Here is a 72,089-nt window from a genome sequence, read left to right as displayed (position 1 = left end):
CAATGTACTGCGTGAGTCGTGCTGCGTGTCATTTTATTTCACAGTACTTTTTTCATAATGATCATGTCGAAATCTATATCTCCGTTAAACGACGACGAAGTTCAGGTGGAATAAGTTGGAAAGCAATCTGTGTGTATGACAACTGCCCGCGATAAGCGTAAAGACGTTCTATACGTGGACGTGGAATAACACGAAGTCCTCGATTGACGATACCATAAAAATAAATCGATCGAAATTTAAACGATTCGGAAAAACCTTCGCCCACTCTCGTCTTAAACATTTTGTTTACTGAATTTCCGTGCGTCTGTATAGACGCGCGGTTAAAATAATGTAAAATGAACACCGGCTGCGACTTTTGGGTCGTATTTTTAGGAAACCGGTCGTCGGAAACCGTACCTTGAGACCTATGGGAAACTGCCGTTCCAAAAGAGTATGCGCGCACCGTTAATTGAACGCCGTACCCCTACACGCGGTTATTATCAAAGAAAAGAAAAAAAAGCGATATCGTGCTGGAGCCGTAATCGGTGGTGTTGCACGCGGTGTGCGATGAAAAATAACGACGGGTCCGGTGTGAGCGCACAATGACCGCGAGAGCGATGACAGTAAGCAATACTTCACCGCGCTGTCAAAACTGTTTCGCGTCCGAAACGAATGAGAAAAAAACCACACGCGTAACCCCTGACGGACGGACACGCGGGTATCGACAGCGCACATAGGTGCTGGTACGCGCGCGCGCATACATTAAACGGACGACGGACAAACGGGCTTCTACCGGACATTCGTCACCGCGGTGGAAACCGGACCCGGAAAGAGGCCGATTCGCGGCGGCGGCGACGTGGCTGCTTCTCGCGTTGTGACAATAGACCATCCAGGGCCGACCGACGGCCGTAGTGTCCGGTGTGAGAACAATAACAATAATATTGTGTGCGCACCGGTGACCGAGAGAAGACGTTCCTTCCCCATAGGCAGCACAACCCGTTCCGCGATCCCGTTATAACGTGCGCGATACGCATGTGCAATGTTTGCGTATACATATATTGTTTCGGTCATTGTTTATTATTGTTATTAATGGCTGTATCATAACGGACAAAAATCTGACGGTCACCGTCGAGGGTAAATCCTATACTTATTGCACCTAAGCGGGTAGACACCGCGGGGACTGTAACGTATAAGAAACGAACGGAAACTACTATCGTTATTCTTATTCATTTTTTTTTTCGTCTACAGATACCTACTCGATTTTTGAGCCCTGCGCACATAACTGTACGTGTACGATCGTAACGCCATCGATAATAGCAATACACGAACATTATCAGTAAGCCAACACTGCAACTGTCCATGTTTCGTTTTGATGACGATCGTGATATTTTCATCCTCAAAACGAAACATTGAAAAACTGTGCTCAGCAAAACAGAATTCATTTTAACATACATTACGTGTACAGCCAAGTTAAATGTTACAAAATGTATCGTTATAGCTAACACGTGTTGTACGCAGTGCAATAAAATCAATCAACTTTTATGACATTGCGTCAAATTTTAAACACGTTGCAATGATTATCATACGATTCTAAAATCCTATAAGACGAAATACCATTTTATGGACTTTTGTTTGTACGCTATACGTATTATAACCAATGTTTTACGGCACCGTTTGCGTTCAAATCAAATTTAACGTGATTATGATGTATAGTAACTCGAGAACTGTATACAATATAATATAGACACCAATACGATTTTCAAAGTCGTTTCTAATTTCATTTTATTTTTTTCACTAGAGATTTCGGTTTATTGTTGTTACATTTCGACGATTATCTGAAGATAATTCGATTACGTTATCAACACGTGCCACATCAATGCACTCCCGAACGGTCACTCGTCCGAGATCCATACAGTAATCAAAAACGTGACTTTACTGGATTCAGCCAGCCAGCGATGACCGAACCACCGCAAAAAATGTAATATAAATCTATTTGTATTAAGCAAATCATCAGTGTGCATGCAATGCGATGAAATATGTTACATATGCTGGGCAATACATACATTTCATGGGAAATGCTCGAGTAATAAAAATATTAATAATACTTATTATCATAACTGTACGGTATTTTACTAATATTTTATCATACTTTTATTGTAATACAGAACAAAGTATAAAATATCAATTTAATATTACTTACTCGCTATTTATATTCTTCTATATCATATCTTTTGTTTTCTTCCATATCAGATTGATAAAAGTAACATAGCTGTGGCGATACATTCAGACAACAATACGTGAATGATAAACAAACAAACAAATGAATAAATAAATCTATATTTACGATGGACCAGTTTAGTTTTCATGCTTTTCGAGGAAATTTGTACTAATTCACATTCGAGGTTCGAATTGCCCGGTATTCCATATACATACGCGCATCGATGCAATCGTTACGAGATAGCATTTTCATTTTTAGACATTCGCGTCACACGTTCAACGTACCATCCGGTCTAAAAAAATTCAAGACATTATTTTGCGGCACACTTACCGTCGCTCTTCACCACCCTCGCCGTCGAATCCATATAGGTACTGCACCACAGATGATATTACGACGTGCAATTAGACACGCGCTCATAATGGTAGTCGCCCGTGCAGTTTTGCATACGGCAAGTGTGGCGGTAATATAATACGGTAATAATGTAACGTCTCTAATGATTCGAAAGCGCATTGTCTTATGCACGCGGCCACACGGAGGGTCTTCGTTTCCTCGCGCGAACAAGTATTATGTGGTTTAAATAGGAGTTAGGTGAACGCGCGCGTGTTTGACTATAATACGCGCCGGTTTATTGTCGGATGAATGAAAAGGAAAAAAAATAACCTTCTGAGCATGCCGACACACGCACAACAGATATAGGGCGAAGACCACGTGCCCGAAACCCTTTTGTTTTTAAGATTTTTTTTTTTCGTCTTCTGTCATCATTATAAATTAAGAACAAATATTTTTATCCCTTCACCGCCGGCGGTACATCTTTGAAATGCCCAAAGCGGGAGAGAGATAGAGTGAGCGTGTGCTTGTTTTACCCCTTCGATCCATACCCTATACATTTATAAAAGCATCGCGTCCATTACCTTCCACTTAACACGAACACCGGTCTATATTATAATATTATACGCGCACTAATCCTCTCTTTCGGGTTCTTCATAAACAATCAAGTCGCACTTAAGCCCTTGTGTTTTTATTTTTTTTTTCTAGCGCGCACTACCTCGTGTACAATGTAACGCTTTTTTCATCCTTTTTTCATTATAATATACGGCAAACTACTTATCTACTATACATACATAGTGCATATGATACAGGATTTTAACACGCGATAATACTGCTGACTCTCCGTCCTCACCGCGATCGCACGGATGGTTTGATACGTTTCCAAGTGTTCCGGTGTACGCGAAAAGATCCGCACATAACCATATTATAATATATGTAAGTATTTGATGCGCCATTGCACGCGAGTAACAATTATTTATATTTCATGAGGTGTTTTGATATAAAAAAAAAAAAATTGAGTACAACTATAAACATCAAAAATTCGACTAGAATGCCTATGAGTAAAATTTCAAATTTGAGATAACATTTCTACAATCATCATTACACTGATCGAATAGTCAGCAAATTTCAAAATGTTTTATGTAATCCATGCAGTTATTAATTTGTTTTAAATATTATCGTTGTCATAAATAAGTAGCAAATTTCAATATATTTTTAATATTATACCTAATTGAATAATTTGTGGTATTATTCAAATCTAAAATCTGATTAAAATGGATATAATCATATTTAAAAAACATGAAATCATATCAATCGATAATTTTTTATCATTTGAGCGCATAATGAATATTCATAATTGTGGAAACTAAAATTATACATAATAATACATGAGTCGAGTGTTACGTCGCTCTACGAATTTATTAATAACTATTTTCATTCAGTGTGGTTAAGAGCTGTTCTTGATTTTTTAAAATTTCTCATAAAGTTTTGAGCTTTGTTTTGAATATCGTTTCATCAAGTATTTGAGATTTAAGTGTAATATTATTAGACATTTATTAAATATTTTACGAGTATATGTAATATGTCGGGTATAATTTTTATTATTATGTTCTTACGTGTATTACTTGTGTGAGTGCAACTGTTAAATAAGAATACGCATGCGTTCGTATACTGTATTATATTATTATGTTTGAATAGATTCTACTAGACTATTTAAACTAAATATTAAAAGAGAATAGCGTTGTAACCAACAAATGTTAATTTGATAATTAATGAATCATAGATTTCTAACGTCATATTTCCGGATAAGATAAGCTGATTTCTTCCAATTCGCCCAAGGCTGTACGGAACACGAACATCATGACGTTCGTGTTCGTGATTAAAGATATTGCGATAAAATGATAAACATTACAGTTTACAGTGGAAATCTAAGGCGCGGAGTCCATAAAACATATTATATCACGAAGAAAAATCCAACCACATGTATTAATTATAATACTTATATAGTCGTATATCGGAACCACTACTGAACGAATTAGTCACAAGCAACTTTATTAAAAGTGAAACAAATTTAGTGAAGAAAGAAGTCTAACGCACGAACCGTTTTCACATAAATTGTTTTGTACTAATATAGGTGAAAGTTTTTATTTTATACCACTGGCATTTACTTGTATATTATATACATGTATACTATATATAATGTGTAATAAGTAAATAAAAAAAAATTGTTCATAATTTATACATATTTATACAGCTACGACTTTTTTACTTTAACCAAGTTTTTCAGAAAAAATATTTTGACCAAACCATTATAATTAAATATAATTGCCAGTGTTATAATACAATTAAGTAAATTGATACATTTTGTAGTTATACGTATTATGAAGTCAACAAAAACCTAACCTGAAAAATATTAATTTATTAATTATATTATTAATTGTAAAAAATTGACTTTATTGTAAAGGAAAATAGATATTACAATTTTTTGCAACGTACAACATTTATAAGTTTAATTTGACGATAATTATTTTTTTAATTGTAAAAAAGTAACAAATTTACAAATCGTCAGAATGGATTCATAGAAATTAAAAATGAAAAAATTCCTAATCGAACTAGCCCAACTAACGTTATTTGGTCCTTTTAAATTGATTAAAACTGATAAATTTAATCCCTTGATTCACTTTTCCAATATTTCTCAGATCCGCTTCCCTCAACTATTTGATTATTTATGTATCTATATTTTTATTCTTTATGGCGAGTTTTTCAAACTATTTCCTAATCTAACCTAACCAAAGAAATATCTACCGGACATTATGTTGATTACCTTTATAATTTACGAAACAATATGTTCACACACACTTGATATACAATAGGATATTCGTGAAGTGGGAGGACATATAGTACCTACTGAGGTATGTGATTTATTCGCGAACAGCTAAAATTCAACAGCCAATGGAACCGTACAAACTCGAAATTAGATTTTACGATTGAAAATAACGTAAGGGACGTCACGTTCTAACACAGCGGTCCTTGGCGAAGAAGGTGATCTCGCACGTCATTGTAATACGCGGTCGATCCACCACCGCCGTGGGCTATCGTCAGACGGCGATATAGAATATAATATGTACTTTAGACGGAGGGAATTTAAATCAGGACCCGATTCTGAATTACCATATTGTTGCGGTTCCATGGTGGTGGTGCTCGTGAGTGTGTGTGTGTGTGTGCTTTAACCCGCACGACTATTATTATAATACATACGCTCTATATATGTGTACGTGCGGTCTTACGGGGTTAACGAATAAATTATCACGGGGTATTGCACACGCGTCTATATGTACATAATAATATACGGGTCGAATGTCTTAATTGTTTCAATTGGTTGCCGCGCACTGCCGATATGGTTGATTCTGCGTTTTTTTTTACATTTTTTTTTTTTTATCATTCATCGTTCTTGTTACAATTTATTTATTATTCCTTTTAACTAGGCCATTGACTCCGGTGCGCGTCGTGACTCGGCGGCACGTGTGCTAAATACACCTAAAAAACATGATTATTAAAACCTTTCTCGACGGTGACAAATTAAATGATTGTCAATTATTATATGCATTGTGCGCGCACTATCGCGTATTACAGTAATATGCATTATTTGCGTACTCCGCAGCGCAGCCACATAGTCACACGGATACACATCTGTCGCGTGCGGGTCCCACACATCGACTACATTATTATAATATTATTCTCTTATATAGTTATTCGTTTACAATTGGCATAAAACACCTAATTCTACACCGACATATATATATATATATCAATAGGGCAAAATAGTTCTAAATCTGCAACGACGACGACGATCGTATCGTAATGCGTATACATTCACAAATGTATAGTTTGCATATTCTTGGTAAAGATTATTATAAATTTTATATAAAACAAATATGTATGTAACCATGTTGTATACCTCGGTGATAAAATACTTACAACATTTTTATTTATTTTAATATTGATGAATACATATAGTCAGTACTTGACTTAGAATAATATAGTAAAGGTACTATGATGACACATACATTTTGCGTTCTAACACAAAAACGTGCTAACCTAATTAAAAACTAAACATAACCACGTTCACCCCAAGAGCCTCCTGGAGAGGAGAGACAGTCACCCCCATTTTTTTTTCTTAACATTTTTGTTTTTATTACTTATATCATATTAGGAAAATATATAAATATGAATATATGAATGAAGTTCGTCTCTTCCCCTGTAAAGAGGTCTAAGGACGCCACTGTTTCACCTCCTTATGACATCCTTAAACATGTTACCACGAACCAACGAGTATTCAATAACTTATAATCACTTTAAAACTTTGAACCATAACCTCAATATATAAATATAGTATGCACTGGCGCGCTATGGCGTGGTGAACATCTATAAACCATGATGCACAACATTTACTAACCTACATATCCATCCACTTCTTTCTCTGATACACCATCCTTGAAATGTTTTCAAAAACATAAATCGAAAAAAACTAAAAACTATTAAAGATTGAAGTACCTACCTAATTATCTCCAAAATTATAATTATAACAGAAAAAAAAACTACAAGTGTTCTATGTAATGGCAATAAGTACACGATTTTCTATTCCAACAAAAATGTTCAATCCTGATGTTTAATTATTATCATTTACCATGTTTCGCAGTATCAAAAACTATTACTTACTCAGGTATAGTCACATATGTAGTTTTATATATCTCTTGGTATATATAACCTGTATGTTTTGTAAATCGTTAAATTTTTATAAAAAAATTTTATTTTTATATTTTTTATCAGAGTACGTACAATCTGTAAATTTATTTTTTACGAAGAGCATGTTTACTTTAATAGTACAATTACATGAATAATTTGATTTAAGGAGTTACCCAGTATTAACACCTTAACTTTTATAAAAATATTAACCTTTTGTAACTTTTTAAAAACTAAACTTAAATAAAGTACTTTTCCGTTTTGAAAAAATAGTAGAGGATACGCTAGAATATATGATATTTTAGTTTGAGGTACTCAGTCCCTCCACGCCCCTCCGCAAGTCAAACACTCTCATTTAATAGACATATTTTTATAGTAGTATTCGACTTCAAGTGAATACAAGTTAATTCAAACAATTATTTTTAAGTAGAAAATAAAATGAATGATGTTTGACCGACATTCATCAAGATTATAGCCAATAAAGTTCATACTCAACACTGTATCGATACCTATACCACAGCGGTATTCCTAAAACCTCACAAAAGTCTGTTCGTGTGTTGTGCACCACACACACGTCGGTGTAAAAATGTGTACAATATACGTATGTATAACGGATTTAATGTTTAATAAGGATACTATGTATAATAAGTAATTGTTGATTGTTGCAATTTAGGATTAACATTGAAACGTGTCATCGTCAACTTTTGTTTATAAGTTATTTTAGAATATTATATAACTATATAATTATAATATAATACCCAGCAAATAATTTAACGACTAAATCGACTCGACTTGCAAATGGTAAACGCCATATTTATACCTTTGATTTTATAACAATAATTTATACAGTTTATTACAAAATCAATGCTCATATGCGTTATTTAACATCTAATCACATGTCATTTAATTTTGAGGCTACATGGTGAAGCACAGTGTTCGGCCTCAGTTGTCTTTCAGCTCGGCGGTTAAACAGTATCTAACGTTAGTATAGTTAACCACTCGGGATTTTAACAACGATACAATGCGCTGACGTGTTTCGAACTACCGACTAATAAAATACTGAGAATATAGTTACATCTCATTAATAATTCATTAGCTGCCGCGGTTTTTAATCCTATTGGAAAAAATTAATTTTTATATTATGCGAAGGAAATAATTATTACATTATTTCGTGACCGATTTTTATTTTCTAATTTTTCACAGTTTCAATGTACATACGAACTTAAATGAAAAACAATTCATGTAAGGAAAAATAAATATAAAAAAATTATTATATCAAACAAAAGATATAGTTTAAGTTCACTACAACTTATATTCCTTAGACTATTTTTGAATTTGGACAAAAACAAGTTACAGTACAATTGTATTATGATTATTTTTGGGCGCAGTTAGAAAAGTGGCGTTTGGACCAAAGTAATAAAAAAAGTCATACCGAATGAATCACAACAAATGTCACCAAGATTTGTATAACTCGTCGATTAATTGCAGACCTAAATTCTTAAATACATAACGGCAATGAATCAGAATCGTGGTGTATAAACTATAATATATTTAATTCAGTTGAGTCAGAACAATTTCTACGGTTAGCCGTACAGACAGTTTTATTCAATGATAAATGATCGAGAAAATAATTATGCTTCACCGAACGTCCCACTGATAACAGGCTATAAATGTTTGAATAACATGACGCAACTTCTGGCAGGGTCAAGCTTCGGGGTTATCGTAACACACACTCCTCTCTTTGGGTGCGCGCGTGTAGGTATACGAACGTGTGTAAGTAAATGTGTGTGAGTGCGCTCATCTTCAGCAACATAATTACTATAATAGTTTAAAAATAATATATGTGTGTAAAATGTATTATTATAAAATAATAGCTATACAAAAATAATAATAATAATAATAATAATAACTTGTTATTGATACTCTCTCAACTATTCTTAGTACACAAAAACGTTTTAATAAAATCGAATGAATATAATGTAATATATGTATATATCATTTACCCCAGTACTTTAAGACATTTGAAAATTTTCATAAGTTTCAATCGCTCATCGATAATGTGTTTAACATTCCCATACGATTAGGTTTCTATTAGTATATCTAATAATCTAAATATTAAAATATTCAATAAATTATTTAACCTTGCGCACAATTGTTGCACAAATAAAAGTTCTTACAGCACTTAGAAGCATTCTTATTCTGATCTGTTATAAATTCAGCAATACCTTAAATTCTGATTATGAAAAAAAATCAAACTGTCATATAAAATCCTAAAATTAGTAAAATTAAATTCTGTAATTGTATAATATTTTCTAATTATTTTTCAGACATAGTGCAACAATAAAATTACTACTCGATGATCAATTATTTGTACATAAATATATGGTATGCATGTTTGACGCAATAGAACTAATACTCTATCAAAGAATTCAGTGTCTTCAGATAGCATTTAATATAGTTTTACATATAGTACATACTGTGATAAAATTACAGTTTGATATAATAATATAAATACAATTTTAATGAAATTTCGATTATAACTATTTAATGTAAACATTTTTGTTTTAAATATCAATATAATATTAGATAACAGTAGAAATATCAATTAAAACTTAAACTCTAAAACGCTAATATGCCTGTATATTAATTATTAACCGATACATAGGATTGTGTGACGTGTGTTATTCAAATATAGAGTTCAACAAAATCATCAAATTCAAAAAATATTTAAGCTTCCCAGTAATTCGCATTCGTCAAACCATCTCTATCTGGCGGGTGGATTTACAAATAATAATAATAATCATCCTTCCATCACTTGAAAAATTAAAATACAAACAACTTCAACAGCTAATTTGCCAAAGCCCACCATCTTTCCATTATCTAAAGAAAAGATCCATTACAATCCACTAACTAACCACCTGTCAGATGGTACTACTGAGTACCGCCATCCCAAGTCAGTTATTAATATGATTATTTCAAAACGTTTTAACAAAATTCCTTATTGTACAATATTGTACAGATCATTATTTGGTGGGTATGTATTTTCTAATAAAAAAAAAAAGTCCTATCATCATAAGAGTTATATATGTTAAATATTCAAGTTAATTGTATTTTAAAATTTATATGATGATGTCTCACATTCTAGCTTCATAAATAATATAACTTAAGTTTTAGAATACGAATATAGCTAAAAATAAATATTACCAATCAAAAATTATCGTGAAATGCATTTTTTTTTATCAATTTATACATTTTATATATTCTGAGTGAAGCGATAAATGTATCCGTTTTACCACGATGAGTGTTTTGTATTTTTAATTTTAATTTTATCAATAAGATTTCGACTAGTAGGATTACCCTAATTATCAAAAAGATGGCTGATTTTTGATTAAAACTATAGTCTAGCTGGTTTAGATGGAAGATCATCTTTTAAATTTTTCAACAGTTTTCTAAATAATTAGGAATAATTGTCAAAAAGTTACAAGAAAAACGGCAAAATTAATGAGATATCGGTTTTCAGGGAATTTTTTTTTTTTTTATAACTGAAAAAATTATAATTTATAAAAAACTTATCCATTATCCGTTAACGTCAATTTTATTAGTACAATTGTGTAAAATATAAAAATCGTCAATGAAAGCACCGAATCAGACGCAGTCACGATTTTTGTTTACACATCTTTTGCAAAATTGTACACACGCATAATCTGCTGCAGTTGTACAAGAAATTATTTAAACGTGAAACGCGAGATTGACTTTTCAGCGTGTGGACATTCTAAAATGAGCAAAAATTAGAAAATGATGCAACGTGGATGAAGTAAACCATGAATAGATTTAGTGATACGTTTCTTGTTAAATCATTTCAAGAAAAAAAAATTATTTCCAATGGATCAATTGCCTTGACGATAACGAATATCATTTTTTTTAAGGATACACAAATATTAACGTGGGTCTCTGAATTCGAATCGATTAAAACATAAACCGACTACGTTTTCCGTTTCAAACAAATATACGTTACGAATTTATAATAATATTGGATGATGGTTTTATCGACGTTATTGTCTGTACAGTAATAAAATATAAAACGGCTTCAACGAAAAGTAAAAAATGCATTTCTATTCATCATAGGACTGTTATGTAATACCGCACACAGAAATGTACGAGCGTTTAGTTGATAAAACCCTTTGGGGGCCCGTCGGGAAATGATTTTTTTTTTTTATTTTAATCAAAAAAAGTCACTGTGCGCCCATTCACCTCTCCGCCGTTTCTTTTGCAGATTACAAAGACAATAGACTGTATTATATGTGTATATACGTATATGCGTGTATTTATAGTTTGTTTTTCAACGACAGTTATTCGAACAATAACTTCCATGTACACACACATACACACGCACGCACGGGGTGCACCAACCCGCAACAACCGGTATAACGAGAAACAACCATCGTCAACAACAACAGCAGCACAACCCTCGGGGAATCCGCTGGCGACGAACAATCGCCTTTGACCGATCAAACGAAGCGAAAAAGCGTACACACAACAGATGCACTATATGCATCATGCGTATTCGAGTATATACATGTAATATTGCGTGTGTGACGTTTTTCAGTGCTTAAGGTGCAACAGAGACTTATGTTATTCAACGATTTACACGTCATCGTTTCAAATGTATATAACAGATTTGGATTAAAAAAAAAAAAAATGAAAAACCTCCACACGGTGTGTATCAACCGCATGTTCTTGTGTGAAACCACTCGTTTATGAAAATGACAATCGCTCGATACAGCACGCGGCAGCGAGTCAATTAAAAGCTTTTATATCAAATCGGTCTGGTCCACATTATGTTTTATTAAAATGTACTATACCATACATAAATAATTATATTTTTTTTTTTTTTTACGTTTATCTTCTGCAACAATAGTGCACGTAGTGTAAAGACTAGCTTCCTGAGTCCCAATGTCCACTACTGTGGAAATTTTCTCTTATCCTCACTAAGGCCCACTATTTTTTTCTTTTAAAATCATAATTTTGTGAATTTATCCTTAAGTTAGTGATAATTTGGAGTCGAAAACGAATGTGTGATAATTTATATCAGTTACCACAGAACTGTACGAATACGTATTTATTTAATAATGTCTATTTCAATGGACATTGGGTTAATGTTACAAAATAAAAAACAAATATTAAAAAATATTAAATTAAAACAATAAAAGTGTCCGTTAAAATTGATATTGGGCTCGTAGAAATACAGAATTCTATTCTAGTTGGGCTTTAAGAGAGTAGAGAATAAACACATTTTGTCGTAGCAATACGCTACGAACCATAACACATAGGTTCGAAAATAAGTGCACTATGTACTAATGTACTTAATAAACATGTTTTGTACGGAAACGTTATAATTAGACAACCGGCGGTCGGAACCACAGTATAAGAAATCCGTGTAGGAATCTAGGAATCGCGTTTATTGCTGTGCCACAATTTCATAATCGGTCCTTGTGCATCGCTTACACGCTGCTGCAGCTGCAGAAAGATCATATCGCTTCATCTTTTTGTCTTACGAAAAGGGTTAATTACGAGGGTACCGCCGAATGGATAAAAAAAAAAATTTAGATGAAAAAACAGGCATAAATAAAACGTACGCAAACTTTTCGGTGTTGATATGGTGGAGAGAAGAAGCCGTCTTCGTGGAAGTTAAAGATATAGAATGAAAATGTTAGTGTGGGAGAGGGAGATGAAAATGTCTGCCGTGCAAACTGTGGGTTTACTTTAATTTACTAACGTATCCAACATCCCTTTTATGCACGCGGAGGGCTCTGTGATTTATATTTTATACGCTTTCAACCCTTTCGTCGCGTGCGCGAGCCACTTCGAAAAGATACGAATACAATAATAATCATAATCCTTATCATTATTATACCGATTATATCGGGAATGGTTACCATGGGGAATCCGAAATCCATATGCATCGGTTCACCTATGATACACTGGAAAACGCGGATGCTACCGGCGGGAAATCGTCAGAAGTACAGATTTTAGCGACAGCTAAACGTAGCTTTAACACGAAAATCAAATATATTTTAAATTAACTATACACTTAATATTGATTTAATTTTTCGTTAAGTCTCCTGATCCGAATGATCCAAGACTAAAAATGTTTGAATTAAAAACAAAGTTTTATTGGACTAGTGTACAGGTAATCATACCAGGAAACTAAAAGCAGTACAAATAATGTGTAAAGTTAACTATTATAAAGTTGTTAAAAAAATATATTAATAACTGTTATTAGCACTCGACGATAAATATTGATAATAAATTGATAATTTGAAATAATATCAAATTCAACTATCATAAAATCATTTTTTCACAAAAAAAATACACACATAATATATTTCTAAAATCGAAGTATCAGTTTGTTTCATCAGGTACAGAAGTAGGTAAAATTAATAATATAATCTAAAATATAAAGTACCAACGTGAAAATTCAACGTTTTAAAGAGGTGATTTCGCAACATTTTAAGTAACTAATAAATTATAAAATTATATATTTATCTATTACTCAGTAAATTAAACTATAAATACATCCATAGTTTACAATATTATTCATCACATGTTATTCAGAGAATATACACATTACACATGCCTGTAGATGTTTGAAAGTTACCTAACTCATGGGTAATTTGAATAATCTAGAATACAATGTTTACATTTAATCATATCAGATATCAGTAATTGGTTTTTACTCGAATATTTTAAATAGTAAAAATTAACAAACTTTAGATACTGTATTGTCTTATAAAATATCTCTCTTAAATGTATAATTAATTAAATTTTCATATAGAAAGGACTTTGACTTTTGAGGCTCAATCAAACTAACATGTACATTTTTATTTGTATAATATTACATGATATAGGTATAATAATTTATAAGTATTTACAGAAAATGTAAATAATTTAAAAGCAAATTTTACTTTATATGTATATTGTACGAGTATATACAGTTATACTGAATATTATATTTATTATAACATTCATAACTATAACTTATATTTTTCACCTAATAAATTAATAAAAGTCGTATATACTTAAATTAATGTCATTAGTCTTAAAACACAACCCACAGTAGGACTAACTATAACTAACTTTAATATTTAAAGTATTTTAGTATTTACACACTGAAAAAATTAACTGAAAATAATAATCAGAAATTTTAATGTTTCAAACATTATTAAAACAATTTAAAAAATAATTGAGCAAATCAAATGGCAGTATTAAATACATTTTCCAAACACTTATACATTTCTTAAATCAAATTAAATTTAATTGGTTACAGGATAGTCGAATCTGAATCAAATTTACATGTGTAAATTATTGTCTGAACCATTTAATATAGATTTATTAAACCGATCACAGAACACTGTAAATTATATATACTTATATTATATTATGTTATACTATGGTTACACTAAAAAGCTTCGATTAATTAAACATCTTGGGTTTCGAATTTAGAAATTTCTGCTGGTATAAAATCATAATTGGAATGAATGAATACCAAGTTGGAAGAAAAATTCAAGAAAATTATGAAAAATAGTTAAAATTGTAGTAAAATTAAAAATATCGCCAAAATTGCATTTATTGCAGTATAATTTTTTTTTTTAAATTAAGAGTTTAACAAAACATATTTTAAGCTCACTCAGCAATAAGTATAAACATTTATAAAACTCATGCAAATGCAACAACTTCACTGCCCTAATAATATAGTATAATATATATATAAATAATATTTAAACATTTAATTAGGAGGTATGTTGAGCAAAGTTTTCAGTGAATAATTTGTTGTTTTTTTTTTTACAAAGCTACTTACCAAGGTATATTAACGATTTCTTTAATATATTCATAATGCATCTACGTATTGGTGCTCAGATAATGATACGTAACGTTATCAACTACATATTGCTTTGTTGATTTTTTTTTTCAATGCCGGTGATAGATATACAAGAAGTTAATAATTCAACTCATTCAAATTATTCATCTACAAAAGGTACATTATAGTGCGCATTGTATTACTATTTACAAGATATAATTTATTCCACTTCCACATAGCTAACCACTGACAAATATCGCTATGTGATTCTCACGAATTATCGACAAGCTTACAAGCATATGTTTTTACTTATTTCTATAATATGACCGTACACCATGTATATATAATATATATATAGATATATTTATATTTATACAAATCAGGTTGCACATACTTCAATAAACGGTTATAATACTAGTATACTAAAGTTTTAGAGTAAACTTATATTCCAATATAAAGAAGGATATGAATTCAACATTAAATATTCCTAAATAAAACAATTTATAACTACTATTGGATATCATAAATTTTGTTTAAAAAAAATGTTCTGTAAAATCTAAACTGTAATAAATGATATAATATTTCATATTTCTTTTGATCGTAAAAATAGGTACGAAATATTTTTACGTACAACCATATTATAATCGTAATATCTATATATATATATATATATATATATAGATATAAAAATGGAGCCAAAAATGTATAACATTTCTCAATTGAGAACGTCTGAGCTGATTTGGCTCCAATTTTTTTAGTTTTTCATAATTGTCAAGAGAAAATAGGTTTTTAAAAAAAAAAAATTTGGAAAAGTGCTAATGTTTAATAAATCGTAGTTTAATTTAATAATTTTTGACCCGGTCGATAACCGTAATTGAAAATTAATTATTAAATGAAACTATTAAAAACTATTTAAAAACTATTAATTTTATTTTTGGTATTAAATGACGAGTATTGCATAGATATTAAACAACAAGATCCCGCAACAAGTGCCAAAACAAACAAGAATGTTAGTTTGAAGGATTATTATGCATATCGGTTGATGATTGGACGCGATCAGGACAACGTTATTCTACGATGTCGTGAGCTTTGTCAGCAATTCATGGTCGACATGTATGTAAAGATAGAGAGCAAACGATTTCGATACTTGCGATTAAATAAAAAAGAGCTGCGTGCGAAAGATTCTCAAAACAATTATTATAATAATTATAATAATATTATATCTATAGATATCGGTAATGGGAAAGTTACTATAGATGAAAGTCATACAAATCTATTGATGCAATTTGCGATGCTACTGAAGCTATAAATTATCCAACGGAGTTTTTAAATTCATTGGATTTACCAGGTTAGGTTATATATATATAGTTTAAAATTATAAAAATAAATCAATTTTCATTATGCCACAAATATTAAAAAAATTCTCTTCTTTCCTACTATAATCCTTTAACAATTATAAATTTGTTCATTGGGAATAATTAATGAATGGTGTGGTTGAACACGTATAAAATCACTAAATATGTATATACTGGTTCATAATACATTACAATGGTTAAGAAATATAATATTATCAGATTTTTATGTTCAATATTTTCTCTAAAATTGTTCACGATTTAGAAAATATGCATATATTTTTTATATGCGCATTATACTCGTATATTATACATACATTTGAATCTTTAGAGCACTTCATAAATGTATAATATGCTACATATAAATAAAATACTTCCATAACAATATAAGTTTTCAAAAATAATATAATCGTAATATTATTATTATTTTAAAAATTAGCACCTAAAATATGCTTAAAATACGCTCGGTAATGCGAAACCCAATTTTTGAAACGTATTGTAGTGTGATGCATGTACGTAATTGTATAACCAATGTCACTGTATCAATTTAATTTTATTTTTTCAATGTGAGTCATTATTTAATTATAGACAATTTAACTTAGACTGTAGGTATTTGAGAATAGTTTCTAATTGCAGTTGATCTTTATAAAACACTATACTCCTATATTTATACGTACATTTTTTTCATTACAGTTGTACATCTTCTGTTATTTTATTTTTATTCTTTTCGACAATTTAACTTAAAAATAACTATATTTTGTACATAATTTAACACTACTCAAATATTCTAAAATCTGTAAGACAAAATATAACATTATGCATAATTTCAAAATAATATTTTGGCAACGTTAAAAAAATGCATGTAAAAGTAATAAAATATGACTCTGAAAATTTAAAAAATACTTCAGTGTAATAATTTTTAATATAATTTATATTAATACTTATTTTACAAATAGATAAAATGTACTGAAATTATGAAAAACTTTCCGATATTAAAATTGATTATCTACTTACAATATACAAGCTATTCTATGTGGATTTTCTAATATTGTGTTATAAATTAAGATAATCAGCTTAAATTGTTTATTTAATAAATAATACTTCATAAATGGCTTGATTGAATTCTTTTGATTTACAGAAAAATATTGTTATGTAATTATGTTTTATTAGCGGACAAGTGCTTATCCATAAAATCTTACCAGATACAAATATTTTCTATTGGTTTATAAAGAGCATAAATAAAATTAAAAATAAACTCAATATTTTCAGAAGTATATATAAGCCTTATGAAAAAACTTATTTTAAAATTTAACAAAATTAATAGAATAAAAAATAACTTTTAACCGATACAAAAATTTTAATATATATATTATTAAAAATAGCTTATATTGTTTCGGATATAGAGATTTATTTAAATATAAAAACAATATTTGATAATCTTTATTAACATAGGAAATATCACTGTGAATTAATACTTATAGAGCACTATTTATATCCTACGGTACTTTTTACCGTTCAGTGTATAATATTGTATAGAGTTTAGCTTAAATAAATAATAAACGTTATAATAATGTTATAATAATTGTTGAGCCAACAAACGTTATAATAATCTAGATCGAATTTTTGTAAATGGAATAATTATTAATATATAATCGACTCTTTTGTAATTTGCATAAGACCTTAATAACTTTATACATATACATACACATCTATGTATATGTATAAAAAGGTGGTATGTTATTCGACGAGTCGTCCAATATTTATCGACGTTAAATTTTAGTATATTTTTTTATATTAACTACCCATTGTCTTACGGATAATCGATTGCTATGATTATTCGCATATTCAATCACGGAAACCGAATAATTAGGTCATATATAGAAGGTATATGTGCTTATACGATTGTTATTGAGTCATCGCGTGTCACGAAGTTCTTACAATTGTAACTTGCTTTATATTCTATATAGGAGGTACCTATGAACAAATATGACATTGCGCATTTACTCTATACTTAAGAACATGATATATATATATACTTTTATTATTTCCATTAAGAATTATTATAATCGAATATCTAACATTTGTGTAGAAAAAAAATAACAATATACCTACATAAATCAATAATAAACATACAAAGAATATCTGCAGAATAATATACATTATACCTATAACAGTAACGACGCCACAAATTTAATATAACAATACACTGTAATTTGACGTGAATCAAATACCTAACATCCATTCGTTAACCACCACGAAGTAGTTTGATGTTTTTAACTTTATGTGATAGGTAAAACTCGGAACAGTTACAACAATAATGTCGAATACGTACCTATATATTATATGATATTCATATAATTGGACACATCGAAGAAAACCGTGAAATTGGTAATAATTTTTCTTCTCAAAGTACAATTGTATTATAATGTTTATATAGTTATTACTTATAGATATGTATATAAAACACTATACACATACATAACATATTGGTCGTGTGTATAATATTGTCCATAATTGGATTTTGTTACTTTAAAAAAAAAAGCGTCTCTCTGAAGATTTATAAAATAGCGATAAAGGTTCATTATAACGAGCTATATAGTTTTGATAACAAAAAAAAAAAAAATTCGTGACGTACGTACAAATTACAATTTGCAATATCTATATACGGAGTGGGGACTGTAATATATTTTTCTAACTAAACATATACATGTATACAAGAAAATAACATGGCTTCATATGGTTTATGGTATATGTATATGGTCCATACGTTTGAGCTTCTATAGTCCACTAATATCATATGGAGAAATTGGGGGGAGGGGACTTAAGAGGACTAAGCCCCCCAGAAATGTAAAGAACAGGTCTTAGCTCCCATAGCCCTAAAAGTTGTTAAGTGACTAAAAATACAATAATTATTATAATTGTAAAATGCATTTTTAATAACTGAATTAAAAAAAAAAATTTCTGTGATAAAAATTAAATCAAATTCGTAAGATTTTACAAACTTATTATCATAACTTGGAACGATCGTAATTAATGTAATATTAATAATATGTAATAATGCCTGCATTGGTTGTTTAATTTAATTAATTAATAATTTCTGTTTAGAATACCTACTCCAAAAAATGTTTAAGATAAGGCACCTAATTGTTTTTTTTTGGTTAAACTGTTAAGTATGTCAAATCGTCAAACTTTGTAAATTGCCTGGTTGAAATAAATAATTGCATACAGGGGTACTTACATATAAGTGTAATAAGCAAATAATGCTCAGGCCCCCCCACTAATTTCACCGAATTTCCACTTATGAATAGTATTGAAAAAAATGTACGTACCTATGTACAAAAATTGATATTAATGAGATTATTTATAAATGTACTGCACACAAATCAGAAACCACAACAATAGATACAGTTCAAGACCGAGTGTTTTAAGTAAATATAATTACTTTGTATAAACTATTATACGCACGCAATCATAAGGAACACATGAACACCAATCGTCTGATTAAAGCAACTGCCAAAGGTAGTTTTTAGTACACAGGCAGTAGGTACTGCTGTACAAATATTGTACCGAATAGCAAATGGTGTTCTATGCTTTAATAATTAATATGAAAACCGTAATAAATATGAATCTAACAGTCGTGTCAACAAACATTGATAACAGACTATTTTTTCTTGATTTTCGAAAACGTGCATACTCGATTTATATATAGTTCGGGTTTTTATCATAATAAACGATGTCCGTTTTCGAGTAGAAGCGAAAGCTATTTCGATCAAATCGTGTTCGATGTGGACGACGCAAAAATCGTTTCCAATCGAAATGCGCCGTTGTCGTGCTTGAGTAGTCCGACGGGAACGTGAGACGTACGAGGGCGCGCGGGATAAGTCGACCGTAAGTATCGTTGACCCGTGTCGGTGTCGCGTACGCGTTTATCGCGCGCCGGGGTATACACGGCGAACTTGTTCCGGAGAAGTTTGAAGATTTCGCGTGCACCTGCGCGGCGGAAAATCGATGGTGGGCGGCGGGGAGGAGAGAGCGCTTTGGAGGCGCGCGGCGGCACTTGCACACTTGCGCACCTGTGCTAGCGACCGGCAGCTAGGGAATCGGCACTCGAGATAATTATTGCGGCGGGACGCGCATGCGCGGGGAACGAGAAAAAAAAGGGGTCCGCGAAAAAAGTGGCCGATGTAAGGGAACGGGGGGGACGGTAGATCGGTGGGCGTCTCGGGCGGGGGAGTGAGAAAATAGTCGGGGCACCCGCCGCCGCGGCCAACAGGGTTTTTCGTCCGTCGCACCGCGCGCGCGACGGATCATGTCACCGGAGGCCGCGACCGTGCGTGTGAATTGGTCAGAGGTGGCCGGGTCGGGAGCCAATGGCAGCGCACCGGGCGCCCCGGTCGTCATGGTAACGGCAGTGGCGGGGAGCGGCGGCAGCAGCACCGTCGCCGCGCCGCCGTCGTGCACGCACGCTGCCGCCGCCGCGCACCGGTCCCCGGTCGGGTCTACTAACCTAACCCGGTGGCCCGCGGGTCAGTTCACTCCGATCTGGGATCGCGGCCGCCAGGTCTCCGAAAGGTCAAAAATCCGAAACCGTCGTCGTCTTCGTCTTCGTCGCCGTCGTCTCAATTGTCGTCACATTTCGCGCGTGGGAATTATAATTGTTGTAGTATTCGATTTTATTTGTTTTTTAAGTTTTCCCTTCCGGCAAATAATAATCCGTAGAAAAAAATCACACGGCACCAAGTTCGTCGTTCTCATACGCGAAGTTTTTTTTTTTTTTTTTGTACAGTGCACGCAAACATTTTTATTTTCCTCAGACTTGTGTTTTTTTCGCCGGCGAACCGATAGAAAAAATTCCCGTTGACCCACGGAACGTTGTGCGCCGGTCGATCGTCGGTACGCACGAGCCGGCACGTGCAGCACTGCCGCAAAGTCGGAACCCAGGCCCGACGGTTTCAGCGGAAGCTCAGGTCCACGCCGGCAAGCAACATTATTATTCCGCATAACGGCCTCGCGGTGTGTCGCGCGGCGGTAGGCGGACTATGCACAGTGTCCGGAGGCGGCGGCCCCGGCATGACCGGCCCCGGCGGCCCTATCGGTGGTTCGGCCGCGCCGCCGTCGCTCCAGGGGCCGCCGCACGGCGTGCCACCGGACCCGTTGTCCGGCGGCGGTGGTGGTGGACACCATCATGATCTCGGTGGGTTCACCCGAAGTATGGCGTTGGTGACACCGGTGTGGCGCGACCCACCCGGCGGTGGCCACCACATGGAAGAGCCCCAGCAGAGCACTACACCCGGCACGGCCAGCTCGCAGTCCAGCGGCACATTGGTCACCCTCGGCGGACAGTGCGACAAGAACGGACAGCACGTCGAGTGCGTGGTGTGCGGTGACAAGAGCAGCGGCAAGCACTACGGACAGTTCACCTGCGAAGGTTAGTTTTCGAATTTTTAACGTCACCAAACCCCGGATAGGATAAATCGAACGTCAACGTGATAATAATTTGAGTTAATGGTAAACACGCTACGTCCGAGCTATGATTTGTACACGTTTATCGGAAGAAAATCAATTGATCGTCGCGCAATAATTTGAAACAAACATGCGCTACACTTTTCGCCGCGAATGTTGCGCAGCAAAAAATATATAAAACGAACGGCTCTCGCTGTACACGGTTCCGTCGTGCGCGTTTCGAAATAAAACCCATTCGATTTTTCGCCAACGAGTGCTTGCCCGGTTGACGCTTTTAATGGTAGCGAGAAAAAATTGTTTTCGAAAGACCCGAACACGTATCGAGCAGGCACTGCGGGCGGGACGTTGGCGCGTGACAGTGTGCAGCAGGGGCGACGGGAGCGGATACGCGGGAAAATGTGACCCGGCGGAAAACGCGCGTCATTCACACAACCGTCGACGGTAATAACAGCGCGAGATCACGAGCCGCGGCGGATTCTGACGACGGCGATGACTGTGCCAACGGTCAGAACCGGATTCCTTTGGGTCAACCGGTCGGCGGGTCATAACCTGACGCGCGTCTGCTGTCGATGCCGCCGAACGCGGGTTCCTTTTCTTTATTTTTTGTTTGCCTTCCTATGCTCGTCCGACACCCGATACATATTGTGCACATAATTACGCCCTATACCCGCGTTAACCGTATTACGTCGCGCGTGCAAACATCACGACGCGAGCCGATCCGTCGACGTGTCCGCAGACGCGAAATGTCATAACGTTTATTGTTCGACGGTCAGCTGATTCGGTCGGACGACGATTTGTGTGCCGTGTTTCCAATGATTTCCCGCGTTTTAAAATACAAACAAAAAAAAAAATGAATGTACACGCGTCGCACGCAAACGTTTCGATCCCGTTCGCGATGCAACATCACAAAATAAACGTTGTTACAATGTAATGTTAAACTGCGCTGACGTTCGCCCCATGTCCGTTACCCAGTCGAAAAAAATAACGTAATCGAATGGATCGCGTCGGGAAGGTGCCACGTTGTTCGCACGTGAATATCTATCAAATGAGATGGTTAATTATTAACAATAGTTGGGCAACGCGCGGTTCTGTTTCGCTCCGTTCACGATGGCTAACCGTTAGATTTCCGAACTCGCACGAAATACACACTTGTTAGGTTATAATAACGACGGCATTATCCACTTAAATGAATAACATGACTGATTTGAATAAAAACGTAAATGCATCATCGGTATTGTCTTATCCTGTTTCGTCAGACCTATTGGAATTGCATTTCGAACAATATTTATTGAACATAATTTATAATTGTTTGACCAATTGTAATTTATCTGAACAGTCATTCGTTATTTTGTAAATGTGTATTTAAATCGGAAACCGTTTTTGTATGTGTATAATGATCATGAGGAAAGTGTTGCATATTCGTAGATTATATGTATCCATAAATAAATCACTTTATTGCAAAACAAGTCATGTAGGTACCTAATATGCTATTATTATTTTATTAGCCATAAAATCGATTGAATAGTATTGAATTACGCACTTCTACGATCGGTAAAACATTTATTTACCGATTTTCCTCACTTTAAACGGACGGTATATCGTTATATCTATAATTCTGTTTTCTACGCTAAATGGTAGAACATAATATCACATTCATTTTTCCAACGTTTTAAAATAGAACCATTATTTTTATCTTTCGATTTATAGTTCTCAATTATCAACTCAAAACCAACTTTGGCTGATATAAAAAAATATTTCGTTTAATTATAATTAGGATTAGGATATTTATTGTTTTGTGTGTTTTACTTCAAGTCCTTATTTAGATATAAATTCATTCTTTGAAATCTGCAAAAACAAAATGAAAATTTGAAAAATTATCATTTTTACTTATGTTTCTGATTTTAATGTCTTTTTTTTTTTAGTATAAAATAATTGTATACATTTATAGTTTAATAAATACGTCGATAATTGAATTTGATGGTTAAAAATTTAATAAATCGTTTATACACTTTTTAAATATACAAATAGTGAACTTGAATCATACCATAGTTGTATCTATAATAAGTTGATATTTTTAACGCCATAATATGTGTCTTGCTATTTTTAAGTGGATGCATACTAAGCGATTCGTAGTCTATAAACATTTTGCTCCGATCATAATAGTCACCGCAGTTCGTAAATATTATCCAAATCGCATGATTATCAAAAACGAGTACGGTCCTTGAATCGCGAGTCTAAAATTATACAACGTGAATATATTCTGCGCGCGACAAAGATTTTATTTATTTATATTTCTCGTGCAGATCTTGTTCAATTCATCTTAACCAATACACACATTAGTCCTATGCGCGTGACACTCACTGATAATATGTAATAAATATATGTGTAAAATGTGTATAAGATTTCTATAAATGTCCGTGTCTAACAGCCGCGTGCGTTTCGTATTTTCGTTTTCATGCCAACAATCGTGTTAATATTTACTATACACTGTAAAATGCTGGTGAAACAATTAAAAAGTACGCCTCCACGCGTGCGCGATCAACCGGTCGTCTAGTAGCTGCGAACAACGTATCCGACAGATATTATATGCGCAATAAACATGTGCTGCAGCAGTGTTCGATCGTCTCCGACCGATAAGTCATTCGTAGCGCCAGCACTAAATAAAAATATGAACGCTATCGTTTTGACTTTTATCGTGTGCATACGAGTCGAGCATTTATTGTACACCAATATATGTAGTACAATTTATACGCATAACACGGGAAAATATCGGAAACGATTTTCGGGTTTTATTTTTTTTTCAACATTTATAATATATTATGCATAATACTACACCCTGCTGCTGACGCTCCTGTGGGGAGGCTGATGTATATTATATATATACCTGTTGCTGCGTTATATTTACTGCGAACAGCTTTATAACCCCTCGGCGACGATGATTTGTCGGTTTCCGATGGAAATGTTAATTTTCGCGTTAACCTTTGTATATTTAACGCAGCAACAAGTGTACGTTATATTATAATATGCACTGTCGCCGCGCTCGAGAGCTAAAAAACCAACCATCGTATTGAATAAGAGCAAACGTCTAACAAATTAACGTTATTTTCGTTTACATTCACCCCCAAAACGAGTACAACATAACCTAGTGAAATTCTAAGTTTTTTCCAAAACATTTTTTTGACATGAATTATTATTATTATTATTATTATATTCGTAACAAGTGGAATATTGAAATATTGCATTCTTAACGGTGTTACGCGTACACTCAGCACACGAGAAGTATTAAAATAATAATATTTTTTTGTAAAATATCCACCTTGACCTAGTGCATTTTTATATAATAAAAAAGTCTTCCAGCACGATATAAATAGCTCATGTTACGGGTAAATAATACCAGTAAATCCGCTAACGTAGATATTGGTCAGGAGTATTATACACTCTCTACGAGATCCGAACGCGATGAAAGTAAACGATTGTAAATTGAATATACGTTTGAGGTGTTCGGAAACAGTATTTTTAAAACGTATAAACATGATCATTATGTTTCCGTTTACGTGTTGATTATGCTTGGGTATACATGTATATCTATAACACTAAACTTTCAATATATTTTGAGTATAGCTTATATGTATCGAATGGTACTCCCGCGTAGCGATTTTCTGAAATAAAATAAATACACCATTATCCGTTGCACTATATTGTACAATTAGCGTAATAATGTTATAATAGTGAGCGGTTCTCACCTTGTTTATTCAATAACACTCCTCCGAAGATTGTGAAGTAGATGAGAAAAAATAATAAGAAACGTAAAAAAAAACCTTTTCACCCCCTAAAAGATCACTTACCATAAGGTTTTACACGCGCCTATTATATATTGTTTGCAGTGCTTGCTACGTTTAGTTTAGTTTTTCTTCTTATTTTAATGACTGCGCCGAAGACACAATGGTAATGACGATAATAAACTGCATTTTAGAAGTCCGGAAGATCCGCGGGGTAACGAATCTCGCACGACGCCTGGGTACAGGACGGTGGGCGGGGCGTGGTGTGTAGGTACCCTTCATTATCACAGAACAGCAGTTCATTTCTCTTTCCCTCTGTAGTCTCTTTTTTTTTCTTTTTTTTTTCGTTTTAATATAATTTATTTTTATTTTTTGTTAACGTGATCTTTTTTTTTTTTACGTTTTTCCCCCTTTCTCACTTGGCACCGTAGACACCCAGGCACGAGTCTGGTGCTCGCGTATTGCGCTGCAGAGAGGTAGCTACCGCTCGTTTTGTTTGTATACATCGCGCGTTTTAATTGTGCTACATTCTGTTTTGTTCGGCGGCGGTGTCTCTTAATTAGCCAGTGCGAATCGTGTAATATTAAACGCCGGGGGAATAATAAGCTGGGATGCGGTGTGGGGAGAGATCTGAAAGACAGAAACCTGACCGTGATAAAAAAATAAAAAAATTAAAAATAAAAATACACGGTATAGGGTCACAACTACAAAAGGAAAAAAGTGCGTGTATGTATCACACGTGTACGTATATACTGTGTAGACGAAGATGATCGTGCTCGCGGGGATTTGTATAATATAAACGCGTGTATAAAAACGGGCGTATAACTGATTAAAAGAGTTATTTACACGTAATCAAACAGCTTGGCGCGTGGTGGGGTTGTAATAACGTTACGCTGCAAAGTGTATACCTGCATTTAATCTGGCATGTGCAGACTGCGCTAACAATAATAATAATAATAATAATATGCTTATTGTGCAGTACGCATGAGATGGTAAAACGCAATGACATTACGTATGCGATATTTATGTATTAATGTAATAATTTACAAAACGATATATTTTGAAAAAACGGGGAGAAAAAAATTGGCAAAGACATTTTTTGGGTCAAATTTATCGTAAACAGTATACACATGACTGGTATGCTATGCGAGATTTTATACCTATGCGTGCATACGTTTCATCTTCGTATATTTGTGTACAATATGAGGTGCACCGTTGACTGAAACGTATATGACTTTCGGTAGCTCGAGCACATTAATCAAAATTTATCATAGAACCGTAAACGCGTGTAACCGGTACGTCGGTAGTACCGGTCAGATAAACATTCAACGGGTATACAAGTACATTTGTAGGTGATATTGACTGGATATGGTCGTATACACACTAGCAATGTACGAGACGGTAAGCGCGTGAATCATCTCGGACTCTACGAATATTTTAATAGTTCGTTTTCCTTATCTTTTTACTTGCGTCATTAATTATTTTATTTATTTTAACACCGCGTTATTTTAATTATCAATATAACTATTATTATAAGTTATATAATATATAATCCATACGATTTAGACGTTGAACAAATTTCGACTATCCAGCTGCGAGAAACGCCTCACGCCCCGATTTATTCGAGTTCAGATTTAACTAAAGATATCCTAATCATATTATTATTACACGCATTAAATGTAAAATATTCTGTCATTATAATTCGATCCATTAAGACGTATGTTTAATTAGTACAATCATTTTCTTTATTACTACATTAACCGAAAACGCATAATAAAAACTCGAATTTTATTAAATAGATAATATTGTGTTTCCCCTCTATACTTCAAAGTTCATAATGTTAAAATAATCGACGATATAATTATATTATGTATTACGATTAAACGTAAAATACAAAAATAAAAAAAAATCGAACACACTATAAAAAAATTTTAATTTTCAACTAATCTACAAAAATACAAATGTTTTTTGGATAACTGTATTTGAATTAATTAAAAATTTAAATATGTTGTGTACAAAATTAACTTTTTCATCGCCGTTCACATCATATTCTATGATAATTTTACAGGTTTTTACCTACATATTAGTTGAATATAATATTCGTGATTATTTTTTATTTTAGTAATATTTATTATTCTCATACTAGATTTTTGTGGGTCCAAACGCCTTTCTAAGTATATACGTACTTAAAACCAGTAAATCGTGAACACTTAATAAGTTCGTCGAATTCACAAATCAGATCTATCACCTTCATTTAATGATGACAATATAAGTAATTATACCTAGCGAATCGATGGAATTGTTAAAGTCATGCGTATTATATAAGTGTATTGCAAACAAGTATGATTTGAATATATTCTCTGCAAAATGACTACAATATTACAACGTTTGAACGCATATTATATAAATGTGAGTGTACGTATATTTGGTATTTATTGTAATTGATAAGCATTATTTAAACGTTTATAGTAAATATGCGATTATAGGCGTTGAATAACATGTAGCGGTCATCCATTCGAATCGAATATTATTACGCCGGATGCGTGTATACACGTTAATCAACAGCTACCTACTGCGTCTGTATTCCGTATCGACTAGGTGTTTTGCAGAATAGTCAATATTTCAACAAAGACTAAAAATGAAATAGTTCCTCATACGCGCTATGTTTGTTTACACCGAACACGCCTATCCGTATATCAGACCGTTCGTAGGTCAGTAGCAGTGCAAGTACGGTAAGACGCGCGTAAAACGCGTTTAAACGCGACTTAGGACTGCATTGCATACACATGTATATGTATTGGTCCTAGATCTTGCGACGTCCTTAAGCATTTTAAAAACCCGTGTAATTTATTCGTTTTTATTTTTTCCGTCGACACGCGTAGCGTAGCGTATTTGTACATTGTACTCGATATTATAGTATCGTTGTGCGCGCGGCCCAAGTCGAGAGAGGAATGATAAATATAAAGTACACAGGCGCACACACTATCGAGGAATGCGACGAGGAACGTATACGCGTAGGAAAAAAAATAATAATAATAAAATCCAGAGAGGCTTATTGTTGTCGGCGGCGGCGGCAACGACTCCGACGATGGAACGAGACACGAGGGCGGTCGCGGAACGTTTGTGAGCAGCTCCTCGCGTGGCCTTTCTCCGTTACTACACAGCCGTACGGCACCTTATAGCCGTCCGCCGTCTTCCTAACGTACTGCAACTATTATCATTATCGTTATTATCATTGCTGTTGTTGTTGTTACACACGGTTTACCACCGAAACGCACACGGACGCGCGCGTGCACGTATATTGTACGCTGACGCACACGTAAGTTTGCGTAAACCGAAGTGATCCGGTGCGCGTGTGCGTGTGTTTGCGCGCGCGCGTGTGTGTGTGGCGCGAGCCCCCAAACCTGTTGAGGAGGACGAGAAGAGACTAGACGACGGCGATGATGCCGTGGGAACCGGTCTCGGCTCAGATCCCCATTGTGTGCATCTTATTCATGTACAGGGTGATCGGAATGTACACGCGTAATGTTATTATTATTATTATTATTATTATATACACCGTGCCCGTTTTTTATACCTATACTTATATAGGTGTACATACGCAGTACATTATAATATACCGTCTATTATGACATTATGCACGCGCACGCACGAAATAGCGTGTGTGTGTGTGTGGATATACAGAGAAATCTAATGATGAGCTTGGAACTATTCCGGTTTTTATATTTATAAAATATAAATACGCTTGTGTATGCCGATATAAATATAGCATAATATATTTCCTAGATAACATGTGGCGCAAAGGTATATTCGTAGGTACGCACAACACGCAAGATTCGTTTTTTTCTTCTCAGCGAAACAGAAAATAATATTATAATATTACACGCGACGGGTGTGCACAGATTTGTTGTCGACGGTTTGATGTTGTCTATTTCGTACTTGTTTACTCAATATCAGACTCTGTTTTACCAACTGCGTGCACTCAGAAAAATGAACAATGTTAGATTAAAAATACAAACAGTTTAGAAAAAAAAAAAATTTTATTTGAATACTTCATTATAAAATTTAATCAGACGTACAGAAAAATTATCATATGCTCGTGTATTAAATCATTTTGTTTTAACGATAACATTTTAATTATATTAATTTATTTATTTACTCATAACATACATCAATAAAAAATATACCTACATTTTATTTTATTATTGAAGGAAGAAAAGAGGAGATTTGGTACTTAATAATTCTTAAAAAACTTAATGTTTTCAAATCAAATATAAACAAAATTAACAATCATTTCCTTACTTTCTATTCTAAAAACTTGTTAATAATATTATCAAAATTTAGTTGTGTTGTGATATCACTTTTAATTGATAATATTTCTAAAGCGTCTAAATTATTTTAATCTAATGTAGATTGCAATAAATTTTTTATTCTATTCAATTATGGGTATGATCTTTTACCAGAGCAATTTGTAACAGCCATTGTAAAAAAAATTGAAAATAAGCTTCCACATTTTGAAATGCATGGGTTATTTGCATATTTTTAACACATTTTTTTTATATTTGATGAGAAGATATTAATCTATGAAATTAAAACCATTCTTCTATAAAATGATCGGGATCGAAATCTATTAAATTCTCATACATTGATTTAGTTTTAAACTTAATTTACCTATATCTGAATTTTCTTTAAATAGAAATCTAAATTTTTCCTCTGTTTCATTGTTCTAAGGTATAAATCCATCATTAATTACAAAATTAATAGTACTAATAAACTTCACTCTTGGATCTTATTGTCTTTATTTTGAATCAGTATCACATAAATGTCTACTTTTGTACCTTTTTTTTTTTTTAACTTAGACTTCAATATTTTTGTTTAAAAGTTAGGTATATTCGCTTTCATATTCATCAAAATGTTCCCGGACATATTGCACGAAATCTATGAAAGATTTTTTCAAAGGCACTATTGAAAATAAGTGTTCTGTTGAACTTTCACTAGAGGTAATTTTAATAACTATTATTGAATTATTCATTATACCTATTTATATCGTGGCATTGTGAATTATCGAGTACAGATAAGGCTTTAACAGTGTCATATGATTATACATAATAAAAGAAAATATAAATAAGTGTATATTATAACGTCTTTATTAATCAGCCATAACTTTATTTTTCCTAAATTTAAATTTAAAGGTATAAAACTAATTGTATTTGTTTTTTGTCGGTAGGCCCAATGCAAATGTCATATTTGCCCTTGCATAAATATAGTTCTGCTTGAACATATATTCTTGTCCATTATTTTTATTATTTTGTGTATACATTTGTAATTTATTGATGGGGAAACGGGTAACTCTAAAAGTATAGATGATTTTTGGCCTATGTCCGTCAGACTACTTTAGATACTTTAGATTCTGGCTTCGTTCTAGAATATTAAAATTGCTAACAGTAAATACAACTAACAATTAATTGTCAACAAAACAATATATTTTACGTAAATGTTTACACCGAGCGAACTCAACATAATACGTAAACCATACATTATAATATGTGCATATATATGTAATATATTTTATCATACTGTGTCTAAATAGCAATCATCTCATGTGTGATTCCGCGATGTTTTTGTTTTAAATCATATTTTTCACTGCTATTGCCCATCACCGGAGAATATTAGTTTCCCATATTTCGTTATGATTATATACACGATCAGCCCCACATCACGCGATCACGCCAATCAACCCTACACCGCTCATCAACAACCCACAGAACGACGTATGAAATTGCTCTGCCCGAAGACCGTAATAAATACGAATCTAATTGTACGATTTGTTCGGTTTTGTAATGAAGTCAACACGTGTAAATACCTAATTTTCATAAAATATATAAGAGCGTGCATTATATGTATATTGTATAATAATATGGCATCTTTATGTATTTAATCGTGAAGGCTCGGTTTTTCAAAGTTAAATTTGTATATTGTAACATTAAATTAATAAAAGTGCAAAAGTAAAATTAATCAAACATCAATAATAAAACAATATTAAAATTACAATGTGAAAAATAAATCTATAAAAGTATCATATATGTATGTTAATTTATCAAGAAGTATTTGCTGTAATACATGTTTTTTCATTAAAAAGAAATAATATAGAAATGCATACGTAAATTGTCATAAGTAAGTCTTATTGTCATAGTACTATCTTATTGAAGTCCAATAAATGATGATTCATTTTTAAATTAAAATAACACATTTGAATTTTAAATTCTACATCCTGAAATTAGATTATGTGTATGTATGTAATATGCCTATTGTTTAAAAAATACTATGAACACGAGCTTTAAAGTTATATTAAGTAACTATGCAAAAAAAAAAATGATTAATATTCTCGTTTGTAAATTTGTACTGTAAACATTTTAGTGCATTTATATTGATTTAAAATCAACAGTGGTGTTTAAATTAAATGAAAATATTAAATAAAATTTAAATACAAAGGATAATAGATTACCATATACCTTATTTAAATTAAATTTATTTTGTTTCACGAAGAAGGAAATTAAAACATTTTACATGACATATCATTATTTATTACTTGGTATTTTTTAACAGTAAAATATATCAATACAGTCAACTTTGAATCGAGAATAACTTAATTTGTTACAAGAATAACTACTAAAGTACAATACAAACAATTAAAATCAACTGTATGTGTGCTATAGAAATCATATTTGACTTTTTGTTCGAGGATCTAATTTTGATATTATATAATACCATTATTAAAGTGGATATTGATTTGGATAAAATTTCAAAGACATTACACTCACGCGTATTATATATTATTATACGAGTACATCAATTTTAAACATTAATATAATTATGGATCATTTTCATAACTCGGGTAAATAATATCAATGAAACACGAATGATCTACAGACAAACACTATAGAAACCAGTTCTTATTGTAGATATTAAACACTAAGATACGACACCCTATACATTAATGATTGACGTCCAAAATAATGGTAATTTTAATTTTTTAATCGAGTACAATACGATTACATTATCGAATGAAGAATAATAGCAATTTCATATTTACTCGCATTTTGTAGATCAAAACCCTTTATGCAATTACATTTGGACTTATGCTTATGTATACGTTTTATTAATACTAAATTATATTTTACTTTTAAATAATGTGTATTTAAACGTAGTAATTGAGTAATAATAGACAAATTAGTTGTCCGTTAAATGTCTTAATCACTAGAGTAAATCTACTCAGCAACGGACAGGTTTATAAAACGTAACTTGATATACTTGTCAAACTACATAATAGTATGAACACCATGCACGTGTATGCTATTATAAGATTTGTTAATACAAACGTGTAATAGGAAAGTTTAATTTATAAATGGCACGTAACCGCATTAAAATTTAATTAGATTAAAAATCGTACCTAATCGTTTATTTCATTTATATATTGTAAAATTATTAACATTTTTGAAACATTCAATATAATTTAATATAATGTAATCAAAATACCATTTCATGTTTTAAACAATATAAATATATTTATTGTTTACCAGTGCATAAGAATACTTATTAGATGAAATATATATTTTCATTTGAAATTTTATCAAATGAAACAATAAATAAATACCATAAATGTTTTTATCAACATTCTGGATTGAGAAAGCATTTTTATTTTTTCTGTAAACATATCTCAGATTCCATTTACTAGATAAACTGTTTTTATAATTTTGAATAATAAACCTTTTTATGTCTTATGATATATATATAATTATTACTAAATATATCGATGTCATAACTATTGTTATACTGGCTTGTATTTAATATATTCTATAAGTTTATCATAAAAAGTTTTCTTATATTTTTTTTTTTTCAAAAAACCCGTACATAAGATTTACTTTTTTTGTATTTTGTATTTTTAGGCTGTAAAAGTTTTTTCAAGAGAAGCGTCCGTCGGAATCTCACGTATTCTTGTAGGGGCAGCCGGAACTGTCCTATCGACCAACACCACCGGAACCAATGTCAGTACTGTCGGCTGAAAAAGTGCCTGAAAATGGGCATGCGCAGAGAAGGTAAGAAGAAAAAATAAAATAAAATCATAAATTACCGTCCCACGACGCTGATAATTATTACGTTATAATGTATAATAATAATAATAATAATAATAATAATAATGATGATGATGATGATGAGGAAGAGAGAGAAGGATCGAATGAGATGGACTGAGGCGGGTTGGGAACGAGAGACGCGCGAGTAACGTGAATAGCAATTATAATTGAGATCCGACCGTCGATATAAAGACACCGTGTCAAATCGCCGGTCTATTGGTCGTCCTCGACTTCGCCATCGTCGTCGTCGTCGCCGTCGTTTTTGTCGTGTATGGGTTTCAATCAAATTGTTTCGATGAATAATAATAATAATAATAATAGTAATAACACAACGTGAGAACTAAAAAGTACTATATGTGCGCACGCATAGCGGTGAAATGTGCACATAGTCAGTGGTTTATTGGTAAATATATTTAAGGGTATACGCATTGAAAAAATATAGATATTAACATTGAAAAAATTTTCTCACTACGTTCGAATAAATTAAATTAATCCCTAATGCGTTAATAACTTCTAATAAGGAAAAAAAATAAAACACCACAAACCCCGGGGCCCGTACGTCCGAGAGGACCCATCATTTCGGCCTTGTATACAATGTTTTTACTGTACCAAAGCATGTACAAGTGGTTTTGGTACGTCTTGGTCAAACAATTGCAAAGGGAAGGGGTGCCGGAACCCCCGCAGCCCGGGGGCCCTTGGAAGTTCTCGCCGGCACTGCCCTTGCACATAGTGTACCTGAAAGATATACGCGCACACACGCATAAGTATCTTCCGTGTGTGTAGAGTTTATTACATGGTGCACAGGCAATGCAAGAAATTTTAGAAATATCGAAATTTTCAAGGTCGAGGATGTCATAGTCGCCCGGTGCACATCGGGTCAACGCTTCGAATGACCGTGTATACGTACGCGTTACATTATACTATCGTTTACCCCTTGCAGTACGTATATGTATACACGTGTACATTATACATAGAAAACTTTTCGACAAGTCATCATCACATCGCGTACAATTTTTTTTTTCTTTCGTTCTCTCCCCCGCAACCGTCGTACTCGTCACCTCGACGTAACCGTCTGACTGTGTACAGCACATTACACTATAACTGACTTAAAATATATATATATATATACGATTTCACGGGTTCTCCGACAGGGAATAAGACAAAAAATAAATATATATAAACGTAGATTCATATAATACACACACCTCCTACATGAGATTTGTTTTTTTACACCCGTAGAAATGTACACCAATAACTGCAGTCCGACCGCTACGGTCCGCTGGAATCCGTCCGCGTCGGACGAGCGCAATATCCGTGAAATCGTCCGATTCAAGAAGGTCGGCGACGGGAGTTTGTGTTAACGAGGGAAGAAGTGGCCGCGACTAAACGTGCCCGACGCCCGTCGCACTAATCAGTATTTTCATATAATACATTTCCCCCCCCTCCTTGGTAACCCGCAAGTGCCGTGTCCACGTACGCCAAAAACTATGATAATACCACCTTCTAAATAAGTTTCACATCGCGCCACTGCCGAATTCGAACGCGCGCACATTCGAACAAATAATACACGAAAACTCGTGATCCAAATAATATTCTGGTTTTTTTTTTTTCTTTTCTGAAGTGCCGCAACACGTCCCGATTATTATATCTAGAAACGATGACAATGAACGTTATAATATCATTACCGGGACGCCACCGTCACATAATTGTACGTTTCTGACCGTCGTTAACTATTTGTTTCGACCTTAATCCGGACAACAGAAGCGGCGCACACGATATTTTAAACTAGCGAAAAAAAGGCACACAATCCAAAACCTTTAAAAGTTGTGAGTATGTATGGCACCACGTTTTGTTGAAAATATTCAAGCGGTAAATACCGTGATCGTCGTAGTCGGTACGTCACGCGAAACCGGACCAAACGTTCACACGCATGCAATATGTATTCAAAAACTGTTTAACTAGGATGTGAGGGAAACGCGTGGCGGCCTTGAAAATGAAATGCGCACACGTCATTTATACTTTTTTTTTTCTCTGCTATCCTCTCGTCGAGCGTTGTACACACAATTACACGTATCTGCTCATTTCTTCTATCCGCTTTCCGAGCACGACCGACGTTCTTCTCCACGAAACCAATTACGAAATGATATTTTTACAATTATAATACATATATTATTATTAAAAAAACATACACAAGATGATCTCCTGGAGAAAGGAGCGGCTCCAGGGGAGGGAAGGTTAGGTGTTGGGCTAACTCTAAGCCCGTACCGTATTTATAAAAAAATTTATATTGTTAACAAAAAATGCATATTATATGGACTACTATACGACACGCACAAGTATGTAAATAGAGTCATAGAGGTACGACGGTGTATACGATGTACATGCTATCTATACTATGAAGAACCAATAAGGCTATAAATAAACTATATTAATATAAAATATACTATGGTGGTACTATGATATTATTATTTTATAATGCTCAAAACATGAATTGCGTAGCACACATTTCTGTACGGCCTAAATCGTTGTTTTCTTTTTACTATAAGATTTTGTAAAATTATAACTTTCCCTCCCCCCTAACCAAGGCTCTGGAGCCGCCCCTGGCCGAAGATAAACATACATTTTGAGCGCGCAAAAAAGCGAAGACGATGCGTGTGTACCGTAAACACATGAAAGGTTTGTGAAAACAGACGCGTACTCGTACGATAAACATAACCCGTTAATTGCTCGAGTCACGCAGCCCGTAAACACACGTACGCGTGTTCATATTACGAGTGCTAACACGCGCTAGTGCGACAGGCGACGTCGGCTATCTAATCCGTCGCGTCGTGGACTTTTACTCGATTCGCGCACGGGACCGGTTGCTCTCCCTCGGGCGACCGTCGCGGCTGATATCACTCCTACGCCGCAGCAGTACCTTACCGGCTTCTGTGCGCGCCACCCGAGCAGCCAATAGTCCGTACGCGTTCTACAAAGATAATGTAGTAATAACGATAATTATACATTCCATTCGGCGAACATTAAACGTTTATACCGACGGTCACCACGTGCGCACATACATAGATATCATTTTATCGAACCGAATTATCCATAAATCGTGTTTATAGGTATTCGAAAACGAAAACCAAAGCTGTATTCACTGCGCAGACACTGAGTTAGACGAAGCCAATATTATTATAATATTATCGTACGATTTTTTTCCTTTTTTTTTTTATTTTCTATTCGTATACGGGTAGGTGTACATTTGAATCTCTCGCGTGCCGGTATTGTAGACATTTCTCTTGAGTATTATTACTTTTTTTTTTCCACATTGGTCGTGACAGAAAAAATGTATTACGTCATCGTCCGATCGACCGCCGCCGCCGCTGCAACTCCACAACCGCCGTCGTGGCGGCGCGTATTCGTTGGATGAATCGTTTATCGTGCGGCGTATCTCATTTTGTTGTATCTCTCTCTGGCACACGCACTCTACCCTTTTTATCTCGCGATATACCTATAGTATAATATTCGCTAAAAACCAACCGGCGCGGACTAGTTACGTTATTGCTTATGTTATTATTATTTACCATTACTACTATTGTACGCTGCAGCGTTGTGCAACCGCAGACGTCTCGTTAATCACTCAGCCAATATAATATTATATTATATGTGTATGATTCCTATAACTGAAATATTAATGCGTGGGTGATATTTCGTTTATACCGTTACAAAATATTAGGTATATGATTTCTAAACCACGATCCTCACGGTACGAGTCATACAAACTCGGTCAACAAATTACAAAAACAATTACACGTCGTTATTATTGTTGTTATCGATATTATTTTCGTTATATTTCATCTTGTTCGAGTGCATTTTTTATTTATCATTTTTTACCACTTTCATACTACGCTGCTACTACTCGGAATCCGGAAACACGTGTTTACGTACATCTTCAAATGGTCCCGTTAGTGTTTCACCACGCCAAACATATTATTTCATTCTGAAATTTCGCAATTACAGTTACGATCCGAATGCGTATCAGCTGCAGTACACGAAGGTACAAAAAAAAATAATCGTACCGTTGAAATGTAATATTATTACAGTGTATTCAGACGTGGTTCGCGTATCTACGCCTATACTTGGTCTCTTAACAGATTGATACATGTAACGCGCAGGTGACTTGCAGAATATTTATAATATAATGCAGTGGCCTATGGTAGAAATGCGTTTGGCGCTGCCGAGAACACGCGAAGCGGATCAACTCGTTTTGCAATCTTTAATGCACAATTATGTACGTTCGGAGGACTAATGTTATTTTGTTTTCAATTCATTGCGATAAAAGCGTAATATTGCACAATTACGTGGTATGTGCATACTATAAATAGGTGCGTACAACGCGCGATGTCCATAAATTTCGGCCGCCGCCGATTCGCTGGTGGATTCCGTTTGTAATAAGCGCGGAAGAATTTTTTTTTTTTTAAAAAGCAACAAACTCGCCGAAGGCCCTGGGGCGGCGAATACGACATCGTCCGTCGCTGGAGACAAATATCATTGAATATTTATTGTAATCCTCTTGGAAATAAATTGCGTATACTCATACACACACACACACTCACACGCATATACATATCCAAAAGACGACGTTTTGTACGTATATTATCTGATCAGTGAAATCTTTTGTGTGCCAATCGATGGTATTACCTAGTCATTCGGAGTCGTTTTACATTCAAAAACATCATTATATCATATTAACGTTAATGCTGCGTTGTAGGTGTATTTATAATAATCAACGATAACAAGATGACTCCAAAGTCCACAAGGACTTTTGTCATGTGCGAAGAAGATAATAATACCTATATTTATTTGGTGAAAAGCGATACAAACGTCCTGTTCCGGTTCATTAAACACTTGTTCCTCGCGCGGTAAACGATAACAAAATGCGAACTCAAACAAACAGGAACATAATAAAATTCTGAACTTGGCGTTCTGAGGCACAAGCGTATAATATGAATGAATATATAGTCGTGTTGTTTCAGAGATAATAATATATTTGTAATGTAAATTGTCAATATTTTGCAATTGGAAATAAAATAACTGCAATAACCTAAAAGTATTTAAGACATTGAAATTTAATCAAATGTGTCAATATATAAATAAATAAAGAAAAGTATTATATTAAATTTAATACTTTTTTTTATTTATTTACAAATTTTGTAAAGTATGACAGATATCTAATTTTAATTTTAATTTAATAATTTTTAATTTTTATTTTATTTTATTAAAATATAAATATTTAAACATATTTCAAATATTAGAAGGTTATTTGCAATGTGTATACAGCGAGCAATCCGTTAGGTGTTACAGCTGTTTTAACGGTTTGCTTCTACTTAGGATGTTGAAGGTAAACTAGGTTTTTCGTAGAATATTGTGTCATCAGAAAAGAGTAGTTTTTTAATCCGGATGTTATGACGTATAATGTATGCATACAACAAATAAATGAGGAGAATAAAAGGAACCTTGAGGTATTCCTTCATGTATAATTGTATGTGATATACTACTATTTCTGAGGAAGAAAAATTAACTATGTTTATTGTCTGGCTCGGTACTTATTTTCAACATTTGTGTGCGTTTCTATAGAAGGGCCTGTCAACTCCATACCGTACAAAAAACTTTGTCGGAAACTGTTTTCTTTACAAATCTTTACTACGGCAGGAGTTTTTCTTCTTTTGTTTATGTATTGATAAGTTCATTGATCACAATAAAAAGCTGGGTAGTAATTTTGTTGTGTGGTATTCTAATTTATGCACTTTTTTGGTTAGATTAGCCTGTTTAGTATTTTTGAGCAATGTGGAAGGTTAGGATTCTAGGAAGTTGTTGCGTGTATTCAAGTATAGTGTTAATTAATTATAGATTTAATTTAATTATAGATAATTTGTCGTCTGCCTTCACTTCGTTGATGGGTCCGCGTAGTAAGTTCTTTCTCTGAAAAGCGTTAAAAATTTAGATTCCGCGTCATGCCCATGACCATCTCCTGCGCAGTCCTACGACAACGCTGTCGTCATGACGTGATTATATACTTAAAACTAAAAAATCCCCGGTGAGCTGAAACACCGACATTTGATTGTTACAATCGTTCAATTATTACCTCGCCACGGTATTGTATCATTACAACGCGTGCTTAAGGTTTTACTACGTATAATATGTCGGTGGACACGTATCTATAGGTATTATATTTTTGTAGATGTGTATCCACCGGTGGTTTACGGGTCGTAAAAATGAGAAGAAAATCGAAAGTGATATTACAGTTTGTGGCATATACATATATATGCGTACGCGTACGTCGCGGGTCGATCGAGTGTCGGAGGCGGCGGCGCGGGACCGAAGAGAGAAGTTGAACCTGTTTACGTGTACGCGCAGCACACGAAGGTGAAGGCCGCCGCAGATACGCGCTCTCTCGCATTGCTGCACAGTCCTATACCGTAGTCTACTCCGACTGCACCTTATGAGAACTATACTATTATTATTTTTACAAGAACGCGCAGCGCAGCTCAACTCGCGGACTCTCGTGATGGCTGGTTGGTGTATACAGCTCGTTATATTGTTACCCAAGCGTAAAGGAAAAAAGGAAAAAACCTCAATTTTTATTTTTTTCAATTACAACGATTGAAAAGTCATACCCAACATCTATTCACACGCACACACGCATACACATTTACGCACACCACACTGTGGTGGTCTTTTATACATGACGTATATCGTTCTCGTCTACGCGTTAAAATATTACGTTCGTGTGCGATTGGTCAATTCACGACAATGACGATGACATTGTACGACACACGTACGTGTAACACACCATTTTCTCGTTATTGTCACCGGTGCACGGCTCGTCGGCGGTGTAGCCTGTGAAAAATGGATTCTTCATGCGAAAAACGACGTGTCGTCGGGAAAATCTCTCGTCGCGGTAACGTGTCGCGGAGAGGATACGCGTAACAACACCGTCGCATTATAATAATGCATGTGTACGGTTATTATTGTGCCACGTCGTCGTCAAACGAAACCGAAGGCCCACCCATGGCGGTCGTTCGGACGGCCGAGACGACGGTGACGACGAATTAGAGACGACGACGACGACGTTGCGATGTAGTAGGAATCGATTCGAACACGGTGTATTACACATCCACTTGATACCGAAACGACACACGTTAATAGGGTTGTCCCCCTCGGTCCGCCCGGCCGTCCGCGGACTGACGAAAAACGTATTAACCGCTGTCCTTCCTCTGTACCGTTGCTGGGCTCGTACCTATATGACGTGCGCGAGCGGTGCGAAAGTCTTCACCCGAACAAATCGTTTTCGGTCGTCGACTGGTAGGCGCATGGTTTTACCAACGACCACTATGATAAAAGGTCTATACAACGAGTGTTCGAGGATTGGTGTGTGTGCGTGTGAGTATTAAACTACTACGCGTCCATTCCTTAACGCAAACGATGAGAGTTTTCTTTCTTCCTTAGAAACACGTATGATACAAACGACTTGTTCGTAATATAGTTGAAAACGCGAAAACAAGTTGAAATATGAGTCAATATGAGTATTCGTTGTACCCGTGTGAAAATGCTTACCGTGCTAATTTTCATGTGTTACATTGGCTATACATAACACTAAATAGATATAATATGTTAAAACTTATCATTTACGATATTATGTATATCTATATTACTACAGTAATAATAACTCGCGTGTATGAATTCGTGGGCTTTCATTAGTGTCGCATAAAGCGGGGGAGGTGAAAGGGTCTCGTGGCAGAGGTCTTATACGAGTTGAAGCGCATTAAAATCACTCGTCGGGCATTGTTCGGTAACTATATGCACACTACTATAATATTATAATATTTGCTACCGCCACCGATGATGGTATCGTTAAAAATATAACGTGCGTGTAATGGACGGAACGGACCTTTTTTAGAAGACCTCCATTGTCTTTGTATAGGAAAGTTCATCGTTGAATCAATCCATCTGTCTTTTCTCCTCTCTTCCCTCTTTGATTCTATTATTTTTACATATGTCTTGAATATATATATATGTATATCATTATAATACGCGTGTGTATGTGAGTGTAAATGACTGACCGCCAAAAAAAGAAAAAATAATAATAATAGTAAAATAAACACACGGTGATCGAGCACAATTTACTTCTATGCTGTACCTATACATTTTTTTTATTAATAATCAAACGGAAGAGTAAAAAGAAGAAAAGAGTGGTAACCATTAATTGGAACCATGACTGTTAGTTTTTTCATAAGTATTTATCCAGCCACTAAGCCATCGAAATCCGTTTCTTTGTAGCTATAACTGTAGAGCTTAGTTGTCCAAAATAAACATTACGACGACAGTCTCGTTTTTGTCGTGTTTCATATTGTTTTCGACTTTTCGTTGAAACGATGCACGGAAAGAATGAAAAATCATCTAAATCGAATGCAATGTAGAATATTATAAGATGATAAAGTTTTTATGTTTCTCGAAATTATATTCGTAAAGAACATAAATTAATACATCTGTATAATCTCATTGTCGGCGGTTAAACAATGTATAGGAACTAATGTCGTTTACACTCATGATTCATGACGTTTGCCGTTATAAAATTTTTTTTTTTTTTTATATATGTGTATGCTACTCGACGTAAACGTAAGATTGTATCTTTGGGAAAAAAATTGGAATAATAATACTTTTTTATCGACACTGCGGGGACTATCGGTCCCGCGGGAGCTCTGACGTTAAAAATAATAACTATGCTGATACGACGTTTGATGCGCGTTAATTTATACACTGTGGGGAGATTTTCAAAAATCTTGTGTAGAACGCTTTGGAAACCACGACAGCGGCCGTTGGAGGGGTCGCAATACGCGTTCATCTTCGATTTTTTTTAACTCGAGACTCGGGACAGCGGTGTAAAATATTATCTCACAATAGGGTCATGCGTGACAGATGTCCGGAAAGCAAGGAGGGATGATTAATTTAGATTTTTCGTCTACCGTTTAACGGAATGTGATGAAACTTTATCGGACCTATTCCCTCTTAACATCATGTTCTACTTAAAATATCCGTCCGTACAAAGAAAACACGTTTCGCGAAAATTCCAAACGAGCTGGCGCGAAAGAAAGAAAAAACCACTATCGCCACTGTCGTCCCACAGGGCAACGGCAGGTCACCACCCCGTAAATAACAAACACGCATACACACACATGCATAAATACATGCAGGGACGTTTCCGTGGGATCGATAACTGGATATAAACGGGTTCGGCGATCGGCGACGAGAATATCGGTTTGTTCCTATAACCATTATTATTGTTATTATTAAATTCCCATGCACATTCTCGTACGGGACATCTTCACACGGGACGACTACTTAGTTGTATCGGTATCGGTCAAGGGTTCGAACTCGTTCGATCAGTTATTACGGGGCAGTGTACCTAACTATTATGCATGAGAAATCGGGCCAAAAACCGGACATGCTGTCCGCGACAGCTGCGATCACGTATCGGCTCGAAGGGCGGTTTTTGGTGGGATTTCTCGCGTATTATACAAACCGTTCGATCTAATGATGAAGGGCATATGATATATTGTACATATTTATATTGATAAACGTTCGTTTGGCTTTCTCTCTGTTTGTTATACTAATGTTTGCAATATAAATATGTTATATTGAATAATATTAAAATAATGTTGCTGTAAAAAAATAATACTAAAAGATTTTACGCCTCTTAAGTTTAGAATATTGAAACTATCATTTTGTATACAGCTGTAACCGATGGCCGTATTACTAATCCGTTTTTGCGTACGCCTGCACAAGGTTTACGCAGAGTTTTGAGAACTATCGTATACCCAGTGTTTTAGATACACTGAATACCTACTGGACGATTATATAATATTCAACGAGTCCCCCTTCATCTATTAGTTCGAATTTATTCCATAAAAAGTAAATCGCTGGTGTACGGTTTACACGTGTCGTTATACGGTGGACGAATCGATATAATACGACGAAGTCATTATCATCTGAATGAAATCGTTTGACGATTAAAAAAAAAAAACCAAAACTATTATATTATTTAAATTTCATGCGATATAATCATTTTGCCTCGAACACGTTCCAAAACCGTTTACAAAATCGTTTTAATACAAATAGTGTCGTGTAATGTGTTCATTTAAAAAGTGGTCAGATTACGATCGGGTGATTATATACGTGATATACATACGAATAACGGTTGCGGTGTGCGGGAGAAAAGATAATTATTATGAGACGTGTGTCTAACAGTCACAATGACTATTATTTCTAACAACAGGAGTTATTAATTTAATTACTATTGTTAGTATTATTAATTAGTAAAAAACTTAAGAAAATAATTTGAACATCGAAAATTTTTCGTTTCCTACATATTATTACGATGTACCTATACGCAATCGCAACGATTACAGTATATATACCTAGTTAACATTTTAATTATAATATATATTTATGTTTCCACAGCCGTGCAGAGAGGTCGAGTTCCGGCCAGCCAGCCTCTCGGGCTCACGGCAGTACCCGGTCAGTTGTGCTTGACCAACGGTGACGCAGCTGCGGCCGCGGCGGCCGCTGTGGGTGCCGTCGGCCTGAACGGCCACTCGTACCTGTCGTCTTATATATCGCTTCTGTTGCGTGCCGAACCGTACCCGACTTCCAGGTACGGCCAGTGCATGCAACCCAACAACATCATGGGCATAGACAACATATGCGAACTGGCCGCCAGGCTTTTGTTCAGCGCCGTCGAGTGGGCCCGGAACATACCCTTCTTTCCCGACTTACAGGTGAGTGTTACGCTCGATAGTGACGTCCAACCGGGTAGCATGTTAACAATTGTCTACGGGTGTTATTTTTTTGACAAAAACCGCCGTTTGGGGTTCCGTTAATTTCTATTGCAAATGCTTATACACCTGTGCTATGTCGATTTCTATTTAACAGCCTTATGTGCGCTGAAATACGACATATGATCGTAGCAATGTTGTCGCGTTACGCAGTCACTCGAATTTCACGTGTATTTCAGGTGACCGACCAGGTGGCTCTGTTAAGGCTCGTTTGGAGTGAACTTTTTGTGCTGAACGCATCCCAGTGTTCTATGCCTCTACACGTAGCCCCTCTGTTGGCCGCCGCCGGGCTGCACGCGTCACCGATGGCCGCGGACCGTGTGGTCGCCTTCATGGACCACATACGCATATTCCAGGAACAGGTGGAGAAACTCAAAGCCCTGCATGTTGACGCAGCCGAGTACAGTTGCCTGAAAGCAATCGTCCTGTTCACCACCGGTAAGACCATTGGTTTATTATCTATGCTATGTCGTTCCCGCACGAAAACCCTGTGGAGTATGTCTTAACGACTGTTGGCATATCTCCGCGATAGGTTGTTTAGAAAGTAATTTACTTTTTGTTATGCGTACATGGTCGACGTTTCGCTACGATCGGCCGTCACGTAGCCCAAAGTCGGGAGACGATACTACGCTCGACGTCTAGAAAGTCGCAAGAATCGTTTTAACAATAATGCATATTAAATATATAAATATATATATATAAACACAACCGTCTTTGTAGTCTTCATTTGGCCGCTGGGCACGCAAATCGTGGTCTATCTGTCCTAGCTTTCACTCGGGCGGCTAAACGTCATTGCGAAGACGATTTTCTGCTCGGACGACGGTATGGATATTATTTTACGCTTGTCGTATCTTCTTTTCCAACGTACGTGCACGCACGTCCTTATACGGGGCGAGTTTCGCATCGCCGACGCGTCAAAAATGAAAAACAAAACTACTTAACTCTTCCACGTTGTCTACGAACCATCGATCAGTCGGAAATTGCCAAAGGCCGCGGGCGTTTTAAATATTTCTCCACTGCAGCATTTCCCGTCTGGAAATCGCAAAACGAGTATTGAAATATCGTTGTTTCTTGGTTCCGCCGTGCATTGTTCGCTATTAATGTTAGTTAATATTATCATTACGTATCATTACGTCACGCCGATTGACGTTTATTATTGCATACGACTAATCGTATTAATGAATATCGCCGCCACCCCTCCGCCCTGTACAATACTTGCACAATCCAACCGTGTCCCGTACAACGATAATAGTACCGATAATAATAATTGATCGATCGGCCGGTGAGTATTTATCGTGCGATATAAATCTTGCGGTGTGTGTTGGTGTCGTTTTAAAAACTTCATCTCGTGCACAGATATCGTTGTAACAGTACGGCGTTCTCCCGCGAAAGGTTTTCGCGCCGACCGTCGTCGTCGCCGTAACAACGTTTTTGTCCGCGTCGGCCGACGGAGACGACGCTGCTGAAACCCGTGCCCCGCGGTCAGCCGACGTCCGCGGTGACCGCGGAAACACGGGTTTAGGCGTACGGACGGGTCACGACGGTCGCCGCTGGGCACGTCATGTACCGATAGACGTTCGTCGTGCGTGCGCGCGCGCGAAAATACGCCGTCGTTTCGTTCCTCCGCGCGATTTGTTGTACGTCCGCCCGCACTCGTCGCCGCCACCGCCGCCGCCGCCGTCATCGGTCCACGCGCGTAACGTCCTACTTTTCCACGCGCGCGCTCATCCCGGATCCGACTCGGAGATCGCAATCGCCGACGCGTCCTACATTTAATGCACAATTATAAACCGATACTGTTTCCCACGATCTACGCCTCGAATAAGGGACCGCCGCCTAACGATCGCTAATGCGCGCCGGTGTTTTTCTTATCGTTTTTGAACGTCGGAATTCGGTACCGTTGCGGTCGTGGGTCGCGCGACAGTTGATTTCTACTGCGGTTCGGAAGATCGAAATATTAGATACACGAGGGCTGGAGAGGAAATAAAATCAATTTTATTATTTCCAATAAAACTAAATGGTGTTTTCATTTTATTACTATCAACGAAGAAGATTAATATATTAAAGCAAGACGTGTTGACCGGTGGTCCAGTTTTCTGCCTCCCGCGATTCGCAAGTTGCCGACCAATGCCGCAGACGGAATTTTGCTATAAGTGTTATTGTAGTATTGCCGACGACCCACGTGGACTTAAATGACAGTTGCATTTATATACTAGTGAAAGTGCACGCGTAAATCAAAATAAAATAAAACGCTGGATGGCGGCGGCGCACGGTGTGTACGAAAAATACGTTTTTACACGCGTATTATAATATTATTAATTTAATGCGAGATCGATGCAGCGTTTTGTTTTTCAATTACTGGCGTGGACTTGCGCAGAACCAGTTGTTTGCCGCGCGCGTGTGGTATCATCGACTAATAAATAATTGCGACTCGACCGGTGCGCAGACAATACTATTCTTCCGCGCTGCGGCGGTCGTCATTAAGATACCCAAAGTCTTTTGTTCTCACCCGTAGAACGCGACCTGCACGCTGGTATAATGAGAGATCAGTTGGCCGCGATAACGAGTTCGTTTCGTTTTCACATAGATAATAATAATAATAATAATAATAATAATAATAATAATAACAATAATAATAATGATAACTACAATGAATTTCGTTTTCAAAACGGTGAGGTTACAAAGCCTATACGTTCGATTAAGGACATGGGTTCCGCGTGCCAAAATCGAAAAATCTGTACCGAAGAGTAATCGAAGTGAATCTTTCGAGACACTTTTTTTGCTCTTTGTCGTTAGATCCGTCGCGATTCTCTGCGATCAATCAATCAAAACTCATCAATCGATTTTCGTTCTGCGCGCGAGACTCGTCGAAGAATACGTCGGCGGCTGTGACGGCACGCGTGTTGCACTATCCGTGGGAAAGTACCTGTAGTAATATAATAATATACATAGGCGTTATTTTCTGATTATATATTTTTGAAATCTCGTAAACACGCGCGTCCGCAGAACGAATTTCGAAATTTACATCGCCCGTGCGCGCGTTATAAAATATTATATTATAATACTTATATTATTACATATCGTGTACCGACTATACGCGACGACGACGACGATTGATTAATGGATCGGGGTTACACGAAACGTGATCACGGGAAGCAAAAATCACGGGCACAAGACGTGTTACATATATATCTTTATGTACGTAATCCACTATCGCGAAAACCGGGCCGAAGACACCTGCAGCGGTAGCGGTCGCTGCCGTTGTGGTGCAGGCGCGCGAACACGAGTTTTACACCTTGAGTCGACCGTGTACACCATATTTTTCATATTATTTGTATACGTATTCGTATAAACGTTAAACATACGCGTATCGTAATAACGTTGTTGTACGTTCGTACCAATATCGCGTATCCTACTACTACTACTACTACTACAGTTATTCCAAGCAACGCGCGCGTTTTCTAGTTTTCAACGCTTCGGGTTAAAAACGACCGAACGGACGGCGGCGGCGGTGGTGGCAGTCGTTAGCAACAAACGCGGCGGCGTTACACGATAAATCCTTGTGACCCAGTGGCCCGTCCGACGGCAGAGGTCAGCAGCGCAGCACCACCGCACAACTGACGCGCGTGGGCGTGTGCGACGTGCGTATGTGTGTTCTGCTCCTGCGTGTTATTAACATACGCACACGTGTATTATAAACCTGAATGCGTTACAAGTGTGTGTGTGTGTGTGTGTGTGTGTGTGTGTGTGTGTGTGTGTACTTAGCGTATATGCGCGCAAGTAAACGACCAAATGCGCCGACCGTGTGTTAAATACCTACGGTGAAATATACGCGTTTACACGAGCGCGAGCGATCGGACTTCATCATTATTATTATTATATTATTATTATTATTATTCAATTAAAACAGATCCGTTTACCGAACGGTGTACGCCGGGGCACGTGCACACACATGACCCCCGAGGTGTAAATCAAACTGATTCCATACACCGGGACGCATTATTATTATTATTATTATTTATTACGCGGAGAAGTAGGAGAAACGAACGTGTTCGGTTACGGTTCAAAGGTTTTCCAAATATTTGAGACGTTTCGTTTTAAAGCTTTTCGTTCATCAAAAGTAGTTGATCGCGTCGATGTACCACTCGGTAAACGTGTACGGATCGTGCGATGGCAAAGGTAACAACAATTTCATATGAACAGTCCATGCGACCCGAAAACACGTAACGAAATACTGTTTTATTTTATTTTTTATTTTTTACAGTTTATAACAATTATTTACTGTAACGAGTTAAGACCGTAACTGCGTGTTATAAAAAGTAGTTTTTTTTTTTTTAAAATTAAAATTTAATGAACACTGTGCGCGCACGTGCTGGAAAGTAGAGTAGATACTTCACAAATGAGATGTAATAGATATTATTATTGTATATATTATTTTATACCTTTAAATCTACCTAGAAGTAATGTGGTAACACGTTAAGAAGTCCACATTTTAATTTCGACCGTATTACTCGGTTTAAAAGTTTGCATTATCTTAGCCATTTTGCCGCTTAAATATTATATATTCCTCAAAACCAATAATACGATTATAAGACAAGTACCATATACATTATTATAATCATTCAAATTTAATATATCTGCCCGAAAATTACAAAAGGACTAATTATAGTTGACAAGTTTTTAACTTTACCCAAAAGGATATGTAAGTCGTACGAAATTTGTTGAAAAGTTAACTTTTATATATTAGTTATTTGTCTAAGGAGCTATTATGATCAGTCAAGTGTGATCAAGTGCGGCTATTATCCTGTCAGATTATTTACGCTTAGGTCGCGTTCAAATCCAACCGATTTACAAGAAAATGAGTTAATATTGATTTTTTTTTCTAATTGGTAGTTCGGCGTCAGTGTATATACTTATATACGAAAGACGCGATAGGTAAAAAAAAAACGGAATCCTTTCACCGAGACCGTGTGCCACGCTCATTAAATACTTATTATTATACGGTTTGTGATCGAAACACTATTCTCTCTTTTACTCTTATTATTTATCCAGCGTCTCTCTTCGAATCGTTCTCTTTCCGCTCGGTAGTAGTCATCAGTTGCAGCAAAATTACACTAACTCGCGTATTATACACACGTGTATGCGTGTACTTTAATGCGATACGTGCGGCGAGCAAGTGTGCGGAAAGTGACTTAACGACCTGGCGCATCGAGGCTAATTGAAACAACACTTATCTGACCGCAAAAGAAAATTAAAATAAGAAGAAAAAAAAACAATACCGCTAATGCACGTTTCCGTAAATGTCAAACGAGCATTTAACAACACGTTACGTTAACGTCGATTGGACTTTTCTCTACGTGCGCCACCTGCGCAGAGTCGCGCGCGGTCCACTTGCGCGCGCACAGTCGGTACTGTGTTTAAACGCCGCGGCAAAAGGCTGGGAAGAACGCGACCGATTTCACGGAAGAAAACGGTTTCACACGCCCGCGATCGCGACGCGCGTAACAATGCTGGCGCGACATTATCCGCGCACGTCCTGTATTGTATGCGCGGACGAAATAGAGACGAACGGAAGCGTTGTATGAATCACATTCATGATCTTCGGTATAAGGTACACATTGTGCGTGCGTGCGTGCGTGCGTGTTACGGTGTCCGTCCTCGGGGCGCGAGTTGATATCTGTATATTTTTATTGTAATACACCGTCGTAAAAAGGTCACGTGTGACTCCGTGTCGGAAAATACGTGAATACGTAGATATTTCGTTCGGCTTCGGTCGCGGCATTGGAAGGCCACGGGGGAGGAGAGGAGTAAAAAACAAATTGGGTTCTCACGATATGGTCAAATTGTTCGGACGTGTCAGCGTCACGGTGATGATGGCCGGTAAGGCCGTCGGCGAACGAATCGCGGGCGTTAACAACGACGCGCGCCCGCTGCCGCGGTGATCGGACGTGGGGAGAAGACATGCCGGATCGGACACGGTCGCCGTCCGCCGACGTGCTCGATAATGATACGTTTGCCGGTTGGAGATATATGTTTTTACGTACGGAACACATCGTTGTCGTATGCGCGTTGCATTGCGTTTTTTACGTCGTGCGCACGCGCTTCGCCGGTGCTGCAGTGCGACGACCGAATCGGCGACACCGGGGTCGTGTTTACACACGCGCGTCTTTTGTTCCAACGCGTTCGCCGCGCGTCGAATGTGCAACACGTAAATCTGCGTTACGGCGTTATCTGGAACCGGTGCAACCGGACCGGTTGTTAAAGCGCGCGCGTTGCGATACACGTGCACGGACTACTCTGGTTACACGCGTGCAGGGCGAAAGCGTAGGCGTAAGTTAGACTCTAGTTTTCATTTTTTTTTTTCGCACATATACAGTAATTAACATACACCGCCGCACCGCTGTTAGGCTGAGATTATCCACGAGCGATTAAACCGGACCGGCGGCGAACGTACTATGTGCGAAGGGTCGTCGCGCCGACGCAACCGGGCGGCTTCGTTGAAATGAAAGTCACACCGGCTGCGGCAGAGACGTGTCCCCTCCCCCTCACCAACGCCCCCGATTGATATGTCCGAATCGCGTACCTATTGTAAACGCTCTCGTTCTTACATAATAAGCGTGGTCGATAATCTATCGTTTCTTTTCTATGATACACTCGACGGTAATTTTTATCCACCACGTTCACGACTCTCGAACGGGTACAAGAACGTTTCGTTATTTTATCCATCTACGACGAGACTTACGACTCGTACCGCAGAGCTTATGAGTATTATCGTTTTAATACACACGTTGACCGCGTATAACAAAATAAAAACTAAGAAAAATAACTACTCGATGTATATTTGTGCGCGTTTTCGTTTAGTTAAAAGAATTCCTCTCATGAAATTGGTAGAAATCATATTATTGATTTAAATCTGCGGCTGGCCGACCACTGCGTAATCGTTTTATTTTTTTTTTTTCGAAATATTACTATGCGCACATTAACGTCGATCACGACTCGGCGATCCGATCGTGTGCGTATAATATGATATTATATTGCATGTACATCAATGCTTAGTGTTTTACTTAACATCGCCTCGTCGAAATCTCAACTCCGTACGCGTATTTACCCCTCCGCGAAACGAGCATTCGACGGGCCATTTGAATAAAACCAGTGGAATTCTTTACGAAATCGTAAAAGGAGGGTGTAAGAGATAAGGCCTTTTCTCCGGCGAGAACCCCTCGACCAGATAAACGCGCGCACAACCCTCGTATAGTGTGCGGCCGATAACAATCCCCTGTAGCCAGTAAAGGTTGCGGTCATTTCTCGTGGGTCCCTGTTTGCTGCGCTCTCCCCGCTCGCCGTTTCCTTCCGGTCCGACACTTAACGTGCGGCGGAGAGCGACCGGTCATAACATAAAAGCCCGTTTTCATAACACTGTGCGTCGGCGACGGCAGCGATATTATAATATAATAGTTGTAATAAGCGGCGAGTATATATAAAACAATATATTATCTTGTGCAAACGTCAACGCGATAGTGTTTCTTTTTTTGTTTTCTCGCGCAATATTTTTCTTTTCCGTGTTTTACTCCTTGTTATACAATGTTCTACCGTCGAAAAGTGCTGCGAGTGAAAACAACTGCCGCGTACCTATCTGCATAACACACCGACACCGAACTGCGACCACGGCAACAGCGATACGTGCATAATTTTCGGTCGCCCGTGCGCAGTAAATCTCTCGGGGTCGGTCACGATTCTTCGGAACCAGTCGCTGCGCGTTATTTACACGCGTACTGCAAAACAAACGCGTTCAGGCATTCCACGTGAAAACGATTTGCGGGACGCACACTTGTAAGCTTGTCATAAACTCTCTTGTATGAATTTTACGCAAAGAAATGAAAAACAAATTGAATATGCCTACGGCATCATCCGGCCCGAAGCTGAAACCGAACAGTATCGCCCGCGCACATACTCGTATACTGCTAACCAGCTACAATAGAGGCTTAACATAGTTTGTTGAACTTTCTTCCTCGCAAAGCGTTATGTTATAGGCCCGATAATAAATACGCTGTATGACTAGGCGGTTTTGGACGCGAAGAAAACCGAAAAATACTCGTTCGTACGTGTACGTATGTATTATATACGGTTATGATTTCCTATAAGTTACTCATGAAGTATGAAAGAAACTCGGACGAGAAAATATTAGCATAATGAACGTTACGTCATCAAGTACACCGCAGGATGCATAGGTACTACGGCAATAACGAACGTCATTTTTTTCTGCAAAAAAAAAATAAATATACGTACGTTTAATTACAATAAGAATAACAATCTTAAATACGATTACGGATACTCGAGGACGCCGTCGAGCACGACCGCAGATCGTATTAATATTTATCAACGTTACGTCGTTGCGCTATCGTTGCCGTTGTACATCGTGCATTCGACAGTCGCGATGACACCGAAGTTGATCGCGCGCTACAGTCGTGATCGGTAATCATATACGCTGTACACACGTCGGCAAATGTGGATATGTATTATACGCGTACGATGATGTACATACACGTGAAATGTACAGATCGCTATCGCGCGCGTCCCGACGTCATAATTTAACCATTATGCTAATTGACCACGGCACGGTTATGTAAAAAAGTTTCGCCCGCGAACATCTGCAGACTTTGGCGGTGTACGCGGCCGACGGAATAATGCGTTCGCGGATGACGGTTGTTCTTGTGTTTTTTGTTCGAGTACTGTTGTCTTCGTCGTCACACACGCCCGCGCGCGCGTGGAGATAAAAATCGAAACGGCGGTCTGACACGAATTGACGATCGGGATGATACGACCAGGCGGATACTCCGTTGCGTTCGTTGGCAAATAATATAATACCCGTTTGGTTAAAAAAAAAAAAAAATGATCATAAAAATCGGTTAAAAATTGTTTAAGTCGAACCGTACACAGAGCACAATTGAGAACCTCTTGTTATTTTTCTCAAAAATCGGTTGAAATAGGGCCGGGGATATTTTCGAGGACTTTACGCGTGCCGACATAAATCACCCCGCGGACGTGTGAGAGTCATAGCGGCTCGCAGCAGCCAGCAGCACTCGTCTTCCGATAATCGACGACGGCAAGAGTTTACGGACGAGTAGCTCCCCGGATAATAAATACTGTTTGCACACGGCGCGCGACCATTGTACTCACGGTGTAAATAAACACGTGTACGCGGTGTAGCGGGTGCGCGTACGCATCATCAACGCATCATTGTGCCCGTTGAGGAGTCGCACAAACGCACGTTCCGATGTATAGGAAATGTGTACAAACACGCGTTAAAGATATATGCACGTCGTTTTGTGTACGCGAATAATGCCGTCATTATTATTACGATTATTATTATCATCATCATCATCATCATCATCATCATCATTATACTACGTGTAAAAGGAAAAGGAGGAGTGCTGTGCGCCTACGACGGAGATCATCTGCTCGTCTTCGTCGTCGTGGTGCACGGACAAACAACAACGCGACAGCGATAGTAATAATAATACGTATGCACACAGTGAGGTACATTACGGATTTTCGTTCGCCGGGTGCGCACTGTCGCGCCAAGAAAATACAATGACAACGTGTCTGCCGCTCAATAGCGTGTAAATAACGCGGTGTTTATCCGCCAAAGTTTTTCAACGTGTGCACGTCATTACATCACCCTGCGGGCCGCATTTACACGTAGCCGTCACAAAACGCCGAAAATCGTTTTCTTGTACATTATTCCGTTTGACTCCCCGTTGATGAACAATACGAGCCGACACGGTTCGGGGGACGACGCGCGAGCGTTCGTCGATTTACCGAACAAATGTACCACCGCCGGCGAACGCGTTGAAAACGTTAGTGAAATTAGTGCAAAAAAAACACGTCACCCATAACCGCTCAACTATCTGATAGGACCACCGCTCATAGAACAGATTCTCGGTCTGGACGGAACAAAAAGTCCGACGACGACGGGTGTATATTTTTTTATACTGACCGGAAGTAACTGTGTAACCCTATACTTGGCGGAGAACCGTACGAGATAAGATGCGACGCGGTTTTCTACAAGCGCACCTGTAATAGGTACCTATATATTAACGAAAAGTTTGGATAAAAAATTAACGAACGGTCGGATTATCGTTTGCGGACCAATCGCTGTTTTTCGCGCGTAACGAGACGTTGCCCAAATACCGATAACGGACTCATCGATTATATTAATATATGACTGTTTAGAACGGTGAGCAAAAAAAGCAAGCAAAGCAACGGTGAGCATTGAAAATAGACGTGAAATAATTGAACAACCGATACGAGTAGTATTTTGAGCGAACACACGGTGACTCGTAGAAATTGCGAGATCGATTCGGTCGGTAAAAACGCGCGTACAATTGCGTTTATTAACGTTCTTGTGTTGTATACCTAAACACTCTCTGAATCCAAAACCGAGCTCATCGATAAATACTTTATTAATCAATCGAACCCTTGGCAATTTCAACGGAATCGGCAGCATATTACAATACACACGTAGAGTCAATAAAGAGATAGAAAAAATAAAAATAAATACATTTTTCGAAAATGTGTCATTTCTCGAATCGTTACGTTTGATCGACCAATATCTATTACGGAAAAGTACATTTATTATGAACATCCAATTTGTTCTGGAAAGCTATTTTCCATGTTTTCTTGAATCGAAATTATTATATTCGGACTGGCGTCGTACAGGGAATCATTTTTTTTTTTTTTTTATTAGTCTCGAACACAGCTTAACGTTCTATACCTATACATATAAACATATAATACACATACGTGCAGACCTAATATAATAATATTACACGTATGTATGTATATATATAGTTTTGCAGCACAACGTCAATTCCGATGTCAAATATATTTATTGCGTTACGTTCATGGCAAGTTTTTTAATACGATGCGAAATTGGCTTTGTTTGAACCCCCTTCACAAACTGTTGGACATACCTCACTGGGGGACCCACCCGTACCTGTATATTACATACATACACGCATGCACACGTGTTATGTACGTGTTTTATGTACATGTACGACTTTTACGACGACGCTCATAAATTCATAATCTGAAATTAGGCAACACGCCGTTCGTTCACTGCGGTTCGGATATAATTGGCCGAATAACATTGTGCGCTCTGACCACCCACTAAATTCACCGTCGATACATACGAAGGTAATATAATAATAAATAACGCCGAAAACGAGGTAAAAAATTATGTGTGCCGAATTTCTTTTGTGAATTTACAATACGATGTACATTATGCGTTTATGCATTTACAAAATTCACGAGGTACATTATAACGTATACACTTGTGCATACAATATGTAAACGATTATATTAAAAATTTATCACGCACTCGAAACAAGAACACACGATCGTGCAAACTTCGCGAAACCTTTTAGCAATAACAATAACGATTGTTGTTTTACACTTTACACCTGTACACTAGTGTACAGCAGTGAAACTATACCGCAGCACCTGATACAATAGTGTAAGCTTCTATCGTATCGCAAACCAGATTTCGTAAAACCACTTGTGGGCGCTTTATGTCATTTTACATTTACGCACTACGCGGTATATATATATATATATATATATATATATATATATATATATATTTATTGGACTCGGGTATTATTACAATAAACATAATCGAACATTTTTTTTTTTTTACCGTGGCATTTAGAGCACAGCACATATACGTAACCCGAGTAAAAGTATATATAATGCATAATGAACACCCGCGTAGACACTACGTTTTATAGGAGAAAGGGAGACGGTTGAAACAGAAGAAAAAAAGGACAATAAAATTGCGATCGTGGTGTTATCTTGTTAATTGTTATATTGTACAAAGTTGATTCGCATGGACGAACAATGTACTGTGACTTATTGTTTTTAAGAGAAAGAAACCATACACCATACATTGTAATGCCAGTATCTATGTGGAGGCAATCATTAAAGTTTGACGAAACAACCGCGGCTATTCTTTTGGTCATCAACGCCGAACCATTCCGAATGCGGTTTAACGTTCCATTGACCGCCGTAGGGTTTGCCGCGTAGTGACCGTGAAGTGTATAATAATAATAAAAATAATATGTGTAACCTACTTTTGTTTTAAAGAAACCCGTAATCGAGAAACGAATAATAAAATCAAACCGACGAGGATTTTAGATCGTACCCGACCGGTACATTATGCATATTTATTTTTACCTACAATATAAATCTATTTGTACACGTTTTCAAGTAACCACGTACCACTTAAATTTATGTTTGAAATATATTGCATTTGTTGCGTGTATTTCATCTGCCAGAACCGGCAGGAATGGTGAAACATATAACGTTACATTTCGCAAAAAATGCATACACGTAGATTTAATTTTTTTCCACCAAAAAACGGATGAAAACCAATTACACAAACACATAAGTTTTGCAGGATGGACGCGCTACGTATTGCATATTTGCAGAGTTGGCCAACTCAAAACACCCGTTTTAGAACGATTTTGTTTCATCGACACCGAAGTATTTTACGACAGTTATTTTTCGGAACAACCGCCGTGAGCAGCCGAAGGGCCGCATAAAAATTTTTTGTTTTAATATTTATTACGGCTCGCGAAACGTGACCGAAAAGGTTTTCGTTGTAATCCGAGAAACCGTGACAAAACCTTCCGAAGGGTCAAAGTGTGTGTTTTGCAACGGACCAGATTGTTCGCGTGGACAGTCTGCTGCTGCCGCTCGGGAATCGTGGTACGGTCGACGCGGAAGAGGGTGGATGCTGACGATTAGCCGACAGTTGGCCGAAATTGAAATTTCTCGAATTACACGGGTCGTTGGTACGTCGTAAAAAATAATAATAATAATCCCTGTACGTTTTTCCCGCCGTGATTTTGGCCACGGCCAAACGTATCAATCATGAACGCTGCGCCGCGAGATCGCATCAAAATAACGCGAGTATTATAATTTCTGTGGCAGCACATTATACATCCGAAACCCGTAGGCACATGTAGTACGTATGAAACAAGATATAGGTAGGTATATAGATATAGGTAACTTATCGTTAAACCTGCACAAGACCGTATTCGATTATTATGTACGGACAAGAAATGAACTTTTGAACGCGGTGCTCTGCGATAAGCACTTTATTCAACGCATTTCATATTGTTACGTTACAGATGTAAGGCCTACATTACTTGGATTAACTCTTTCGCATGGTACCTGTACACATATTATTATTGTAGGAACGTATATTAATAATGTGGGTTTGGGTACTACGCGAATGTGTTAAACCCGAGATGATTAATTAGGGAGAAAAAAAATTAAATACTGCTGCATCAGTAGCGGCCTACTGTGCACGTAATGTGCACAATGAACGCGCTCGGTTTCAATTGGTTCGATAAAAGCGGGGAGGGATATGATCGTGGCCGTTTGTGTATATACTTAACTCGGAATTTGAATTCAATTAACCACAGCCAATTGACTCGGTCACACAGCCCATATGCATACATACAGCAACCCTTTCGTAGCGTATATGGGCTCGTAATCGGCGGATCGACCTCTGACACACAATCGCACACGCACACCTCATCGTGATCGTCTTTGTATGCACGTACGTACAGAATGCGGGCTGAACTGAATAATAATAAAAAAAAAAAAAATACCCCGAGCATGTATTATTAACAAGTGATAATCATTATGGTAAAAAAAAACTGTTTAATTTTAATACTCGACAATAAATAAAATGGGTCTTATAGTCGCGTTTACCAATTAGCCGGCCTGCTGCTTATCTTGATGAATACTAATAAAAAACCACAAAAAATGCATAAATGGTATACTATCGCTGCAGCGTACAATAATCTAAACGCACAGATCATATATATTTTGTGCCTGAACTTGTTTTTTAAGTGGGTCCTTTTATGTATAAAAAAAAAAAAAAAAACAATTAACCGAGGGAAAGGAAAGACGATAAAAAAAAAAAAAAGAAGTAATAATATAAAAACAATTTCTGTAATCATTTTACGAGTTATATTTCACTGCGCGCGTGCGTTCGATTCATGTCTATCACTCCGTTGCCATAAAAAAAACCCCGACTACGGATACTATAATACTGGTTTTCTATGCTAAAATTAATCATCGTTAATCCGAACGCATGAATCTCGACGAAAATTGTTTTTATTGCACGCGTCCGTGAAAAAACCTATACGATTATTATTAACATTTAATATGATAATAATAATAATAAAAAAAAAAAATATAATAATAATTTAATCGCCCGTCGTTCGTGCATCGCGTAGCCGCGGTTCCGGCCGATTCCCTGTTCCAGCACCGCCGCGGCCGTCGCAGCGCACCTAAGTTATGCGATGACGACCCAGGTATAGGTGCAGTGTGCGTAATGATAATGTTACCACAGAATATACGAAATATATTCCGTACGTTACTATCGTCGTGTGGGGTGCGCGTCGCGATGATTCACGCGAAAACGAAACCGCGCCGTGGCCGTTTCGAAAATAAATATTGACAACGATCGTGCGAGCGGTGGTGGAGACGTGCTAACGAGTGCGCCCGGAGATGCAAACGAGATTCCGGAGTTTGCGGTGCAGCCACACCGCAATGCGGTGCGTCGGAATGGGGGAAAAAAAAATACCTTTTTAATCGGATTTCGCACACGATGTCCGCAGCACCGGAATCGTATGAGCAAACAACAAAAAAGTAAAACACCGCGAAAACCAAATAATAATAATAACTCGACTGCGCGTTACGAACCGCAGTTGTTGCTGCGCAGCTGGGCGAAACAACACGAGCAAAAATATATCGTACGTGTAAAGTCATCCCGGTCATCGAGCACACCGCTGTGTATATTATATCGGAGGCTTTGACCCGAAGCTCGTCGGAATAATTCTACGTCGATATTCGTACGCGACTTGTTGTGTGGCGACGAAACACAAAAGTAATATACGACGTATGATATGCAAATGTGCATAACACAAATGTAGCTCTCTTTTTTTCTCTTCATACGATATCCGGAGCGGAACATCGATTTTTGATCACAAATCGAATTCGGTATGAACTGTTTATGTCAACGTTTATTGCGATATTTCGTGTGCACATTCCGCGAACATTTGCAGTGACGTACGTTTAAGTCATAAAACGACTAACCGCGACCGTACACGTGTATCGGCTTCTGTAGCGTTTATTAATTGTAATAGAACACTGATGAAAATATCAGAGAAAGCTACGGTTTGTTTTACGCAACAAGGATTTCAAATATAAAATATTATTTGCACGTTTTTCGAATTTTAGTTATTCAGTGCTATTTTTGTTTGTTTTCGCGCGGAAGTTGATTTTTGTTTTGTGTTTTCCGTAAACCTCGTAGTAATAGAAATTAAAATCGTAGAAAAGTTTTGTGACTAGAAGTTTTTATAGGTACTTCCGTTTCGTAATTTACAAATCTAATGACTCACAAACAATTGTACAAAGTTCATAATTATTTTTCTTCGAATCGTTAACGGAAAAAAAAAATTGTATTTTCATACTGTTCTTCATGTTTTTAGGGCTTATTGTGGTACTTTTTTAATATCCTTTGAGCCATTGTGTGTCAGTACTGTTTAGTGATATAATAAAAGACAAGCCCCGATCGTTTTATTACACTCGTGATGCTCGGAAGTTGGCCCCAGAAACCGTGTACGCCGGGAAGGACGGAAAAAGTTGGCTGAGATCACGCGCGCGGAAACGTGTAAGGGACGCGCGCCCGTAAGACTCGCCCTCGGTCGCGAGCACGCCTTACCCGTGTTCGACCGGTGCGTGTGGGCGCAAGTTTATCGTGTCACGTCGGCAGCAGCGAACGGCGTATAAAAGGCTCGTTGCCAAGTGCCCAGGACTCATATCGTGCGAACCACGTCTTCTGGCAACCAAAACCGACGCGGTGGTAGTCGGCCGATGTCGTTGCTCTCTTCGTGAGCCACAACGGTGGCGACAATTGATTAATTCAATTCCGAAAAAACCTCCTCGAGTCACGGTAAAGTTTTTGTTTTAATGTTTATGTAAATCGCGTTTCGGGTTATTAGGCGGATAGCGGTGACGTCACCTTGTGCGACGAATCACTATTCGGGACTGGCCGAAGTTTTGAACTTTGCCGCAGGTTTTCGCGCCTTTCGAATTATATTTTAATAATAATAACAAAATAATACGCGCAACCCTTGTATATACCTTATATATACGTGAAATCACGGTTTTGCTCTTTCGCGGTATATTGTTTTTATTCTCATTTCGCAATTAGCTTAAAACGGCACTCCGGCCGCGTTATTAGAGTCTCAAAACTTTCCGTCACTATAATATATTATATTCCCTCGAGTCCACGCCATTTCCATCCCCACCGTGAACTTAATTGACAAAGAGTCGAAAAGTCGATGCGACTAGTTGTCGTCATCGCCATCACCACTACCAACCCCTCGACCAACCAACGTTATTCGTATAAACTGATATATATAATAATATTTGAATGCTTTTTCTTCCCCAGATGGTTTTTATGTTTTCATTATTATACGTGCGCGTATCTCCCCGCGACGCGAAAAATCGCTGTAACGCGGAAAAAAAATAAAAACCAAATAACAAAAATGCGTAAGAAACTGGGGTGCGCGCGCATGCATTCACGTCCAGCCATTTAATAAAAACGATTTTGTTGCGTGAAAACGACGTGTTACGCGTATATATATATATATACATTATACATAGTAATATAGTAATATAGTAATAAGCGCACATTTAGGGCGAGCGACATTTGCGTTATCATATCTAAAATAATAATAGTGCATATAATATCGGTGGGTAGGTCGTGCGCGAGGGTGCTGAAGATTTGCGTGTAGCCGGCGCGGTTGACCGAACGAGTGGCGGTTTGTCCGTCCGTCGCATGTATTGTCGTAACCTCTGGAAAAAAAATATGTAGTTTACCGAGGGGTGATCGCAGGGTTAGATGTTATTGTAGGGGACGAACTCAGTGAAAAACAAAAAACAAATCGCGACAGCTCGACGAAAACAACCACATATCGAAACGCCGTACGGGTCCAGCAGTATAAGAGCAGTATATGCGAGCATTGTCATACGTGGTCGATTCTGAGGTAGAATATTCGTACGATCCGTGTCCAAGGGGTGCTGCTCGAACGTTTGATTGAAAATCAAGGTGATATTATAGTTGTAAATAGTGATTGTTAATTGAAAAAGTGATGATGAACACATTTTGGGCTAGGTACAGTGCCGGATTAAGAGCCGATGTCGCCCTGGAGCAAATAATGTTTAGGTGAACCCGAAAAAAAAAAAATTGTTTCTATGTATAGATTAAAAAAATTAAATACTATTATAAAATATGAGTACCTAATAGAATAATTAATCTACTTAAATTAAAAAGTATAAATAGGTATATGTTTAATGTCACAGAATAGTTTTGCAAAGAATTTTTTTAAACTAATGGAAAATACAATTATAATATTAATAAATTCGTTTAAATTATACAGATAATAATTAAAGTAATTTTTAATGTTAACGTCAATTAAAAAAAAAAAAAACTAAAACCCTACAACTATATATAATATATTATTTTTTTTTTATAATATTATTTATTTTTCTTTAAATATATTTTTTTATGGATTTAATAGTTTACTTTAATGGAAGTTTTTATGTTAGTTCTTCTCACTTTATTTTCTCAACCAAATCAGATTCTATATATAAAATTGATAAATCGAACATTTTTCTTGTATTAATGACTATCATAAATCCTTTTTTTGAGGCAATTTTATTTATGCCACCCCGCTTAATTTGCCGCCCTGGAGCAAATGCTCCTTTTGCACCTAGATTAATTCGGCCCTGGCTAGGTATGATATACGAGTATATCATACAGTCGGTAATGGGATTTTACACGAAAGGACTGAAAACTTGTAACGGTGAGGAGATAAAATTAATGTCGAAAATATATTCAACATTTAATTATAATATTATAAACAATTAAAAACAACTATCAAACAAGTTGACAGTAGCGACTCTTTTCGTGCTCATGCGATAAATTCTTGGAGTGTCGTTATACTTTTAATTTGACCATGACAGTTTTCGCGGTCGGAAAACGGTTCGGAGAGAGAAACTCGGTTAGCCCGAAAATTTTCAAAATTTCTCCGTCAAAATGTAAAAAAAAATCTATAAAAAACGATCGTAACAAAAATACGGTTGATGATACTTATATATCTAGTAGCCTGCAGACGCGTCACTAAATGGGATTATTACCTCGAATCAATTATTATCGAACAACTACGCATAAACCTGCCAAGCAAGCTTATATTTCAAATGAATAATGTAAAAATGTTGTAAATATTCTTATTCGAAATGTGCGTAATCATTACGCAAAACACTCTCCACGTCTCATCATGTATATAATTAATGTTCTGAATGGCTATGTTGCAAACGCGTTTCAACGCGTTCGTACAACATGCACCACGAGCAAAAGAAGTCAAATCGGTGAAAATGCGACTCGGCCGCAGAACGCAAGGAGGCCTAGTGACCAATAGTATATTATAATTATTTTTACGCACATCTTCTGACTGTTCGTGTGTATTGTCGTCGTTTTTTATTCGCCCTTTAATTAATGATCTCGTTCACGCATAATTGCCTGTCGTAATATGATGTGCGCGAGCGCCACACGCTCTCTTAAATAACGGCAAGAGTTAAAAAAAATGATTTTAAAAACATCACTCCAAATGAACAACGAGCCAAAGAAACGATCGTAGAGAGAAGAAAAAACTTTAAATGATATACGTATTACGTATTTACACCGCTACAGCGTACAGTTGGTTGACTGGTATCGGATGAAAAATACGTTTATAAAAAAAAAAAATTAAAAAAGGCAATAAGAAAAGATCGCAACCGCGCTCGTCGTCGTTATCAATTTAAATAGACACGACGACTATTACGTCATCCATGTAAATACATTGTTTTAGTGTGTAGTTATGAAATTACGTCGTGTTAATGTTTTATAATGCGACACTGGGTTTACACGCATCCCTAGCTTTGGCTTCACAGATCGGTTGTCGAGGTCAAACGGCTCGTTTAAATATTGTATCGCACGAATAAAAAAAAAAACTGTTTCATCGCGCGGGGAAACTACAAAACACCTTGTACTTGCACCTCGGTGGCTGTTCGGTACTAAGGTTCGGTCTGTTCTAAAACACGATAGAATATGATTTACACTTTATCAACTCCGATGTGTAGACATTCGAAAAGTATCTCACGTTCATCATCGCCGAGTCGGTCACTCGGCGATAACGTGATTTGACTTTCACGCATCAATAATATATCTATAATTGATCACACGCACATATTTTCAATATTGTACGACATCGCACGTCGTTACCGTTTGACCTCGACGGGATCTTAGTGCTGCCGGCTACCGCGTCGTCGTGATGAGGAGGGATCGCACGCGTCTAATCTACATTTCAGGCGGAAGTCAGAAGTTTTTTTTGGGGTGCGCGTTTTTACGGGGCCGAATCTCGTTTGTTGACTCGAGTTTTTGACATCCAAGACCCGGCGGCGACGTGTACACGTCGTACGCGAACACACGGATCCACCGGATGACGCGCGCGGGGGCCAGTTGAAAGGGCAAATATTATTATTGTAACGTGTCGCCGCGTCGCCTTCTTCGCAACCTACTATGACTGTAGTGGCAATAGTAGTAGTAGTAGTAGTCGCCGACGTCGTCCCTCTTATGCTAATGCGGGCGTAGCAAGCTGCAAGCCTAATTAAAGAATCATCCCTTGCGCGCGTCTCGGTGGTTGCGATGATCGGAAACGGGGGAGGGGAAAAAATGTAAAATAACGCGCTTGGAAAAAGGGTCGGCGGGGACGTAACAACCCCGAGAGTTGGAAAACAAACACTGCCCGCGGTCGACCGGCCACACATCGCTATCGGGGATTAACATATTATTCCGACGGCGGCGACGTGTGTATTGGGGTATACAGTCTACACAGCTCGCTGCACGTGTGCACTGTAAATACGGTTCTAACGCGCGTCATAGAACGTACCAAAATCACGGGAATAAATTTGGCTTACGTTTCGTGAATAAGATCCGTTTTTTAAAAGCGTGTTACACCGATCTGGTTCAATTATTAATTTTCGAGAGTCTCGCTACACGCGCCTATAAGCTCAGCATTCTCTTATTTTTAGTACACCGAGTTTATACGGAGACCTGCAATTGTCGGTGGTCTTCATAATTTTACGATTTTTCAAATTAATTTGTTGTTACTTAATCAAATATATTATTTGTAATTTATTTATGACCAAAAAACCCACGAAAATATACCGGTGGCACATGATCATTATGGCTCGAAATTAAAATAATCATAACCAAAAAACATATGAAAATTAGGATACGTCGTTTCTTATGTAGCATTTTTTAAGTGTATAATTAAATTAGTATACTCTTTTACGGTGTAATTAAAATGAAGGCCAAAGGGTTATTATTTCACTTCCTAACTCAAGTACGGGCCACAACTCATATTAGTGATCGCATACTAAATACTTTTTCCGCGGTGTACATTTGCACCGATTACAATATAACGAGTGATAGTGGTGGGCGGTAAACCGTTTCGAGGCTTCAAAATACGAAGATACCAACTATGTGTGGACACTGGTACTTATTTTTTTTTAAATATTTTGTTCAAATGATCAATATCCTCTGTCCGTAGCCCACGCTATGGCACGGGTTAATTTTACCTGCGAACGCGCGAAGTAATAAGAGACCTTTGTCGCGCCAATTAATAAAACTAGCAGATCCCTTGCGATTTTCTAGCGGAGCCATACTTATAATCTGTGTAAATCCGTCAGCTATGACGACGATGATGATAATTATGATGATAACGATAATAATGATAATATAATAACGACCATATTATTTTTTTTCTTTTCACCCGCACATTAGATGCTTGCGGATTGTCGGACGTGGCGCACATTGAGTCGCTGCAGGAGAAGTCGCAGTGCGCCTTGGAGGAGTACTGCCGGACGCAGTATCCCAACCAGCCAATCCGGTTCGGCAAACTACTGCTCAGGCTACCGTCATTACGCACGGTCAGTTCGCAAGTAATCGAGCAACTGTTCTTCGTGCGGCTGGTGGGCAAGACACCCATCGAGACGCTCATCCGGGACATGTTGTTGAGTGGCAGCAGCTTCAGCTGGCCGTACATAAACTCCATGTGACACTCCGTTTGGAGGCAGATGACAGGGACGCCTGCCTCGTTGTGATACCCCGCGCGCGCGTGCACTCTCTAACATTCTGTTTGTCTTCGCACACTCACACACAGAAAAACACATACAAACACACACACACACACACGCGCATACACACACACGCATACATAAAAACACACACACACTCACACACGCACGCACGAACGTACACACATACAAAAACACATACGCACACGCGCGCGCACACCGTTATCGTCGTCGTCGTGCAATACGTGTCATCACAACCAACTACAGCCCAATAAAATGACGTTTTTTTTTTTATAATAATAAATTAACGGTCGTTGCGTTTGGAAATTAAAATTGGAAAACGACTACAGTCGATCACTGGACATAGATTTTGAATATTTATCGTATTCGTACGTGCACACGACGGCGGTGATGCGCATATGAGATCAGGCGAGACCATCACGGACGCATCCCGATCGCGGTTGGTCCGCGTCGTTTTCGCTTTCGCCGTCACAGCAACCACCGCTGACCGATATCTTCTGAAGACAAAAACATTCGACCGATGAAAAATATTGTAATCCAATGTACCGCGCGTGATTATTATACATGTTTTTTATTTTTTATTTTTTTTTATCATTATTATATTATCATATTATAATTACCTACAAGCGTTTTATTATTATATATATTATTTTTTTCTTCGTTTTTATTGTTTTATTATTATTATTATTTTGTTTTTAATGCCCCAACATTTAGGCCCTACGCGCGTTTGGTCTGCACGCCACTCAGACTGGGAGAGTTGCAATATTATACTTGAAATGTTCGCATCAACACACGTACGTTTTCTTTTCTCGGGTGTTTCGTGATGGAAAAACAATCGGTTATACAACGAGAATACATGTCTTATATAATTGTAATACGTACAACACGATGTATTCATGTACGTACGCATTGAAATATAACTTTTAAGTTATAAATATAACTTTACACGGTTGCGGGTAGTAATTATGTGCGTATTTTGAGTACGAATATTCGTAAACTATGTGCTGCGGTAGTTGTCTTAAATTCGAAAATTCGAGAAAACTAATAAAATCACATGGAATATTGTACCACTATAATAATAATAATCATAGTAACGATCGTAATAATAATAAACGTTTGAGTTACAGAGTCACATTATTTAGATTATGTATTATTTTTTTCTCCGTACTCATTTACGCTTTATATTTTTTTAGTACTCTAGTACGATATAAACACAGACGTTACAAGTTTTTTCCTTTATACATGTATATACATACGTGGAAGCATTTCCATTTCGTCGCTGCACACTTGTGTTTATTTAATTTTTTATCATATTTTCTTAATTTTTAAGTTCCCAAAAATCTAGTTGTTTAAGTGGCATGTCTAGTTATTTGATCGAGGTGGTTAGCCACACCTTGTCAAGCTAATAATCGTTTCAAAGTTTGTTTTTATGAAACTTTTTAATGGTTTTTTTTATTCAATGTTACCGTAAATATATTGGCTATTGATTTTTTTTATGAATTAAAAAGACATTTTATTTATATTCGATTTGGTAATCGATAATATATTATTATTTTACTCTTTCTTTATTTTCTTTTTTTCTTTTGTAAACATATTATTATGTATAGATAAGTACATACTATTAAATTTATTATAGAATCGTGTAAAATGTCTATTTAGCCTGATACAGTACTTGACCCCACCGTATAAAAATAATTTATACATTTAAAATATATGAATCAAAATTTCATCTTGTATTATGATAGATATATGTTCGTAATCTGCGACGTAACTAGCTAGGACTCAAGCCCCTTAAAATTGTAATATTCCTCGCATCGAATACTAATAGGTAATTATGTTTTAGGACTTAACATGTTACGACGATTAACTTATCTGTGTTTTGAGTTTTTAGGTAAAATATAAAATTGCAAAATTGTATAAGCTCGTCGGGCCTGTGTGTATATAATGTATGTTATTACATAGTACAATAATAATTTATATTGATTACGTTGGACCTCTGATTACCGACACAATTAATCACGTTCAAATCGCATAATTATATGTTAAAACAATTTAAAAACTATAAACTTTATATTCGTAATATTGATTTACGATAGTTTCATTCACATTTGACATTGTTATGTACAGAATAAATTATGATTCTTTTTAAATAAAAATATATGTATGTATAATAACTTAATATATATATATATAGGTATGTATTATGTTATAAAATTCATATCACATTAGTGAATCGCTATTCTGTTCGCACAAATTAGTAGTTAATTTATTAACAATAATAATATCCTTTAATAAATGCTAGGCGTGCGGTACTACACACTGTATGTTTGTGCTTTTGTCTTAATACATGAATATTATTATTGTATCTATTACAAATATATTATATAAGTTATAGTTATGAATTTATAATCCAATTTTTTGTTTTTATTTTAAATATGATATGTTTACAATTACAAAATAATTCCGTAGTTTAAATGACTGAAGTGTATAACTGTACTGCTGTACTTTTCTAATATAAGTTCATGTGCGAAGTGTAAATTCCATAAATAGATGGTCTGGTCGTAATATTATAATATATATATTATATAATTATAAGTATAATACATTGTTTTTATATAATAAATAAAATTTGATTTGTAAATTATTAAGATTTATTACATATATAGTAATACAATATAATTATACTACATGCGAGTGTTTTGACATTATCCATATTTGTTGTAAATATTTTACTATTATTAATATGTATAGTAAAGAATGCCATATTAAAAGAAAGAAGTTGTTTTAATTGTTTTATTTGTAATTTTCTAAAGTTCAGACGAACTTTCAATACCTGTGTTTGATCATTTACTTAAACATACTACCTATGCATTATGTTCCGGGCGGTCGGTTATTGGACCTCATTTTATTGCTTTGCTTTGTGGGGGGGGGGGGGGTGCTCTGCTTCAGGCTTTTGCCTCTCTCAGAGTGTGGAATATAGGATCTGAAAATGTTTTGCGAGTTTAACTAGGGTGGGGAGTTATAAGGAGATGGGGCGATTTCTGTAGCGAGGGGAGATGCAGGGTTTGGTCGAAATTTCACGGATCGTAGGAATCGGGAAATTGATAACGGCAGCTTTTAAATTATTAGTTTCGATGTAGGTTTGTTCGGGGAGAGGGATGACTCTAGTTGAGTTGCGGATCGTTTGGTTGAATACAAACCACGGGAGACCAGTGATTGTACGCAGAGTGGTGTTTTGGAGTACTTCTAGTTTGTTACGGTTGGACTTGGATATGTTGGAAGCCCATATAGGACTGGCATAAGTTATGATTGGTCTCAGATAAGATTTGTAGACGAAAGTTTTGTTGGAAAGGGAGAGGGGGCTGTTATGGGAAATTATTGGGTAGAGAAGGTATCTGGCCATTTTGAAATTTTTGGAAATGTAGTCGATGTGTTTAGAAAATGTTAGTTTATTGTCTAGGTGGACACTGAGATATTAACGAAGGGGGACCAATTGATTGTATTATTTTTGATTTTGAGTTTGTTGGAGACGGTTTTGGGTTTGTTGGTAAAGATGATGGCGGATGTTTTTAGAGGGTTTATGGTTATTTTTCATTCGTCGAACCACGGTTGGGACAAGTTTAGTTGTTGTTGAAGTTTACGAATCGCGGAATTGTTAGTTCTGCCCTGGAATAAGTATAGGGTGTCGTCGGCGAAAAGAGCTGTTTTGCAGTTTGTATGTTTGGGCATGTCGTTGATGTAGAGAGAGAAGAGATGAGTGGATAGACAGGAGCCTTGGGGCACCCCTGCCTGTATGGGTTTGACGGTTGAGAACTGATTGTCGACTTTTACGTAGAATGATCTGTTTGAGAGAAAAGATTTGATGATATTGATGAGTTGGACTGGAAGGTTTAGTGCTGAGAGTTTGAAAATAAGGCCGTCGTGCCAAACCTTATCAAAGGCTTTTTCGACGTCTAACAAGGTAGCCACGGACTTGATTCGTTTATTGAAGTTATTTACGATATCGTCGATGACGGTGAGAAGTTGGGTAGAGGTACTGTGGTTATGGCGAAAACCATGTTGGACGTGATGAATAAGGTGGGATGAGTGGATTCTGTTGAGCAACAGACGTTCGAAAACTTAAGAGATTGAATTTAGGAGTGAAATTGGTCTGAAGTTTTTAGGGTTTAAAACATCTTTGCCGGGTTTGGGGATCATAATGATTACTGCTCGTTTCCATTCGTGGGGGAAGTATTCGGCTCTGGAGCAGGAGTTGAAAATATGGCAAATGTGGGATATTGTTTTTCTGCCGCAGTATTTGAGGGCACTGTTGCTGATGCCATCAGGGTCTGCTGCTTTGCGGGTAGGGAGGGTCTTTATGGTGTTCTAGACTTCGCCTAGAGTGAAGTATATGGGCTGGTTGCGAGGGCAGGATTTTAAAGAAAGTAATTCGTCGTTTACCAAGTTGTCGGTATTACTCGTGGATGGTGGAGTGCTAAATTGATTGACCATGGAATTTGCGAAAAGTTCTGCCTTTAACTTGGTATCATGGATTAGGGTGACAGAAGAGTCTTTTAGAGGTCGAGTTGCTGGGTGTTTTCTCGACAAGGCTGGGTTGAGCTTGAAGAAGCGTTGCCAACCTACAGAGGAGTCGCACAAGGATTCTAAGAAGTTTGACCACTTGTGGTTATTGTAAGCCGACATCAGTTCTTTGACCTTTGTTACCTGTTTATTTAAAGCGGTTTTGACTATGGGGTCACCGAAACGTTGCCAATGGGAGCGGAGGTGGTATTTGAAATTTATTTCCATTTGGAGGTTTAAATGAATAAACGAATGATTCTCATTTTATCTACCTGCTTCGTATAAAATATTTGTTTACATTTTACTACCCGGAGATTGGGCCATAAATTTACAACGTAAAAATATACGAATATACAACGTTTATTAACTAATAATTATTTTTATAATGCATAAAATACAATAATTTTTTTTAATAACGCCATACACAGGATTCATAAATGTAATATAATATAAAAATTCAATAAAACTAGTCAAATAATAATAATTATCAGAAATATTTTTTTCTGAAACTAACATAAAAGTACAATTATTTTTTTAAATAATATGATACTGATTTTACAAATTCAATTCTATTCTTTTTCACTTCTTCATAATTTTAAATTTTATTAAAAATATATTTTTTACGAATCAATATTCGTTTTCTTGCTTTTATCATTCATATGCTTTTCATTTTAGTATATACTTCGGACTGAACTCGAGTTCAGTCCGAAGTATATATTGAGATCTCAATAAAACATTATGAATATTGGGATGTGACATAAAAATTGTTTTTAAAATTTGAATAAAAGTACTTGATGGCAATAGTGGGTCACCGGGTCTATCTGTTATAAATGTAAAATTGTAGTGGCCCAATTACCGTATAATTTTTTGAAAAAAGGTTAATTGTGGCTCAATTCCCGGACGCCCTATGTTTCTATATTATATAAAACATAAATATTTACAACTCTTATGATGTACTCTAATAATATAATTGTGATGGTCGAAAAAAATTTTTATATTATTCAGAAATGATATAATTGTGTAGTTTTAAGAAGAATTATTTTTAAGTAATTAAAAAGTTTCACTCGACGCTTTTATATTTAAAATTTTTAATATGGGTATCAATAGTACACAAGTTTTAATTTTGAACTATAGTGAAATCATGAAGTAAGTACAATTTTTAATTATTTTTCTTATTGAAATAAAAAAGGTTCATCAAGATAACCGAAACACTAAGAATCCTACACCTATAGGAATCATTATTCCCTCCTCCTATTTTCAATAAACTCCGGTACCATGATTTTTACTCCGTGTTATTTTGAAGACAATCGTTAAATTATATTTATTTGAATGGATCATCTTAAGTCAATCATTCTCCATTTGTTTTAATCAACTTTAACCGCCTCTTGGCTCAACACAATGGTAAATTTAAGAAGAGCGAAGAAGGTTACATTTACATGACACATCTTAAACCCCTTTAACTTTTTGTAAATTATTGTAAAACTTTAGTTTAAAAAAAAACCAACTTTTAAAATAA

The 72,089-nt window shown here is 36.5% G+C and overlaps 1 protein-coding gene across 1 annotated transcript; it reads left to right on the top strand.

Annotated features, from left to right (window-relative positions):
• The first annotated feature begins 20,969 nt into the window (after nucleotides 1-20,969).
• On the top strand, nucleotides 20,970-66,144 carry LOC112684638 (nuclear receptor subfamily 2 group F member 1-A). Its single transcript, XM_025556254.1, has 5 exons — nucleotides 20,970-21,905; nucleotides 33,666-33,815; nucleotides 44,355-44,671; nucleotides 44,908-45,166; nucleotides 65,700-66,144. Exons 1-5 carry the CDS (start codon nucleotides 21,548-21,550, stop codon nucleotides 65,972-65,974), a joined length of 1,359 nt encoding a protein of 452 aa, XP_025412039.1. The 5' UTR covers nucleotides 20,970-21,547; the 3' UTR covers nucleotides 65,975-66,144.
• The last annotated feature ends 5,945 nt before the right edge of the window (nucleotides 66,145-72,089 follow it).

This window comes from Sipha flava, unplaced genomic scaffold (assembly GCF_003268045.1).
Source record: "Sipha flava isolate LNK unplaced genomic scaffold, YSA_version1 253_pilon_pilon, whole genome shotgun sequence".
In the NCBI taxonomy this organism is placed as follows: Eukaryota; Metazoa; Arthropoda; class Insecta; order Hemiptera; family Aphididae; genus Sipha; species Sipha flava.
Note: the sequence above shows the minus strand (reverse complement) of the source record. Positions and strands in the feature narration are given on the sequence as shown.

Bases quoted from the DNA above. Each gene is read 5' to 3' on its own strand.
- LOC112684638 (XM_025556254.1), top strand. From the start codon at position 21,548: ATGACCGGCCCCGGCGGCCCTATCGGTGGTTCGGCCGCGCCGCCGTCG. The intron at 21,906-33,665 runs GTTAGTTTTCGA...TTGTATTTTTAG, and splicing joins CGGACAGTTCACCTGCGAAG to GCTGTAAAAGTTTTTTCAAG. The intron at 44,672-44,907 runs GTGAGTGTTACG...CGTGTATTTCAG, and splicing joins CCTTCTTTCCCGACTTACAG to GTGACCGACCAGGTGGCTCT.